Below are 72,089 nucleotides of genomic sequence, written 5' to 3' on the forward strand. Positions count from 1 at the left end.
CTGTCTGCCGGTTCTCCCTTACGACAACTTTGCCCATCATTTGACGGCCCCCAAGAGTAAATTTCACGTTACGCCTGTCGCGGCCTTTGATTGATTTTCTCATTTTCGTCGAAGAGGCTTTTCCGTTGGAACGGGAACGGGACGGCGGGGGGGTGTCGAAACGGGGTCAATATTTTTCTGTTGACTTCGGAATTTTCGAAATAAATAATAAAAGACGCATATATACCTAGGCGTGTTTGTAATTTTATATTTGTTTTAATTTACATGGGACTTCCAAACGGTGTTTAATATATGTTTATTGCTTATTATAGATCCTACATTTAAACATGTGGTATGTAAGTCTGCTCCGCCTGATTAAGATAGTTGTTTTAGTATAGTCGATAAATATTAAATAATTCCAGCCGTCTATACAAGAGAACTTTTTGTAAAAGATACTATTTAGTGTTTAATTTTAAATTTATTTATTTATTTTGAACTGTACGACTTTTTTTTGGTTGTAAGAAGAGATTTTGGAATGGATAATAAATGTGATTTATTATGTAAAATTTAATTTATTATATAATCTTAAATGGTTAGAATTATGAAAAATATAAAATAATATCAATAATATGTTTTTTAAGGTCATTGGTATCTAGTTTGAAGAAATTAAAATATTTATTCTACCACATAAGTTTGGAATATAATCTGATCTAGTTATTTTAAAATGACACTTTTTTGTATCAATAAATCTTGATCATAATTTTAATTCTTTTAAACATCACATAATTTTGAATGGCTAGAATTGTAAAAATATAAGATAATATCTATAACATTTTTAATTCATTCTTATCTTGTGTTAAGTATTGAAGAATGTTTATCCATATATGTTTGGAACATAATCTGATGTAGTTACTTTGGAATCTAATTTTTTTGTACTAATTAATATTGATTATTATTATTTTAAATTTTTTTTTATCTAAATTTGAATGATTTGAATGAGAAGAAAAATAAAAATATCTACAATATTGTTTTGTAGTTCATTGGCATCTAGTGTTATGTATTAATGAATATTTTTCACCACATAAATTTGAAATATGTTGTTTACTCTAATTAATGAGAGATGGGTTCATGTGAATCACTACTCATGATATATAGTTTAATGAGTAGTTGTGGAAAATATTTCCTACTTACCATTTAATAGACTTTGTATTTGTTGGAGGTTTTACAAATGGGACAACAAATTAAGTGGGTTTAATCTTGGAAGAAACTCCATGGATATAAGCACATGTGGGATAGAGTAGTACTCGGATGGGTGATCTCTTGACAAGACCCTATGCTTCACATTTGCGAGATGGGTTCTTGTGAACCACTGAGCACTCATTACACATGGGTTGGTGAGTTTGACTTAAAAACCACACATGCAAATCCTAATAACAACATTGCACCAATTCTAATATTGTATTACATAATGCTACAACAACATTCTTAGCGAGTTAAACATATATCTTAACTAGTGCTTCATTGTTAACATGCAAGATTTTGGTGTAAGGGAAGCCTATGGGCCGATTAGTTGAGATGTTTTAATATACAAAATAAAAAAAGGAAATTTTCTATAAATTTTATTTGTTTGGTGTCTTAAATTGAAGAATTTGGAAGTTCATGTAAAAAATGGTCAACTTTTATGTGGAAATACATATGAATACTTTGAAAATAGGATAGTCATGTCATTAAATTAAAATTTTCTAAAGGAGGAATAATAGTCAATAAAAATATCTCGTTACAAACTTTGAAAAACATGCTTCTCTTTAAGATAATACCTCCAAAACATGTATGTACCTAAATGAGTTATTGACAAACATGTTGTTGTAAGTATCTAGTTAGTGTCTGGTTCAAATGTTCTAAAATAAAATAAAAATGTATACAAACATCTCTAATGTCCCTCTCTCTAAGTTAGTTGGGCATGTTGTTTTCTCTCACTCTCCCCCTTTAAGTTAGATTTGTATTTTCTCTCTCCCCCTTTAAGTTAGGTGTCAATCATATATAATCTTATCACATACCACATAAAAAATCATATTTAAACTAGATTTTTGTATTTAAAAAAAGCATATCATATCCAATCTTAACACATACCATAAAAAAATTAAAACATGCTTACATAAAGACATAAAATTTGTATGGGAGACAAAGACAATATATATCCAAAAGATTATCACAAAAATAAAATATCATATATCTTTATGTAGGTTACAACTATTAAAATATTTTGGAAAACATCAACATAATTGATTGAGTGGCACACTGCATCCCTTCAAGGTGATATATTAAGGACCTTAAAAGTATTTGGAGGATGGACATTGGCATTCTCAAGTTTCTCATGGAGGACATGGCTTGTACGATGTTGTCAAGGTCATGTGTGTTCAAGAAGGCCTATCTCTTTGGTTGCTATTCTTTTTTGTTTTTGTTTTGCCGATAATAGCAATGGAAGCCTTGATTTAGTCTAGCTTTTATTGATGATAGATTTGCTATTCTTTTTGGTGTTTTTGCTGATAATAACACTGGAAGCCCTTACCTAGTCTAGCTTTTATTGATGGTAGATTCAATAGTTTTATTAATTTTTTAGAGATATGGCCTTGGGAGGCCACTAAGCAAGACTTTTTATGACTGCTTTATTATGGTTAAGACTAATGTGATGTTTGTGGGTAGCAAGTTTACTTTAACTATAATATGCTTAGTTAACTCAAAAGTCCAAGTTATGGCGTGCCTACTTAAAACTAGCATCAGGTTTGCATTTTTGATTAGTGCTATCAATGTGCTAATAGTGGTGATTCTCTCGACTGTCACCCTCTAGTTGTTGTAATTAAGTGACAACACCCTCATTTTTTGTTGCTTTTAATATTTTTTTTTTTTGTTTTAAGTTAAAAAGACAATGAAATTTCAATATTATTTATTTGAACATATGAGAAGAACGCTAGCTATCATCCACATTCCAATAGTTGCTCATAGTTAAAAAAATCCCTTTGTGAGCCGATAGTTACCAATTTTTCAGGAGAACGTTACTAATTAGATCTATTGTGCAACTTTATTAGATCAACTGTCAATTTTTGGTTATTGTCCAAGGCAAAGGAAAATGGGACAGTGAGGAATATGTTTTAGACTACATATTGAAATTTATTTGATCACATAAATTTGAAATATTTTGTTTACTCTAATTAATGAGAGATGGGTTCATGTGAATCACTACTCATGATCTATATAGTTTAATGAGTAGTTATGGAAAATATTTCCTACTCATTATTTAATAGACTTTGTATTTGTTGGAGGTTTTACAAATGGGGCAACAAATTAAGTGGGTTTAATCTTGGAAGAAACTCCATGGATACAAGCACATGTGGCATAGAGTCATACTCAAATGGGTGATCTCTCGACAAGACCCAATGCTTCACCTTTGTGAGATGGGTTCTTGTGAACCATTGAGCACCCATTACACATGGGTTGATGAGTTTGACTTAAAAACCACACATGAAAATCCTAACAACACCACACCATTTCTAATATTGTATTACGTGATGCTACAACAACACTCTTACCGAGTTAAACATATATCTTAACTAGCACTTCATTGTTAAAATGCAAGCTTTTGGTGCAAGGGATGCCTATGGGCTGATTAGTTGAGATGTTTTAATATACAAAATAAAAAAGAAAATTTTCTATAAATTTTATTTGTTTGGTGTCCTAAATTGAAGAATTTGGAAGTTCATGTAAAAATATGGTCAACTTTTTTGTGGAAGTACACATGAATACTTTGAGAATAGGATAGTCACCGCATTAAATTAAAATCTTCTAATGGAGGAACAATAGTTAATAAAAATATCTCATTACAAACTTTGGAAAAAATGCTTCTCTTTAAGATAATACCTCCAAAACATATATGTACCTAAATGAGTTCTTGACAAACATGTTGTTGTATCTAGTTAGTGTCAGGTTCAAATGTTCTAAAATAAAATAAAAATTTATACAAACATTTCTAATGTCCCTCTCTCTAAGTTAGTTGGGTGCGTTGTTTTCTCTCACTCTCTTTATTTAAGTTAGATTTGTATTTTCCCTCTCCCCCCTTAAGATAGATGTCAATCATATCCAATCTTATCACATACCACAAAAAAGATCAAATTTAAACTAGATTTTTGTATTTAAAAGAAATCATATCATATCCAATCTTAACACTTACCACAAAAAAATTAAACTATATGTACACAAAGACATAAAATTTGTATAGGAGACAAAGACATCATATATCCAAAAGATTATCACAAAATAAAATATCATATATCTTTATGTAGGTTACAAATATTAAAATATTTTGAAAAACATCAACATAATTAATTGAGTGGCACAATGCATCCCCTCAAGGTGATATATTAAGGACCTTAAAAGTATTTGGAGGATGGACACTAGCATTTTCAAGTTCCTCATGGAGGACTTGGCTTGTAGGATGTTGTCAAGTTCATGTGTGTTCAAGAAGGCCTATCTCTTTGGCTGCTATTCTTTTTTTTCTTTTGGCCGATAATAGCAGTGGAAGCCTTGCTTTAGTCTAGCTTTTACCAATGATAGATTTGCTATTCTTTTGGGTGTTTTTGTTGATAATAGCAATGGAAGCCCTTACCTAGTCTAGCTTTTACTGATGATAGATTTAATAGTTTTATTAAAATTTTAGAGGTATGGCCTTGGGAGGCCACTAAGTAAGACTTTTTATGACTGCTTTAGTATGGTTAAGACTAATGTGATGTTTGTGGATAGCAAGTTTGCGTTAACTATAATGTGCTTAATTAACTCAAAAGTCTAAGTTATAGCGTGTCTACCTAAAACTAGCATCAGGTTCGTGTTTTTGATTAGTGCTATCAGTGTCATGATAGTGGTGATTCTCTCAACTATCACCCTCTGGTTGTTGTAATTAAGTGACAACACCCTCATTTTTTGCTGATTTTAATAAAAAAAAATATTTGTTTTAAGTTAAAAAGACAATGAAATTTCAATATTATTTATTTGAACATATGAGAAGAATGCTAGCTATCATCCACATTCTAATAGTTGCTCATAGTTAAAAAATCCCTTTGTGAGCCAATAGTTATGAATTTTTTAGGAGAACGTTACTAATTAGATCTATTGTGAATTTTTGGTTATTGTCAAAGGCAAAGGAAAATGGGATAGTGAGGAATATGTTTTAGACTACATATTGAAATGACCACCTTTTGACTTTTACATATATAAATCCCACAATGTGTAATAGTTCTAAGCACTTCAATTACATATACAAACAACCAAAAAATAATAGTGAAATTAACTAGGGGAGAGGACCCGGTAGTTGAACATGTACCAATTGTTGTGAGGGTAGTTAAGATGTTCTAAGCTAGTTATGATAACAGTATACCCTATTGATTGAACAGTAAGATATTGATTTTGATCATTTTATTTACTAATAATTATTTAAAACTAAATCATTACAAATTTATCTTTTTATATCATTCATTCAATAAAATTGATACCATTTGTAAACAAAAAATATTCATTATATGTGTCATACTAACCAACATAAAATGTTACTTTTCATTATCCACCATACTCTTTACACAATATAAAGAATGATATATAAAACATTGTATTTCTAACTGCACACTTTTTAAAGAAAGTTGTCCAAACTCATGGACAAGACATGAACTCTTAACTTTCTTCTCAAATAATTATTACTATACAATTGTTCAACATCCAATGCATATCCAACCATAAATAAATACACATTATTTCAACAACTCATCCCATCTCTGTTCAACATCCAATGCATATCCAACCATAAATAAATACACATCATTTCAACAACCCATCCCATCTCTGACAAATTTTGAATCCAACCGGTGGAATTGGAGTCTTCAACAAGCAAGCTAGAGTACCTGCATTGTAAACATAGATATCTTTGAGCTCCCCACTTCATCCAAACCAGACAATTAATGCAACATCATTTCAAAATCTGCTGTTAAAAAATCAAACAATAAATTCAATAAAATTCAAATTCAAATTCCTACTGGAAACCACACAATCAATTGCCAACTACTCAAATTATAGAAGTTGAAAGCCACGGATCAACCAAGCCTTGATTTGAAAGGAAGGAGATTTCAATTTCAATTTCAAATTGTTGGAGGGAAATTTTTTTTATTAATACTCCTCTATCAGCTCAGAGTACTTTGAATTAAAATTCTCCCTCAGCACATAATCTATCAACATCTCTATGCTAACATTGTAGAATTTCAGACTTCTCTGTGAGCATTCAGAGGGAGTGTAGATAATATTTGTTGCTAACATTGCAGAATTTCAGACTTCTCTGTGAGCATTCAGAGGAAGTGCGTATAATAGAAGATTCAGGATATCAAAGGATTCAGAAGGATTGCATACAACATTTGTTGCTCAAGATATTAGAAGATTTAGAGGGACTGCATACAACATCTGTTGCTTAGGATATCAGAGGGCCTGCTGCTCACGATATCAGAGGGCCTAATAAACCAAGCATTTTACTAGTAATATATATTGTTCTAAGCATTTTACCAGTAATATATATTGTTTGTGCTAAGCATTTTAAGCATTTTACCAGTAACATACATATAAGCATTTTAACTTTCTCTATATTCTTTGTGCTAACATTGTAGAGTATCAGACTTCTCTGTGAGCACTCAGAAGGACTGCATATATCATCTGCTGCTCAAGAAATCAGAGGGCCCAATAATCTATCCATGTAATTTATCATTGATGAATTACAGTATGATGTTATTTATAAGAATGATTGAATTTTCTCCCCAAAAAATAACAACACACTATACCTTTCTATCATAATCCATCATATAATGCATGTTGTTATTCTTTTCACCAAAATATTCTTTGTGCTAACATTGTAGAATATCAGACTTCTCTGTGAGCACTCAGAGGGACTGCATATATCATCTGCTACTCAAGATATCAGAGGGCCCAGTAATCTATCTAGGTAATTTATCATTGATATACTACAGTATGATGTTATTTATAAGAATGATTGAATTTTCTCCCCAAAAAATAACCACACACTATACTTTTCTATCATAATCCATCATATAATGCATGCTATTATTCTTTTCACCAATGTATGTTGTTATGTTGTTGATTCTTCAACACACAGGATAATATAGTATGGCATTATTTATAGGAATTATTAAATTTTCTCCCAAAAAATAACAACATTTTATATAATTTCTATTATAATCCATTACATGAATATGTTATAGTCCATCATATAATATATGTTGTTATCTGTTATATAAATATGTTATAGTCCATATAATGTATGCTGTTATTTCTAGACGTTATTGTCCATAGTCCATATAATGTATGTTGTTATTTGTTTAGCAAATCTTTCGAACAACAAATATTATATGATGGAATATAGTAGATGATGGAATATAATAGAGATTATATGAAGAAATATAACATATATTATATGATGGAATATAGCAAATATTACATGATGGAATATAACAAATATTTCTGTCAAAATCCACCACATAGCATGAAGTTATTTGTGGAATTGTTGTGACAGAAAATTCTTTTCTAAGAGAGATATTGAACAAGAAACCAACATACTATATGAAGTCATTTATGGGAGAAAACATAATAATCCTTAAAAAGATAATAGCACATTATATGATGGAAAATGATAGATAGGTGAAAATTTTATTTCTATGAGAGACAATATGTTTATTGTGGTTAATATATGATGTTTTCTATTTAGGCATTATGACAGCAGGAAAGAGAAGGAGCAAACGAACTGCCCGAAAATTGACACCTCATTGTCATCGAGGTGTTAAATTACATGCTGTTGACTCTGATGATGGGGACAATTCAGCCAAGCCAATTCCTGATAATACAAATCACAATCTTGTTGCCAACAATATAGACAATCTATGTGGAGTTGTTAAATCTTCTAAACATCAGAAAAATAAGAGAAGGATCCAAGGCAATCAATGGACAGAAGAGGATATGGAAAATGTCGTTGAAGATGTTGAAAATAATTATTTTTCAATAAGAGGATCAGCAAAGAAGTGGGGAATCCCTGTTAGCAGCTTATCCTACTGGTTATCAGGACTTACAACAACGAAAACTAAGGGACCGCCAACAATTCTATCTTTGGAAGAAGAGCTAGAAGTGGTTGAGTGGTGTAAAGATTTAGCTCAACTTGGTCGTGGATTGGAGGTAACTCAACTTAAGTCACATGTGGCCCACATTTGCCAAACAAGGCCAAATCCATTAAAAAATGGCTTACTAGGTAGATCATGGTGGGTTGGATTCCGCAAACGCCATCCAAATTTGACAATGCGGACTGCAGAGGGTCTAGATAGGGATAGAGCATTCATGCTGTGACCAAGTATTGTGGCAAATTTTTATAATAATTTGACAACATTGTATGATTGTCATCATTATGAACCAACTCACATATGGAACTGTGATGAAACAGGAGTGCAAGCAGGTAGAAATTGTGGGATGCGAGTGATTGCAAAGTTGGGAAGTAAAAGTGTGCCTCAAATATTATCTAAAAGTAGAGAATGGATCACTGTTCTGTGTTGTGTCAATGCAGTAGGTCAAAGCATACCAGGCTTCTACCTTTTCAAAGCAAAACGAAGGCTTCAAAATTACATTGCTCACTGTGAAGCAGGAGCTTGCATGGCAGCACAACCACATGCTTGGATGACAAAAGAATTGTTCCTAAATTGGTTGCATCATTTTGCTAGATCAGTTCCAGGTGGTGCTTCATCCAAAAATAGGCATTTGCTCATTTTTGATGGGCATGGAAGCCATGTTGCCTTTGCCACAATTCAAGAGGCAAGATCTTTAGGCATAGATCTTCTTACATTGCCTGCCCATACTAGTCATCGACTACAACCTTTAGATGTAAGTGTATTTTCTCCATTTAAGGCATATTTCAAATCTCAAAGGTCAAAATGGATGGCCAAACATCCACACATAGAAATCAAGAGAACAGAATTGGCTGAACTTGCAAGCAAAGCTTTCAAACTTGCCCTTGTGCCTGATAATATTACAGCTGGCTTCCGAAGGACTGGAATTTGGCCATTGAATAGAGATGCTCTATGTAATGACATGAAGCCAAGTAATGCATTCACTGTTGAAGATGAAAATGATGCTATAGGAATTGAAAGTATTTTAAACTTGGCTGGTTATTATGATAATGATGTCATTAAAAATTGTGTGGCAGAAATGGCAAAACAAAAGAAAGATGTTGCAAATGAAAACACAAGTTCACCAACAAAAATTAGCCAAACACAATTTGGAAATGACCTACATGATGAAATGAGTTTGCCAACACAGTTTGATCCACCTAATTGGGTTAAAGAAGGAGCAAAAGAATTGGGAGTGCATATTGATTTTCTAGATGAAGACATTTCATTATCTATTCCTTCTCCACCTCCAATGCCAAGAGAAGAAGCAGTTCATTATTATGCTGAAACAGAAAATTGGGAGACTCCATATTTGGAAGGTAATGAAGTTGAAGATAGTCATACTGAAGATAATCTAGATGGTTCAAATCTGGAATATACTGAACATAATCTAGATGCACTGAAGAGATCTGTAGCTTTACAGACAAAAGATGAACAAACTTTATGCAGTCAAGGATCATTAAGAAGTTTTTTGAAGCTACCAGTTGAAAGGGTTACAAAGAGACTCAATCTATCTGATAATACTTCTCTTAGATTGGGAAGAAAATCTCAAATACTTACATCTAATGAGTACATAATGTTGCAGGAGAGACAAGAAGAAAGGAAGGTCGAGCTTATAGAGTTGAAAGAAAGGAAGAAAAAACAGCTAGAGGAAAATAAAATTCATCAAACTGAGATGAGAAAAAGGAAAGATCAACAGAAACTTGAAAGACAAATGATAAAACAAAGGAAGCAAGAGGAAAAGGTGCAACATCAAAAGGAGAGGGAGTTGAAAAAGAAAGAAAAGATGAATTGTAGAAGAAGTCAGCTAGCAAAAGGTAAGCTACCAAATATTGGAGAGGGGAGTTCTTTAGCTATTTCTCTTGAACCAGATGCAAATAAAGCAGGCCAACATAGTACTCCAAAAACCCCCTTACCTGAGCATCATCAAATTTTAAGGGATATGTACAACATTCTATCACCTAGCTATGCTGCCCTTCAGAACATTCATAATACTTGTAGCCAAAGCCCCCCTCATTCTCCAATCAAACAATTCCAAATAGGTAGAATGTTGGATGAAAATATATTTGGTAAAATGACTCCCATCACACCACAGGTTGTGTTAGCTAGTCCAGAAAGTCCTACAACAGATAATGTTGAGGAGCAGCCATAACCCTTCCTTGGGTTCATGGTGAACTAATGATACTGAAATGAAAACTGATGCTGCAATGAAGATTGACACTGCAATGAAGACTGATGCTACAATGAAGACTAAAAAGACTTGAATATTTTGAACAGATAAACAATGCAATGAGGAGGAATATTTGCACAATATATATTGCTTCCAGCTGGTCATTTTGTTATATCTTATAGACTGGCCCTTTGACAATACATCTTATATACAAGCTGGTCATTTTGTTATATATCTTATAGACTGACTTGAATATTTTGAACAGATAAACAATGCAATGAGGAGGAATATTTGCACAAAATATATTGCTTCCAGCTGGTAGTTTTGTTATATCTTATAGACTGGCCCTTCGATAATACGTCTTATATACAAGCTGGTCATTTTTTTATACACCTATAGACTGCTCCTTCTAAAATACCTCTTCTATACGAGCTAGTCATTTTGTTGGGTAAGTTGATTTCCCAATGACAAGTTTGTCATTTTGTAATCTTCTATGGACTATCATTATAGTTATAAAATACATATAATTTCTCCTGGACACAAATGTCAATCTTACTTTGAAGGTTTGCCTATGTCAACATATGAGATTTGATGAAATGTATAATCCAACCTAAGAAGAATAACATATTTTACAAAGGCAATTTATAGATTAGATTGTAAGTATATGATCATAATTTTTAATAAAATCCATATTCTAAAAACAAAGACTCTTTCCAGTAAAATAAATTGTTCTACAACAACAAAATTCATATTATAGACTGAAATACAAAACTCAGGAAAAAAACTCACATTAAATTCATTACACAAAAAATAATGACAATTGAAAAGAAGAAAAACGGATAGATGGGTCATTGCCCAGTAAGGTCTAATAAGACCTTACCTGCTCAAAAAATCTCAAAATCTTTAATGTAGTTGTGTCAATAGACACATTTTCGACATAGTTGAAACCCTCTTTCCCCAACCTGCGATTCATGCCCTGCCAATTTGACATCAAATTCAATAGCCCAAAGTTACATATTACCTGCAAATCAATTTATAATCAGCCACATAACTCCTTGCATCAGCCACAACAAAGATGATAATAATCTAGATACTAATGCTAAAAAGATACAAAAGATAAAATTCTATACTGTAACCATTTTTCTGAGATATTACCATCTTACCATTTTACTGAGATATTACCATCTTCCCCATATTACCCATGTAGCAGGTACATATAATCTGTCTTTAATGGAACCTAAAGTATTTATATTAAGAAACTGAATCTAAATACAAATCACAATTTTTTATTATTTTCATTGTCATGCTGCATATATAATCCAATAAACAGTAAAAAATAAATTTCATTTTCATTGTCAGCCAACATATGCATAGCCATTGTGAATAGCACGAAAATGACAGGAATAAGGTAGAAATTTCATTTCAATTTTCTAAATTGGGAATGACAGTGTTGCACATTATTTCTAGAATTCTGACATTGTTAAAGATTTTCTTTTCAAATAATTATTGGTGGCTGTTATAGGCTTCCAGACAAAGAACAGCAGGTTCCAATGGCATACACAGTAAAGAAACCAGGCAACATATTATTTGAAACCACTCTTGTTGAATTTGTGGCTAAAAAGGTAGCTTGCAATTTGAACTAATTATGTGTTAAGCATGAAAACATTTGGGGTTTCTGTTTGAATACTTCATTGCCCATTAAGGTCTAAAAAGACCTTACCTGCTCAAGAAATCTCAAATTCTTCATAATACTTGTGTCAATAGACACATTTTATAAGTAACTAAAACTCTCCTTTGCCAACCTGTATGTGCAGAAAAATATCAGTGAAAATATATGTTATAAATTACAACTAAAGCCATTGATGCCATCTACACAGAAATGAGACTGTTGGAAATTTATCCTATGCAGTGTTGAGGTCATTCCTCTTACAGTTTGATATAATCCTTGAGATTCTATGACTAATCATCTATAGGAACAGGTATTGCATATTATTAAGCATGGCCTAGTGTTTCCACCCAAAACCTGAACATTTCAAAATATAAAAATAACAAAAAAAGATAGAAAGATGCTTAATCTTCTTAATAACATTTCAAAACCACATTGGATCTGGAAAGGGTTTTCTAAAAATCAAAACCCACCTTTGCTACGAAACCCTTTCCAAAAATTAAAAACCCACCTTCGCTACGAAACCCACCATCCATTTTGTGCCTCCATTTGAATATCATCTACTCCATCGGGGTTTCTAGCTTTTGCCGAAAATGTGAGTCCAGAAGTTCCCAGGGCGTGCAAGAGTGGCCTCAGCGTACAAAGCAGCAACAACGTATACTCTTATATCTTTTCGCACCCATCACAAGTCGTAAGGCTGGGAATCCCGTAGCCCTAATCACAGATCTCGGCAGGAGAGGCGTCCATTGCAGCGTTGATTGAGAATCGTGGCATCCATAGCAGAGGCGCCCATTGTGGCTTCCAGTTATCTCCTTGCAAACTAGTGGGCATGTGGCGGCAAGAAGCGTTGCAACGAAGCATCGCACAAGGAATGACAAATGCTCGTATATTAGGTTTAGGGTTGGGGCAAAATGTGTTCGGGGGTTTGTTTTTTTATGACTTATTATTAGATTTTTTCACATTTAGGATAGAATACAATTTGTCTAAGAAATAGGTACTTCACAATTTAACATAGACACACGTCATTTATTCTAAATCATTGTCAATTAAATAAAAATCTTATTTTGAGTAATTAATAGATGTTGAGTGTTTATATAAATCACATATATTAAAATTTTAACATGATATATTGTTCAACTATTGGGACTTGATAAACTAAAGATGGGGGGTGGTAATCGACTATGATAGGTAGGACATTAGAAAAAGGTGAATTTGAATAGTTTTTACTACGACGCATATAATTGATATTAATTTTGATCATAATAAATCTAAACCTTAGTTATAAGTAGTTAACAAGGTGAAGAACACATTTAAAAAATAAAAATAAAAAAATTTCATCATTATGATGGGTTTTGAGTGGTCCAAAGTTAGGGTGCACGACTAGTGGGTCCTCTCCCCTATAACATATTTTACTTTCCTTACATTCTATCAAGTTTTAGCTATGAGTTTGTTGTACAATAGTATCATAACATGCTCAAGCCCATCTGTTTCACATGTTGTGATTAATTTTTAAAAAAATAATTAAAGAACTATGAGAATATTTTACATTAGTTATAAATTATATTTTTTCATAAAATTTGTTAGTTGGGCTTTTCCAATGCATTGATTAAAAAGCATTAGACGGAGCGGTCCACCATTTTAACCGCCAATCCCATAACTAAATGTACGTTAAATTTCATTGGACTCAATTGCTCCTCACGCCGCGACGAGATTTTTTTCCCTGTATATGACGGGACGTGAAAAAAATTCCGTCACACATCCATCAAAACTTTCACTTCCCTGTTCCCTCCCCGTGCATTGTGGATTATGGATTTTAGCTTTCACTGCTATGGTGGGAAATTATTATAAGGTGAAATTTGAGCGCGATTTATAAAGGTAGAAGGGGTCCGCTTTCATTGCTTGCTCTTCTTTGCTTGTTTATTCACTCATTTCCTTCGTGTGTCTGTCTGTCTGCCTTGTTTTTTCCCATATCAGATAGACTGACAGCATCAGCATCAGCATCAACAGAAGCAGCAGCAAAAATACTCCAACACGAAAAGGATTGCAGGAAATTTGGATGTAGCGAATGTACTCAACCCACTATTGTAGAAATTGTAAGGTGAGACGTTCGTTCTTATGTATTTTTAAGGCTATAATTTGGTTTTCTTTATCCCTGTCACTGTGGGATTGCCCTCATTTACATTCTTCTGTTTGCGGTTGTGGTTGTACAATTGTTGTTGTTATGTCTGTGCATTGAAAGATCTCAACAATAAGCTGTGAGAAGTTGAGGAGTGGAGTCGGTTTTGTGGCTCTGTCATCATAATTCTTTGCTTGCAGTCCAGATATTGTCTTTTATGGCGCTGTATTGCTGAATCGCGTAAAGTCGTAGTGGAAATTTAGCAAATTTAAGGTTAGGCGTGCGAGAATTTGCCTTTTGTAGTTGCATCAAACCGTTTCTGTAGACTTTCTCGTTGGTGATTTAGCGGAAATGTTGGCTTTAGGTTGGGATAAATCTGCAAAGCAACGGAAGAATAATTTTGAAAACGCTGCGAGCGGAATAGTTTCTGAAGACCGTGGGAATATTGTACGTTGAAGTTATTTTCGCCACGGAACGTTTCGATTGGACGTTTTTTGACGTAAGCGGAAAGATGCGCCTTTCGCCAGCGTTTCTCTGTAGATTGTTGAGTGTTGTGTTGCAAATTGTGAGGTTAGATTGGAAAAGATGTGTTTTACTTCGCATCATTTGCTGTTATATTGCAAATTTGAGTGTTAATGTGGACAAATTTGAGTATAACTTGCAAAAACGTTGAGGTGTCTCGCGATACTTGTAGGCAACGTGAATGTTTTGAATCGCTTTACGGAGTTCGTAGTTTTGGCAAATCTGAGTGTTACTTTGAAAATTTGAGCAATTCAAGTTTAAGGTCTATCTTAAGATGTTACTGTTATTTTTCGGAAATTACTGTGCTTTGATGGAAGTGTATGTGTTTTGTTGCAAATTTCGGTGTTATTTTGCATATTTATGCTTAATTACAGAGATTTGTTGCGTAATGGATTAATTTCTTCTATTTGAAGTTGTTAGTCACAAGCCTTATTTATACTTTCCCCCTCCCTGTTTGCAGCGGTGCAGACATTTCAAGGGCTGAGAACTAGTGCTCTTACTGAAGGGTTTCCTTCCAAACTGGCTCCTTTCAGCTACGATTCTTTTGTTTGCATGGAACAATTTTCCAACGGCCTCCGTTCTTCTTCATCTTCTTCTTCCCAGCATTTTCTTTACGCCCTGCAACAGCAACAACATTCAGAAGACACATTGTTGCAGAACCACAGCGGCAGCAATAACAGTAACAGCTTGAGCCCAATGGACACGAGCGTACTGGACAGGCAACGCGCCAGGCTTAATGCGTTGAACTGGACAAGCTCTGAGCAAATCAACGGTCCCTTTCATTCTTCGGACATGTTTTCTGACACCGTCCCCGACTGGCAGCAATCCGCACCACATAGCGGGCAATTACTGATGGGAAGTCGGGGAGACATGGCGATGTTTGGCATGAAACATCCGCTGAGCTTGCAGAATGGCTGGCCTAATCTATCGAACAGTGTGGTTAAAAGCGGGCAAGAAAACAACAGCGCCATGACTGCAGCTACATGTTTGAAGGCGCCATTCGAATCGGACCCCGGGTTTTTAGAGCGTGCTGCGAAATTCTCCTCATTTGAAAGGGATGGACAAATGTTAACCTATCAGAAGACGGTGCCTAACAGTTCAGAGAGCATTTCAAACGAACACCAGATGGCTTGTTCGAACGATTCAGAAGTCAGTAAGATGATTTGCCGGACGGTTAGCGCTGAAAAATCTACAGATAAATTGACGTTAGTTGCGCAAGAATCAAGCCCGTCGGAGAAATTGACAGCAGGAAACGGCAAATTTTCAAAGGATAATGTGGGAAGAAAGAGGAAAAACGATAGAACAAGGCCCCAGGAAATCAAGGTATGGTTCGTATTTGAGGTTTTGAGAAAAAGAAAATGCTTGAATTTTAGTGTATACCTCCCATTTGTTCTGTAATATAGTTTTTAGAAACAGTACACCGAGATATAGTCAAATTTGTTTGCCCAAATTGGCTCTTGAAAGTTTAAATGCAAGCATTTTCGAAGAAATTTGCGTTTAGGATAATACGAGCGAAGATTTCTCCAGTTCCTAGCAATAATGCATCCAAAACTTAGCCGTTTCTGAGATTTCAGTCCTTGGATTTGACCGTTAAGACTTTTAAGGTTATTGAGATCTACAGAATCCGTGAGAGACCTCTCTCTTTCATGGAAGGAATCTTTTGTCTGTAAGAATTTTTATAATCTTTGGAACTATAGCTCACATTTGACAGGATAGTTGGGCATTCGTCTAGATCTGCCCCCAATAACTTAAACAAGTGCCTGTTTTCAAGAAATTTGAGAAAAAAAATTGCATCTACCATTAGGCCTTGCTGGATGATTCTTCTGTTTTGAGGCATTTCCTTATCCAAATCCTTACATTTTCGCTCTTCTTGACTCACAATCTTGCAAGTTTCTTATGATTTCAGTAACTTCAGACAATCTTCTGTGAGCTTTTAACAATTCGTGAAGAAATTTCTTCTGTCATATCAAAAAACTCTTTGTTATTGCAAATTCCTAACATGATGAAGATATATTCTCTTTCCACGCGGAGAGTTTCCTGCTCTGATTTGTTCCTCGACCGAAAGTTATGACTTTCTTACGATTGTTACAAAGATCTTCCATAAAATAAAGTGCACATGTGAAGATTTGATATATAAAAAATAAAATCATTCTGGACCTCCAGTCCTTTGGATCCGTTCCTTCACTTCCAAAACCAAACGATTTTGTAATTAAATTTACTGATCTTGAATTTTCCTGGGATTTTGTAAATAATTTGCTTATCTTGAATTTTCCTGGGATTTTGTAAATAATTTGCTCATCTTGAATTTTTCTGGGATTTTTACAGATTGTAATGTTAAGAATTTACTAGCTATTCTAGGTTGTTATCCTTTAAACACTTCAATGTGCATTATTTAACTTTATTCTTTTGGCAAAATGCAATCCAGGCAGCAGATTCTGAAGAATCCAAAGAGAAAAGAACCAAATCTGGTGACAGCGGTGCCAAAGAAAAAGAGGACTTGAGAAAGAGCAGAACAGAGCAGAGTAACAGTGACAATTCAGTGGATTCCACTCAAAAGTCTGTAAAGGAAAGTTCAAAGGCTTCTGAGAATCAGAAACAGGACTACATTCACGTCCGAGCTAGGCGGGGTCAGGCTACCGACAGCCATAGCTTAGCTGAAAGAGTAAGGATTTTTCAATAACCTTGCTCCCTTCATGACAAACACGTTCAAGCCATGTGCATTCATAGGCTTCTAAATGTTACCCCTTATAATAATCACAAAGGGAAACAACCCATATTTTCAGATTTACAACGATTTCCCACAACGAATTGTTGGAGTTGCACTCCTGTTACCACTTAGTGGATACTATTTTACTTGAGATTTCTGCAAAACTGGAAAAGTATTATTACTTTTAGAATGGCTGCCACTTTTCACTTTTGTTTACTGCTTTTAAAACATGTTCTGTGAATGCATATGCCCAAATGTATAATGATTGGGATCTGTAAGCTTTTTCTAAGACTTCAAAGTTTTTGTGTACAGGTCAGAAGAGAAAAGATCAGCGAAAGGATGAAATATTTGCAGGATTTGGTGCCTGGTTGTAATAAAGTAAGTTGTATGACTTTTCTCTATTTTCCACACTCTGTCGTGTGCCCTCCTCTGCTCCTTTCTGTTATCCAATACAGTAAATTAACTTTTTGTCAGGAGGAATGCTCCTCTAAAGTAGCTTTTAACAATGCATTCCCTTTCAAAGGGTCTGTATATTACTATTAGTAATGCATATAAAAATATGTGGACCTCTTCAGTTATTTAGTAATTTTTTTCCATGGTTTATATTCATTTCAGGTTACAGGCAAAGCTGTTATGCTTGATGAAATCATTAACTATGTACAATCTCTGCAAAGACAAGTAGAGGTATTGTAAAATCCCTATAAAATATGCATACTAATAAAATAGAAAATTAAAAATGCTCTCACAGGGATTTTAGAAAAGCTCAGAAGATTCTTAGAAAGGTTGAAAACCGTCAAACCCGAATTGTGCAATTTGATACACTGAAATAAACTCCTAATCATCGTCAACAAAAAGTGATTAATTTTACACGGAGCTTCCATTTATAGTTTTCACAGAATTTGAAATATTTCTGATTCCTGACTTGTATTGCATGACATGACAGTTCCTATCAATGAAACTAGCAGCTGTTAATCCGAGGCTGGATCTAAACATTGACAACTTCTTTGCCAAAGAGGTAATACTAATGATCCCATCACTGCTAAGATTTGGGGGCAAATTCAACTTTTGTTTTCTTTTGAACATTTTCTGTGCGTAAAAGTTAAAGTTTGCATTGTAAATGTTGTGCAGATGATGGCTCCATGTGGAAGCTTTCCTTCTCTGGGAGGGATGTCTCCTGATTTGGTACCCTTTCTTCAGTTTCACCCAATGCAGCAGCAACAGGCTTCATTGCAAGCCGGAGTTTGCTCTGGATTCGATATACCCACAATTGTAAGCTCAGCAGATACAACTTCGCTCCATAGGACAAGCACTGGAGCTATTCCTGCAGAAATGTTTGGGGACACTAATTTCCAGGTGAGGACAATCTTTTTTCATAAAATATAGGGGAAGAGACCTAGCAGCTAGCCAGGCTAACTTAGTGCTCTTAGATTTCCTAAATTGCAAGTCAAATTATGCCAATTTTTTTGGTGTACCTCTTTAGGTGACTTGAGAGCTTAAAGCTAAGGTTTTGGTTTTTGGTCCTTCGAGTGCAAAGTGGCCTGAAAGTGTCATTTTAAAACACTCCCCTGATACCGGTTATGTTGCTCTCCCAATAGTTGCTCACCAAAAAACACCAAAAATACTAATACTTGTGGTAAAGTGTCCCAGTAGTCATTATGAAATGTTCCAATAGTGGTGCACAAATGGGTCAATCACCAACCAGAAAAGCTAAAAAATGATCAAACTATTAGTACATGTGTGATTGGCTATTGGGAGTTATCTATGACATCTACTAGGTCTCTTCTCCTATCATTTTCAACATCCTTTCGTAACCCAATTGATAATTGCAAATGACTGACAGATCTGTAATCTGATGACAGGTACATGCATCCTCTGCTTGGGATACCGAGCTGCAAAACGTTTTTAATACTAGTTTAGTTCAAGGAAGGCAGACTCCATTTGTATCTCAGGCGCTCTCTGGTAAGTCTGCCTAAATCATAATAAAGCTAATATTAATTATTATTATTTATTGTGATTAGTTATTATTAGTTAAGCTCCACTTCTAGGCTCTTCCCTTATATCGATTACATTCTTTGAAAATAATAATCACTAATTAGTTGTTCTCTATGTTTCAGGGCACTTGGACATTAATCACATGAAAATGGAGTTGTAATTCTCTGCATTGAAATTTTCATGTGGGGAGTGGGATTTGGGAGGCGAATTCCACGCGAAGCTTTATGATTCTTTGCTAATCTATATTCTAAAATCTTCTTTGTAATTCTATAATTGACGGATAATGCTATTTATCAATGTACGAGAGAACGGCAGCCAAGATTTTGACTGTGTAATTCCAGGGTTGATTCTTAGTATAATCAGAAATGTACATAGCTGTAAGCTTATCTATTTCGGAAATTTAGAGGTGGCAGATTCGCCACATTCTTTCTAGGATTCTCATTCCTAGCTTTAAAGCAGATTATCTATATGCTGTAAAGCTCAGTATTGTACAAGTATAAAAATATAACAAGCATAAGTGGCCATTTTTCGAAAAAAATAAAATCTATTGGAGTTTAGTTTTTGGCAGTACTAAGGGCACGGCCTATTTCATTTTCAAACAGTTTTGTCCAGATATTTATATTATAAATATTGTTTATAAATATGGTCAGTAGTTGTAACGTGTTTGTTCATGGAGCAGGTTTTGTCTGTTTGTTGATACATTGTTTTATTTCATTCAGTTGAATGAAAATTTTCTAGTTATACTTTTTATGGGCGGCAAAAGCTTGGAGTCCGTATTAAATTTATAAGTTTGATGGATTAATTTGTAAATTATGGCTGTGCTGTTTGGGTTTATATTTTAACCCTCACAAGTTATGGATGTGCTGTTAGGGTTTTAAATTTGTGTAGTTGTTTTTACAATAATTTCTTATTGGGGGCAGAAAAGAAGGGAAGGGGGTTGGCTGTATGGAAAGGAAGAGAAGAGAAATACAAAAATATTAGGAAATATTTCTTTTTCAATTGATTGAAATAGGAAATTAGAAGAAGATTTATTACTCTTTTTCTTAGTGGTTCATTTATTTTCCTTCTGTGAACTGAAAAAGCGAAAAAAAGTTTCCTACTCCTCAGTCTATTGGGTCACTAAAGACTTGCTACTCTTTATCTATTGGCTCACTAATTTTATTCTAACCTACTTATTTGATGCAGCAAAAAGATTTCTCACCCTTCAATTTATTAGCTCATTACTTTTATGTTTTCTAACTACATATTTGACACAGCAAAAAGAGTGCCCACTCTTTAATCTACTGACTCACTAAATTTCTCTTTTCTAACTATTTGAAGAAGATTTGAAGTGACATTGAAAGTGATAGGAGAAAGGTAATTTTTTTTAAGGATGAGAACATTACCAACTTGTTCAACTAGAATATTGTATTTAAGGCTGAATTTATTTATTGATAAATGTAAGTTTTTATGAAGGTATTTATTATGTGTAAGAAAAAAATAGTAAATTAAAAATATATATAAATATTTTTGATGAGTTACTTATTCGTAGGAATATAATAATCTAAAATATTTTTAAAAATAAATGTCAATGTTACATTAACAAAAAGTTCACTTATTTTATATGAATTTTTTACAATAGAGTGTGTTGAGTGAGAGCGAAAGGGTGAGTAGGGTGTTGCATGCGGCTAGGGTTTCAAATCCTGTGAAATCCATTGATGAAGACAATGGGGATTTAGAAGATGTTGAGCCAGATGGAAGGATGGCCTCCCTTGTGCCTACCCCTTGTTGGGTCATTTTTTGTTGCTATGAATTGTGGGTGGAGTCAGTTGTAAGGTGGGGGGCTTGGTTGTTGTTTCCATCCGAGCCCTTTGGGGATGTCATTTTCTCTAATATGTTGCTTTGTAGAGATGGATCCAGTTTTGTCATTAGTGGGTTTACCTCTCAACTGTGTGGTGTTTCCCTTAGTGATGGATGCTCTGTTTGCGAGCTTGGTATATTTGTTTTATGCCTCTCCATGTTGCATACATGAGTGTTGCATTGTTGGGTTATCCAAATATGGGGCTCGGTGCTATTTTATTTGTTGGCAAGTTTGGATATCCTCATTCCGCCTTTGGAGTGGTTTGCTTGGGAGTTTTTTGTGCTCCCCTGGAACAATGGGGATCTATCCTTGAAGGTATTTTCTCTCTTGAGAAGATTGGTTTTTGCCCCTTCTTTGTTCATTTAGGGGTGTTCTACTTCTGGGTTTACCAAATTTAGGGGCTCCTTGGTGGTTGGAAGTCAGGGATCTCTCCACTATGCCTCCTTATCGAGCTTTGGTGCTTCTTTCATGATGTGTATTACCCAGTCTCTTAAGTGGGCTCTATTTTTTGATTTTCATGTTAGTTACCAAGTGGGTGTTGTTTCTATTGAGATGAACTCTCATCTTCGATTTCAAAGGCACCTTCAGTTGGTGCTTTGGTTTGAGGATTGGTTCATGCTGTTGTACATTATGCGGACAACTCTTATTGAGGTGGGGATGCCATCTATTGAGGTGGTGATATATTGTGTGGATGTTGCTAGTAGTTGGTTGAGCAATACTCATTTGCTCAATGCCACGAAGGTGGAGTAGTTTCAAAAGAGGGTTTTATTGGGGTTTTTTTCCTCCTTGTTATTCCTATTGAGGTGGGTTTCCTTAATCTTAAGGGGGAAGAAAGCTATACTGGGAGTACTGCTTCTAATCTTTGTTTGTGGATTTCGAGTGTTCCTCCAAAGTGGATGTGGAGTTTGTTGGTTGAGTCTTCTACAATCTTGATAGTGAGATTGACTCCTATAGAGGTGGAGTTGATTCTGGTATTTTTGGTGGTGGTTAGTTTTATTAAAGAGGATGAGACCTGGGTCACCATTGGAGATAGTGTGGATGTTTGGGAGTTTCTCTCCCCTAGCATTAGATTTAGGATCTTCCCCTCCGCTACTATTAAGGAGGACCCCATCGCTATTAAGGTGGGAAGAGACTTTATGGGGGCACTGAAGATTTTTGAGACAGTTGACTTGAGCTGGTGGTTTTGTTGGCTATGAACCTATAGCTATAAGGGTGAAAAAAGAACATGCCACCCTTTGCCTATGATTGGTTTTTGGGCATTTTGAAGATGAGTTTGTCTCTCCCTCTTTGTTTCTTTTTCTCCTATGATTGAGTAGTTGTTGTTTGTTTTAAAGGGCTCACCCGGGTCCTTTGTTCTTGTTTTTGGGTTAAGAATGCAACTAGTATGAGGGCTTGTCCCATGCCGATCCTTAGTAGTGTGGACCATGGTTGGTGGATTTTTCGCATTCAGACCTTTGTTTTTGATAGAGGCAAACCTCAGTTGATGTCTCTTTGGATGTCTTGCACTAGTGTTGTTAATTACTTGTTCAACAGTTTCTAGTGTCCTCTATTTGTACCACAGGTCAACACCCTCTTGTTGCTTTTTATATTAAAAAACAAAAAAACTCACTAAGGACCTATATTCACTATGATTCATTTTTCACTAAATTGTTTAAAATAGATTCTACTTCATAGAAATACCTATATTCACCATGATTCATTTTTCACTAAATTGTTTAAAATGGAGTCTACTTCATAAAAATGCAAATGACAATAACATAAAAAAAGGCTAAGGTATTTGTGATTTATAATTTCTAGATTAGATTGTGTAGGGTTTTTTTGATGTTAAAAAAACTCTACACAATCTAATCCAGAAATTATAAATCACATTTACATGGATTGTGGAAATCTAATAGATCTTACTAATGTATTTCTTAGAGCACACTACACAAGAGGACATATTTATGGTTGTCCTCAAAGGAAGAATAACTTAAGGGAGAAATGTGGGACAAAGAAAGATGGTTGGAAGGTATCTAGAGGCACTTTTATCCTACATTTCATTAGTGGGTACACTTGGTAGGAATGAAAGGGTTATAAATAAGATGTTTTTATGATATAGTAAAAGAGAAGATAGATTTAAGGATTCATTAAATACATAGATTAATGAATTTAAATGAATCACATAAATATTTTGATGATTAAATCAATTGAATTAGATGAGAACTGATTTAATGATAAAAACTAATAATTAATTAATTAAATAAGAAATAATACTTTGATTAATATTGAGGATAAATTTGTGTTTCACATTTTCATATGATTTAAGCTAGTGGGGACATCTGGTGGTATTGTCACCATGTGGGATCCAGAAAAGGTTAATAGGGGTTTGACCTTCTCTAATAAGAATGTCTTGATTACCAATTTAAAAATTCAATGACCACACTCTAGTGCATGGCTAATGTTTATGCACCCAACTCCTGTACTCATGAAAATAAATTTTTGGGATGAGATCTCATCCCTTATCCAAAAATTCAATTCCTCACGCTAGCTCCTTAAGATGAGCTTTAATACTCCCTCCAAACATGCATTACTATAAAGAGGATCCCAATGATAGACATGTTAAGCACGAGACTTCAAATCACTACTTTTTCCCTCACAAAAGATGGGTGGCCTTAAGGACTATACTAACAACATGGTTGATTTTTCAATTTCATTAATGCTATAGGTCCAAGATGGTTGATATAATCTAAATTGACAAATGTTCATGTAGTCAAATCATGGGAAATGCATAAATCTTATACAACTAAGGTTTGATAGATTTCTTTGCTTCAATAATTATGACACAGGCTTCAAATCTTTCCTAATTTTCCTCCTTCTCGAACACATTTGACCACAATGCCCTCTTACTAGAATGGAAGAACAAACCACAAAACAAACATAGCTTATTTCATTATCAAATCATGTAGAAAACTCACCCTAACTTTTATTCATCCATTAAGGAGTGGTGGGGGTCACTAGAGTGTGGACTCTAATGTACTAGATAGCTTGAAACCTTACATTATTAGGAAGAATGTAAAGAAATGGATCAAAGTTCACATTTAGTGACATTTTTTAATACATAAAAAAATCATTTAAAGTTGATTTCTATCCAAGAATAAATGGATAGGGTTGACCTTTACGTGACTACACATGTTAAAGAAAGAATTTTACGCTCCAAATAGGGATGTTTCATATATAGGGAGTAAATATTTTAGAAGTAGAGGACCAAAGTCTAGTGGTTGAAAGTATGGAATATGAACTCAACCTTCTTTTATCACTCAACAAGTACACAAAAGGAGCACGATTCTAAGCCTTAGAGATGAACATAATAAGGTCATCATAGAGGATGTGAAGCTAAGATATCTGGTTCCACATTTCTTTTACATGACCTTTAGAGATGATAGTTGTGTTGTTGACAGTTCTTTGGAAGCCCAAATCTCAGATTAAATCCCAAGGGTTTTTATTGGTTGACAAACAAAGTTTCTGGTCACAATTACTACAAAAAATTGAGGAATGCCATCTTCTCTATGCATGTGTTCAAGGCCCCAAACCTTTATGGTTTTCCCTTGGCCTCTTTTAGGATTTATGAGATATACTTGGAATATATGTGATTGTTGCCATCAATTTTTTTTTTGAAAATGGGGAAACTCCTTAAAGAGTTAATTGACATTTTATTACTTTAACTCAATAGACTTAAAAACCTCTTTCTCTCTTCATAAATTTAGGCCAAAAATCCATTGTAATACAATCCATAAAATCTTTTCCAAAGACTTGGTTAACAAAATCAAACCCACACTTGACAATCTTATCAATTGCAACCAAAAAGAGTTTGTCCCTAGGAGGAAAATCTTCAATGCAACTATTAGTACTCATGAAGTTTTCCACTCCCTAGAGAAATGCAAGATGTCAAGGACGGTATTTAAAATGACTATATTTTTTGGCAATTTGGATAAGGGTAGTTGTTAGGGTTGTCATTTATGATAACATATTGCTAATTTTAAGATAGCAGAAGTTAGGGTGAAGTTTGGAGCAACTATAAATAGGAAATTTCCTAAGTGTAATGTTGGTAAATAGGAAACATATAGATAATTTTGTTTCATGAGCTTTACTGGAAGCATATTGTGTTATGCAGGCTTAGTGGAAGGTAGTACATGTGTGTTAAAATGTTGTCACACTTCTATGAATCATTACATGTAAGAAAACTCAAGAATGAGCCCTCACAAATCGATCTATAGCTCTCTACTCATAGAGTGCAAGGGTTTGCAATGGAGGCCCTCAGTTTGACCTATTTTTGTGCCCATGCAAGTACACCATGAGATGAGAGATTCAAAGAGGAAAAGCAAGAATGCTAGTCTCCATGATCTTCAAATATGCATGAAAATAAGATCTAATCTATGAAATCAAAATCTAATTTATAAATGCAAGATCTAAGCTAAAAGCCCATGATGGGTGCAAGAGAGAAAAAGACAAGAAAATAGAAATTCTCCACAAAAAGCTTTTGTATTCAAACTCCTTCAAAAATTGGTCTTCAAACCTGCAGCATAACGATAGCATAATCATGGGTCCTAACATGAGGAGAGGGCTCTCCCTTATAAAGGAAATTATGGAGGTGAGAGGCTTCTCACAACCAATATGGGATAATAGAGCTTGATCCATGTGAGACAAAATTCCACCAATGAGAAAAGAGGAGTGGTTGAGAAGAAAGTGGCGATCCATGTGAGACAAGATTCCACCAATTAGAAAAGAAGAGTGGTTGAGGAGAAAGTGGAAAGATAAATCCCACTTAGATCACATTTTTAAGTGTAGAGAAATTAAATAAAAAGAATTTATTTTATTTCCTTTTTTTTATCAAAAGAGATATTTAAGTGGGATTTTTATTTAATTAAAAGGGAGCAAGTTCTTTTTAATTAAATAGCAGATATTTAATTAAATTAAAAGAGAGGTTTTTCTCTTAATTAATTAAATGTGGATGAACTGTTTAATTAAAAGAGAGGTTTTCTTTCAATTAAATGGGGATTTTATTTTATTTAATTAAAAGAGAAGATTTTCTTTTAATTAAATAAGACTTGGAATAAAATGATCAATCTTAGAAATGAAATAAATCGAATTTGATCAAGGAAATTGATTTGAATTGATTTAATAAAATATTACAAACCATTGATTCAAAAAATTTGATAAATTGATAAATTGAATAATGGGGGCCCATAGTCTAGGCGACCATTTTTGGGTGCATACAGTACATACACCATAGAGTATGTATACAACACCACTGAAGGTTGTGCTAAGTTTTGGATGAGTTTTCAAAGATAGGTATGATAGTACAAAATATGGCAATGGATAGAGTACTAAGTTTTTGGCTAAGGAATTATTTTGGCTTGGAAGAATAATTACTTAACAAAGTAGGGATGACATCCTATATGTTAACCCTCACATGAAAAAAGTTAATTCGAGGATATAGTAATGTGCAAGGAAAAACAAGGCCAACATATCAAAGTTTTGGATTTAAAGAAGATTTTCTTTGTTTGGTGAAGATGTTAGTGATGTTGTAATGACATAACTGATATATGCAAGATTTGTATATGTTGTATAGATGTAAAATTATGTGATAGAGAAAAGAATAACATTGTATGAACATTCTTGTGAAGTGAATCTACAAGGACAAATTAGATATTGAAGATATCAACATTGTCAAGGTTTCAAATCTATTTTATAACTTGTAATGTTATGTATGCATGTTTGGGTTGTGGGATCAACTTGTAATTTCTACTATAATACCAACTCTTAACAAGGTTGAGGCTTCTAACAAGTCCTAGTCCTCTAACAAGGAAAAATACACTATACAGATGTAATATACTCCTAATAGGGTCAATATCTTTCATAAGATATTTTTGATTAGTGGGTCATTTTGTGGTTACCATTCCCACTAGGTTTTTCCCTAGCGAACAAAATATGGTTTAATGAGTTTCTTTATGTTGTGCATGGTTTTTCTTTTCAATTCACTAATTTATGCAAGCTTAAGATTTGTAGTGATATCCATAGTTAGGCATAAAGTTGTTTAAAGCATATGAAGATCACTATGGATTCAATACACTTGCAGAAGTATATTGAAGCATCTCTTGAGAAACTTGACATAGTTACTAATGAAAGGAATAAGTTGAAAATCAAGCTTAAAGATGTATAAGACTTTATTCATAAGTTGAAGGATTAGATTGAAAGCACAAGATCTAAGAAAGTACCTGAACAAATCAAGGATCATGAGTCAACTACAAAACTTAAAAAGGAGAATGAAATTACGAGGCATGAACTTGGAATTACAACACTGAAGATGAGTATGATGGAAGATGAACAAAATAATCAATCAAATTTGAGAAGCAAGAGTGCATATATGAAATACCAACTTACTAAGGTGACATCTGAACTTGAGAGTACAAAGTTACAGTTCATAGAACTTGAGAAGTATAATATTATTGTGAAAGGAGAGCTTATACAAACCAAGCAACATCTTGAGAATTTTTACACAAGAACAAATCAAATTGATGAACAAATTATGGCACAAAGACCTATTGAAGATAAGATAGGAATCAAATATATTGAAGGAGAGTCATCTAAACGATCTGAAGTTACTTAAGAACAAGAACTTGTGAATTGTTGACACACAAGTTTGCACCCTTTCTTAAGGTATGATCCTCAAGCAACCTTGTGTAACATGGAAACAATCTCCAAGGTGTTGGACTTGAACTTTAAGATTGAGTCTCTGGAGAAGGCCAACTTCCTTACAATCAAGATGCACCTAACTACTTTTTTGAAAGAAAAGGGAGAAGGAAATGCATGAAATCAAACTACCTAATATAATCTAGAGGGGGCGATGCACCGAATAGTATGTTGATCTACTTCTTTCTAATAACTACACTAAAACCCAATAGACCTCACAAGATATACCACTATCTATATTCCTTCAATCTTAACACCATAGAGAAGCCAAGAAAATAACATAGCTGTACAAGGAATACTATAAATTCACTTAACATATTGGCTAATTGAAATGAATATAATCATATGGTGTTACAATTGCCAAAATACATCTAGGAAAATGAGGTATAATTAGCTTACACAAATTTAACTAGCTAAGAATGGATATGACAACAACGATTTCTATTGAATAAGAGGCAAGAGCATTTCTAGAGAATATCTGCAGAAGACCATAAAAGAGAGATCAATTGAAAAACCAAAAAACTTTCCTTCTATAGGGTGCTAGCATAACCCAAATACAACCTCAAGTTTAAAATCCATCAACAATAGGATTGGATTGCAGATGAGAGAAATAAATAAGAATCAGAAGAAAATCTGATCATGAAATGCAACCAGTTGCAAGAAATGATAGAATGACAAGGAAAAGGTGCACTCAGTTGCAAGGGATCAAATCAAATAGAATTGATCATAACATGCATTTAAGAAGCATAGAATGCAATGGCATCGATGACACAAAAAAAAGGGTTGTAGGTGAACAAATCATTTCTCCTAACTACTACTTTGGATAGTGTTCACGATGCCCCAAGTCAGCCATGCCACCAAGTCAATTGAATTCAATCATTTAATCCACTACATGGCCTCATATCTTTTAAGCATTCTACCACCTCACACAACCTTTTAATTGTCATGTTGATATGTGCTTGCTCCTATTTGTGGCTTCACAACTCATTTTTTCCATTGACTGCATGGCTTGCAAAATCATAACTTTCTTGTTTTATGCCCTATCCCTGCTTCACAACCTAAAATCACTTTAGCTTTCTAAGTGTAGCAACTTAAGCTTTGAACTCACCTCTTGACCTTGCAAGAGTGTGACAAAGGAAATCGCCACTTCACTACCCAAACCTTGGTCTACTCTTAACCAAGTGTGATGATGCAAACAAAGTATTTCACAACCTCGTGACCCCCATCACAAGTTAGTGTTGACTCCTTGCCAAGATGTGAAACATTGAAAATTGACTGTTGTTGTTAACCTTTATTCTGTCATAACTTAAAACTCCAAAGCTTATTGATGAAGTGATATCTATTGAAGCCTATTTGTATTTATAGAAAATAAACTCCTTCAAAATTGATTATATTAACCTACCTCACAACCTTATGATGATGCAATGAAGGATTTTGCAACCTCACCACCCTAATCCTGGGTTAAAATTAACTGCATACGAAGATGCGAAAGCATTAAACTTGACTATTTTGGACTAGATCATGACTTCACAACTTAAGATTCCATAATGCATAGATGATTTGTGATCTTGCGATTGGTGACCTTTACTCCTTTGCAACCTAAACTTGAATGTTAGCCCAAATAGCTATGAAGTTGCACTAACGATAATTTTGACCATGTCACACTCTCATAGCCAATTTGACAGTTAAGTCACAAACTAGAGTGACATGGCAATGAAGGGAAATCACATCATCACAACTTGAAGTGCTTATAGGATAGTCATACGATGCAAAAAAAACATAAGACGTAGGGATTGAAAAAGGAAGGAACAAGGTTTTTACATATCCCCTATATCCTTGCATGGAAAATATGAGTAATTCAATGAATGCAAGACATGGCCATCACCCTGGATACTTCATGAGGCTGACAAAATTGGAATTTTAGAAGGAGGCTAAAATGGTTAACATTTCTAGCGACTCAGAGGGGATGCTTTCCTGCTAAGAATGGACTAGTGGCCTTAAGCAATCCATTGGGATGAAGTCACAAAAATGGGCCCTGTTATTCCACTTGTAACCTCACAAAATCTACCTCGGTAACTGTGAAACTTCAAAATTTTTCTACCTCACAAGAAATAGCCTTTTTTTGTGCACTTATTGAAAACTGGAAAACTACTCTATTATGTACATAAACCCTTAACCTTCTGTAGAAGCAAGGCTTAAGGTAAACTCCATTAACTAGAATTGACAAAATATCATCATCAGGATTGGATAACTAAAAAGCATTGGCCTCTTTACAGCTAGTGATACCGTATGGGCCACTCCACATAGCATCAAACTTGGAGTGTCTACCTAGTTTAGCTCTGTCTCCATCTCACTTAAGAACAAGGTCTTCTTCCTTGAAAACTCTCGCTGAAGCCTTCTTGCAAAGCTTCTTTTGACTTGTTGTTGACATGTCTCAAGTGGCTGCATAGCTTGCTGTCTTTTTTATTTTAGTTCAACCAACTCTGCCAACCTAACTGTCTTAGCATCATTCTCAACTAGCTCTAATTGATGAGTTAGCTCAAGAGAGGGGAATTCAAGTGAAATAGGAAGCCTTTCTTCTCGTTCATATACCAACATAAAGGGCGAGTTCCTAATTTCTCTCTTAGGTGTAATTCTATCAACCCAAAGGGTAGTCCTCAAATTGGCATGTCAACACCTCTGGTTATCTTCAATTGTCCTCTTTATTATTTTGATGAGGTTCTTGTTAGAGGATTTAGCCAAGCCATTTTCTTGGGGGTAATAATTTGAGGAAGTGCTCAAATATATTCCATGTTCAATAGCCTAAGAGCATATATGAGTTCCAATAAAAGACTTAGCATCATTTGATATAATAGTCGAAGGAACACCAAATCTGGTCACTATTCCATCAAGGAACTCAACCATTAAAACCTCTATTGCATCCTTTAAGGCTACTAACTTTTTCCACCTTGTGAAGTAATATGTGGCTTAAGATCCATTTGTGACCATAACTAGAGGGTGGGTTTATTAGACCAATGAAATCCAAACCCCATTGAGAAAAAGGTTGATCTACTTGAATAGGATGAAAATGAAGGGTAACCAACCTTTGTTTCCCTGAGAAGAATACACATTCCTCACATTTCCTCACCCATTAGTGAAAATTATTAAACAAGGTTGCCCAATAACAACCAACCCTCATTATCTTCATTGTTGTAATCCTAGCTTAGAAATGACCAATAGTAGGGCCATCATGGAACTCTTTTAATAACCTACTGATCTAATAATTTTTGATACACCTCAATAGGACTCCATGAGGATCCTTCCTAAACAATATTCCATCCACCAAGGCATAATGAATAGAATATAATCTAAGTTGTCTTCTCTTGGCTTTGTTTATACCTTGGGGATATCTTCCTTCCACCAAGAAGGTAGTCATGTCGTGCAACCAATCATTCTAATTTTCATTATCTACTAGTTTCTCACCTTGGATTAAGAGGGCAACCTCCTCAGGTGTCTCAAAAGATGAGGCCATTTTCTCACCCAATCCTTTTCCTCTCACAAGCTTGGTGATTTTAATATCAATGTCATACTCCATAACCTTGGTGATCCAACCAACTCTCTTTTCATTGATATCCTTGTTCAGAAGGAACTCCTTTACACTTGCATGTGGGACCAAGATTTGTACCTTGTTATGGGATAGAAGGTGTTTGAACTTTTTGAGAGCCCTTACAACAACAAGAAATTGCTTTTATACATAGTTATGTCCGCTCTCATAATCTTTAAGCCCTTCACTAAAGAAAGAAATGGGCTATTCTAGGTTCTCTTCATTTAACTATGTTAGAAAAACTAATATACTTGACTCTCCTCCAAGAGAGTAAAGGATGAAATCTCTGTTAAAGTTGGGATTGACAAGAGTGGGAGATGATGCAATTGATTTCTTGATCTCCTCAAAACTGGCCTTCCCTTCCTTGTTCCAAGTGAACATCATATTCTTCTTCAACATGGTTGTGAGAGGTTTCACCATGGAAGAAAGATCAAGGATGAACCTTCTCACAGAGTTGATCCTACCAAGAGAACTCTGCAATCCTTTCTTGTGGTTGGGGAGTGGGAGAGAGAGAATTGCTTCTACCCTTTTTGGATCTATTGCTAGCCCATCTCTTGATACAATGTGTTCCAGGAGCTTTCCTTGGTCAGTGGAAAACATACACTTATTTGGGTTTAGAGACACACCATACTCTCTGCATCTAATGAACACCTACCTCAAATGATCAAAGTGATTTGCTATATGTTTTGAAAAGATAGTTATATTATCAAGATCTATCAACGCAAAATTCTCTAGCACGCTCTTGAAGGCCATCTCCATTGCCTTTTGAAATGTAGAACCTGCATTGGTTAGTTTGAATGACATTTACAATAGGCATAAGTACCCCATTTAGTAGTGAAGGCTATCTTGTATCAGTCTGACTCTTGGACTAACACTTGATTATAACCTAAAAAACCATCTAAGAAAGAAAACCTCTCTGAACCACTAACCTTCGATAGAATTTTTTCCATAGAAGGAAGGGGATGGCAATCTTTAAGAGAATCTTTATTAAGGTCCCTAAAATCTACACATAATCTGATTTCTCCATTCTTCTTTCTAGCCAGAACAAGATTGTCTACCCATGAGGAGAACTTAATAGGGGAAATATTGTTAGACTCTATAAGTTTGGACAACTCTTTTCTCATTAATGGTTCAATCTTAGGGTTAACTGGCTTTTTTTTTTGTCTAACAAGATTTGCATCATGGTTTAAATCTATAGTATGGTGGAATAAGCTTGTGTCAAAACCCTTTAAGTTTTCATATGTCCAAGTAATAAAATCATTAAATTCTTGACATAAATTAATGATAACTTCTTGTTCAGTCTCTGTGCATACCTTTCCCAAGTTAAAAGTCTTTCCATGAGTAATGGTGACAGACATGTAGCCATCCCTCCTTGTAGTCAAGTTCAAACCCTTGTTTCTTGCTTGATCATCAAAGTTGAATATGACCTCTAAAGTGACTATACCTTTAGTTAATTTTTTGGAATTAAGATTCATAATTTGATCTCCATATCGACTTTGCATCTTAGAATGATTTTAGCAAAGAATTCAACTTCATTTTGTAGGAAATTGACAATTTGTAAGTCAGAATCAAACACTCGCCAATTTGTACAATTATCTAGGACAACGAGCCTTACAAGTCTAATTTGTTATTCCTTTTCATTAGCAACATGTTTTGGTATGTCATAATGAGCACCAATTTCTACAAGCCTATCAACATGTTTATTTTTATTCCTAGGAACACTATGAATGTTGAACGCTTGGAAACTTTCAAGTAGATCCCAAACTCTATGCTTTTATGATTTGAGAAGGTTGCTCTTTGTGACATTTTGATTCCTGATTTGATTGACAACCAATTCCCTATCCCAAATACTTTCAAGAGATTAATGCTTCTTCTTTGTGCAAGTTGGAGACCTTGGATCAAGGCTTCATATTCGGCCACATCATTAGTGTAGCTGAATTGGAGTCTATATAAAAAGTAATACTTCTCCAAACTAGGGGAAACGAGAATTACACAACACCTAAACCATTTTTTTTTCCTTGAGTCATCAAAGAACATATTCCACAATCTATTTGTATCTTCTTTTGCTTTCATGAGATTGGGAATAGTAGCACCCTCCTCAAATATACAATAAGTCCCAAGACCTGTCTCTTAAACTTCTTGTATTGGGTTAGGTTGCAAATAATTACACCATTCATCTAAAATATAATCAAGAACTCCTATTAAGATTGTAGCATGTTCATGAGTTATGTATTCCTCATCCTCTTCTTAGATTGTGCAATTCATATTTATGGGTTTGGGAGTATAAGTTTCTATGTGATTAAGGGCCAATGGTTCAGACTTTATGGAAGCCTTCATTCCATATCTTGTCCTGAAGAAAATGTAGGATCAATCAGATGCAATATAACCACAAATTTATGCAGTAAAATCCCTAGATAGGAAAATTAAAAAATGTTGGGGAAGCTCAACAACTGAGATGTCTTGGATGATAGTACAACTAGGACATGCATGCAATGCCGTCTTCATATTTTTAAACACTTCAACTATTGTAACAAGAACTACCATCCAACTAAAGAACCCCTTTAGCCATTGGCTTATACTGGTTACTAAGGCCATCAACCACACACTTTGGCATAATTGAGCTGCTAGCTTTGGAGTCTATCATGAAATTGTGAACTAATTTATCTCCTATAATCAAACAGAGATAAAAATGGGAAGGCTTACTCTTCTTAGTTGTTTCTTCTTCCTTTGTAGGTTGCACAAAGCTTGATGCTCCCTCCATGGTGGCTAGTCCATTTTGCATTGTGATAGTCTTTAGTTCTTGTTGCAACAATTCCAATTGAGATGGCATTGTAAGAACATCCCACATAGGAACATTGATATTAGTCCTCTTCAATTGATCTACAATGTTGAGAGGAACATATGTTGACTTGTTTGGAACCTTGATGACTATAGGGTCTGGTATATGAATGGGAGTAACATGTGGATCTTTAGTCTTCTTGCTATTTTGATTTTGTAATGGAGCAGCTACATTATGTTGTACATTTGCACTTGCAACATGTGGAATAGCCTTCAAATTTGTAGCCTGATTCGATGAAGGGGATGAAGCCTCTTCAACAAATCTCCTTTTGCTTCTAGCATTATGAGCTATTCCAACATTACCATCATGATTTAGATGCCAATAATCCTCAGGCTAATAATTCATGTAAGTGTAGCCCCTTGGCTATTGGGATTGGAAACCAATAGTGGGCTGATTCGCATCATATTGATACCTTATTGCTTGTTCTTGTGTAGCCAAGGCTTGAGAAGGTTCCACCCCATGGTAGATACATTGATCATATGAAAAGTTACAAAATGAACAATATTCTTGTTCTTGGACTAAATTATTTTGAGGAACTACCATGCTTATTAGATTTGCACTCGCATTTGCAAGGGTTACATTTCCCATGAGTCTATTTTGGTTGTATGGGGCTTGACCAGGATTTGGCTGCCTATTGAATTAATTATTATGATAATTTGGCTGAAGAAGTAGGCTACCTTAAGCTTGTTGTCTCTCCCAAGTCACTAGCTTGTTGCTCATTTTTTGCACTATTGCATTTTGATCCTAAAATCTTTTATCCATAGCTTGCATCATTACCTACATCATGACCTCAACTTTATCTATTCCACTAGAAGATGTGGAAGTTAAAGGGGAAACAACAAGAGGTTGGCTTGTGGATATGGTAGGAATGGGGGCTACTATAGGTTGACGAGTAGGCATGTCAGGAAAAAGTGGCATTGGAGGCCTTGGAGCTAGATTTCCTCCTTGAATTAGATTGTTCTCTACCTTTACAACAATTTCATAAGTAGCTAGCAAAGTGTCCCCTCCCATGATTTACAATGTGGTAGCAATATCACTATTAAATGCTTTAAGGTAATGCAAGAAAGCATTAACAGGGGTAGGCTTTGACATAGTGCAAGGTAGGAGAATCCCCAAAGGAGATGTCCTATCCCCCAACTATATAACAACATAGTAGAAACACAAAAAAAAGAAACAACAATGAAATATCTGATACCAAATTACAATTCTTGATTCATAGATATATAACTGATTACATGTAATATGCCCGACTGTAAGGCCTTCTAAGTTAGGGCCAAATACAAATAGAAATTACAAAATATAATTTAAGTTTTACAAGATCCAAAAAGAGAAAACTTACAACCAATCTTAGCTAGTCTAGATACATAATTGGATAAAACACCAAGAAGAATTCACACTTGTACTCGCAGGTCCACCAAGAGATCCTCTAGTTCTTAAGCCACAGCTCTAGCTCTTCAAATTTGATCCTCTACCACCTCCTCTTCTCCACGATGGATGAATAATGAATAAAGACTTCCCCACAACCCCAAATTATACCAATCTAAGCCAAAATTTGGCCCAAAACACAAATTAAAGACAAATATATAAATTAAATGCCACAAGTTGACCTGCAACAACAATTAAATGTTCAAAAATTGATATCTGAGTAAAATTATTATATCTCCTAGCTCTGATTGAATTAGAATTAATTCTTGGAATAATAGGTAGAAATATAGGTCCTCTACAACCCTATAAATGTGCAAAGGCTTATTCTCCAAGGAAAAGTGTGCATTCATCCTGAAAGTCACACACAACAGACTGTCGCATGAAACTGCCATAAATTGATACTTCGAGAGAATTTCCATATCTCCCAACCTATAATGAATTATAACTTGCACCCTTAATTAGAGATAGATCTCTAGAACTTCAATCCTTGAAGTTCATTAAGATAATTAGTTATACACTCTGCAATAAGCACCTAGAAACTAGAAAAACACAGTTTCAACAACAAGGATCAAACAACTCAAACTTCAACTTAATCCATCCAATCTATATGTAATCATGAGAAAAAGGTTCCCCAATGTGTATCCAACACATACCTAACCATGCAAACATAACTCCACCAAAATCCAAGCTTGATTCTCCTCAACACTTGACCAAGATCCCTCCAACCATGCAGGATTGCAGGAAAGCCTAGGATGCTCTGACATCAGACACCCCATTTTTGAAAAGATGTTCTAGTAACTGGAAGAACATCTTCTAGGATTCAACACATAAATCCCAAATTGGTTCTTCAAATATATGTCCTCGAAGTCTTCAACTTGCACACTCTTTCCCTCATTTTTCTTTCTTCTTCTTCACATCCACCATAGGTGTTCCATAAGTCTTCTTTCCATGTTGATCTCCAACCTTCTTAGAATCAACCAACTCAAATCAATTGCCAATATCCAAGTTCCTCCTACTGAGCTCTTCATTTTGCAAATAAATTAGGAAAAACTTCCTACCACCTTTCAAAATAGTAAACACATTCCTAACAAAATCATGCACAATCCTGCAATCATACTACCAAGGTCTGCCAAGTAACACATGACAACTATTCATATCCACAAGATCACACAACACTTGATCCTTATACTACCCAATGTGGAAATAAACAAGGCATTGCTCTCTCACTTCCAAAGCATGCTCGCCTTGCAACCAACCAATCCTATAAGGATAAGGATGTCTCATTCTCTTCAAACCAAGTTTCTAAATGATCTCCTCAGCAACAAGGTTATTAGTTCTATGACCATCCATAATCACCTTACAGATTTTACCCCCAGACTTACAACAAGTCTTGAACAAAGTAGTCTTCTAACAAGACTCCAATGTCCTCTCACTAACCAGTACTCACCAAGCCAACAAACTTTCTCTTTGCTTAGGCTGACTGCCCCAGACTTCAACCTCATTCACAACAATAGCTATTGTACCAATTAGACATTCAAAAGATCTATGCCCTTCTTGACCACACTTGAAACAATTACCTTTGAACCCACCTCCACCTGTCCTTCTTTTCTAGGCAACGAGTTTTGGTTCACCTTCTACTTTTTGTTTAGCTTGTGCTAAACTATCCCTCTTCTCCTTCCTTAGGAACTACCTTGATTCTTCCTCTTTAGCTTCTCCTCTACTCTTAAAGCATATTGATAAGAATCCTCAACTAAAGAAATATTCAACATACCAACCTCATCCTGAATATTAAATCTCAAACCATCAATATACTAAGCTACCTTCTCTTTTGAAAATTCTCTATGCCCAGACCAAATAGTCAATTTGTAGAACTCCTTTGTATAATCTTTCACAATCATATCCTTTTGCCTTAGATTTTGCAACCTTTTAAAAAAATCAAGTTCATAATCAATAGGAATGAACTTAGCCTTCAACTTAGTCACCATCAACTTCCATCTAGTGATCTTCATTTCACCTTCCCCTTCTCTATCTCTTTATAGTTCTTTCCACCAAAGAGCAACATGTCCCTTCAACTTAGTTTGTGCCAACCTTACTTTGAGTGGATCCTCAATATTCTAAAGCTTAAAGTAGTCTTCCAATTCACCAATCCAATCAATCAAGTCTTTAGGATTCAAAGTACCCAAAAAATTAGAAACTTCCATCTTATGCTTTAGCTTCAACTGAGATCCAAGTCAAGCAAACTGACCAACCCTATTTCCCAAAGGTCTCTCCATATGATCAACTTTTGCCTCACCACTTGATTCAACAAATTCAAAGTCTTCAATAGCTTACTCATAACCATCTTTAGTATCCACATGTCTAGGTACACCACCTAAAGCACTTACAATTTCAGCAATCATGTCACTCTTCATCAATGCAATCTCATATATGAATTCTGCTCTCATCTTCTTTGAGATTCTTTCTTCTACAGTATCAATAAGATCATTAATTTCCCTAGGGTCCAATCTTCTTGGAGACATCTTCCAAAATTTTAGCAAACCCTAAGAAAAAAATCCACCAATCAAGAAGATCAATCAGCCACAAAATCAACCTTCTTCAACCCAAGTCATGGTACAAACTGCCTCAGCTTCAGCGATCTATCTACACACTCAGGAACAACCTTTGCTCTAGTACCACCTAACACAATGCAAGGTAGGAGTATCCCCAAAGGAGATGACCTAGCCCCTAGCAATATAACCACACAGTGGAAACACAACATCAAGAAGCAACAATGCAAGATCTGATACCAAATTACAATACTTGATTTATAAAATATAACTAATTACATGCAATATGCTCAACTATAAGGCCTTCCGATTTAGGGCCAAATACAAATAGAAATTACAAAATCAGTTCTGCAAGATCCAACTCCAACTTACAACAAATCTTAGCTAGTCTAGATGCACAACTAGATAAGAACACCAAGTAGAATCCACACTTGTGCCCTCAAGTCCACCAAGAGATCCTATAGTTCCTAAGTCGCAACTCTAGCTCTGCAAATTCATATCTATCCTTCATTCCATACCTAACTCCATAATGACTAAAAGAATCCCCAAGACCCCTACTTATACTAATATAAGCCACAAGTCAGCCCAAAACACAAATTAAATACAAATACATAAATTAAATGTCACAAGTCAGCCTGCAATAACAATTTAATGCCCAGAAATCAATATCCAAGTAAAATTATGATATCTCCTAGCTCTGATTGAATTAGAACTCATGCTTCAAACTGTACGGATAAATCTATGTCCTCTACAACCTCTTAAATTTTCAAACACTGATTCTCCAAGGAAAAGTGTGCATCCATATTGAAAGTCACACATAGTAGACTATCATTCGAAACTGCTAGAAATTGATAGTCCAGGAGAATTGCCATATCTCCCAACCTCTAACAAATTAGGACTTGCGCTCTTGAAAAAAAGAATTAATCTAGGCCCTCTTCAATCCCTAAAGTCAAAATCTCTCATTCATTAAGGATAATTAGTTATACACTCTACAATAGGCACGCAAAAACCAGAAAGGTGTAGTTCTTGCAGCAAGGGAAAAATAGTTCAAACTTCAACTCAATCCATCCAATCTCCATGAAATCATGAGGAAAGGTTCTCCAATGTGTCTCCAAAACATCCCTAACCATGAAAATATAACTCCACCAAAATCCAAGCTCGATGCTCCTCAATACTTAAACCAAAATCCCTCCAAACATGTAGGATTGCAAGAAAGCCTAGGATGCTCCTGCATCAGGCTTCAAGGATTCTATCCCATAATTTTTGGAATCTACAATTGAAATATGTTATATGTTCATTGGGTACCCTCTTTATTGCTGTTAGCTATTCTAAAAGTGATAGATGATCATTCTTATTTTTGAAATGTTTGCATAATATTTCTCCTAACTCATCCCATTTATTGATACAATTATGTGGTAATCCCCTATACCATTGTAAAGCTTTCCCCATTAGTGATTAAGCTAAAAGTCTAACAAAAACATCATCTTCTATGATACCATGTATATTGAGAATATTTGAAACTTCCTAAGTGTGTTCTATTTGGGAAATTGAAGTTTCACTAGTAAAACATGGTAGACTTTTAAGAGAAAATATTGAAATATCATGGCTTTGGACTAAAATAAGAGGACTTCCACCATTAATAGTAGAAAACACCTAATTCCTAGGGAGGGCTATGTGGAATAAAGGGATATTCAAATGAAAAGATGGTACCCTAGTTTGTGATCTATCAACTAGAGGAGTAGAAAGAGATCTAACAAGTGTATGTGTTACTTCTGAACTCCTAACTAGTGATAAAGAGAGTTTATTTTTCTTTTTTCTAGGATTTGAAAATGAAAGTTTAGTATATTGGAAAATACCTCTAGAATATTCCCTTTTTTGAACTTGGAGCATGAATCAAAATAATTCTGGTCTAAAACTAAGATATAGAGATGGAGTTGCCAAGTGCTAGAATGAGATCCTCTCAAAGGCTTGAAATTCTAAGAGCAACACTATCTTCTTAGTAAAGAACTTGAAGTCCTTTTCTTGACACCAGAGAACTAGTAGACTTAAGAAGTTCTTCAATATGATCCCACCGAGCATGTCAAAAACTATTGACACAAAAGTCTGCACCCTTGCTTAAGGTATGACCCTCAAGCAACCTTGTGTAACATGGAAACAATCTCCAAGTTGTGGGACTTGAACTATGAGATTGAGTCTTCAGAGAAGGCCAACTTCCTTACAATTAGGATGCACCTAACTACTTCTTTGAAGGAAAAGGGAGAAGAAGATGCATGAAATCAAACTACCTAATCTAATCTAGAGGGGATGATGCACCAAATATTATGTTGATCTACTTCATTTTGATAATTGCACTAAAACCCAATAGACTTCACAAGATATACCACTATCTATATTTTTTCAATCTTAATACCATAAAGAAGCCAAGAAAATAAAATAACTATACAAGGGATAATTCACTTAAAAGATTAGCTAATTGAAATGAACATAATCATATGATGTTATAATTTCCAAAATACATCTAGGAAAATGAGGTATAATCAAGCTACACAAATTTAACTAGATGAGAATGGATATGACAACAATGATTTCTATTGAATAAGATCCAAGAGCATTTACAAAGAATATCTACAAAAGATTAGAAAAGAGAGATCGATTGAAAAACCACAAAAAATTCCTTTTGTAGGGTGTTGACATAACTTAGATACAACCTTCAGTTTAAACTCCATCGACCATGGGATTGGATTTCATATGAAAGAAAAAACTAATAATCAGAGGAAAATATGATCATGAAGTGTAACTGCCCACAAGAAATGACAAAATGAGCAAGGAAAGAGGTGCACTCAACCACAAGAGATCAAATCAAACATAATTGATCATGATATGCATTTAAGAAGCATGAAATGCAATGGCATCGAGGACACCAAAAAAATGGTTGCAGGAAAACAAAGCATTTCTCCTAACTACTGCTTTGGATAGTGTTCATGATGTGCTAGGTCAACCATGCCACCAAGTCAACTGAATTCAACCTGAAATCACTTTATCTCTCTAACTACAATGAATTTAGCCATGCCTTATCACTACTTTGCAACCTAAAATCACTTTATGTCTCTAACTATAATGAATTAAGATTTTAACTCACCTCTTGATCTTGTGAGAGTACAACAAAGGAAATTGCCACCTCACTACACAAACCTTGGTCTACTCTTAACCAAGTGCAACGGTGCAAAAAAATTATTTTGCAACCTCACAACCCTTATCATAGGTTAGCACTAACTCCTTGCGATGATGTGAAACATTAAAAATTGACTACTATTGTCGACCTTGACATTGTCACAACTTAAAACATTGAAGATTATTGATGGAGTGATATCTATTGAAGCTTGTCTACATTTATAAAAAAATACACTACTTTTAAATTGATTATATTAACCTACCTCGCAACCTTATGATTATGTAATAAAGGATTTCACAACCCCGTCACCTTGACCTTAGGTTAAACTTAACTACATGTGAAGATGTGAAAGCCATTAAACCTGGCTATTTTGTACTAGATCAAAACTTCACAACTTAATATTTCATAATGAATAGATGATCTGCGATGATGCAATTGGCAGCCTTCACTCCTTCAAAACCTAAACTTGAATGTTATTGCAAATAGCTACAAAGCTGTGCTACGGTGATTTTGACTATGTCACACTTTCACAAGCAATCTGACAATTAAGTTACAAACTGGAGTGACATGACAACTTTGGACAAATTACAAGAGACTACATACTATATATTAATTAGTTTAGACTAAGATATGGAAAAAAAAAAAAGTAATATCATGTCATATTTACAATAACTTGGGACACACAACAATATTTTATAGATTGAATAGTTTTAACAACATGAGAACACCTAATATAAGGTCACAAAACATGAGGGAACCTAATCCTAGAAGAGGCATAAGCCATAGTACAAGAAGGAATGAGAATATAAAGGAAAAGCAAGTAGAAAGGATTGATAAGACATTTGCTAGAGAAGGAACACCCAGAAACACTCAAGTATGGGTGAAAAAGGAAAATTATCCATTAGAAGACAAGATGGGAACAATACCAAGTATTGAACCCTTTGCATAAACTTGAACAATCAACTTTATAAGGTTAAGCAAGGGATATTGTACCTAAAAATAAATCAGAACACTAATGATGGAATTATGTTTTTCACAATTAGTGGTAGCTAATTAGAATGGATGCATTAAGTCTATAGTTAAGGCCACAAAAAATGTTATGCACATATGAGAGGTCAAGGAAGAATTGAAGCATACTAGTTTGAAGAACAACTTTTTGGTAAATATTCTTTAACGTGTAATCAGATCCATTTATGTGAGGATTTAAGGGTTGAAATTGAGTCATTTCATCACAATTTGATCATTGAAAGAGTGCAAGAACTTAGCATAGAAATTTGGAATAAAATTTTGAGTGATTGAAGTGATATTCAAGAAATTTATTGATGTAGGAGCATCTTGCATTAGACAATAAAGAGAAAAAAAATTAAAAAACAAAAAAACAAAAAAAAATTGGAGGAGAGAGAAAGTGACAAAAATTAGAGGAAAAATAATAAAAATAAAAAATAAAATTGGAGAAAAGAGGGAAAAGGCATTTAATAGGTGGCATTATTAAATGTATCTTGTGGCTTGAGGGTTTATTTAATGTAACTTGTTAGGCTGACTTGTGGCTTATTCATGTAAGGGTTTATTTAAATTTGTAATAGGCTGGGGAAACTTGTGGCTTGGTTTGGTATAATTAGAGGGCCTTGTCTTGGCATTATTCATTCTTTTAGAGGAGTGAGTGTGGATAGTAGCTAAAGAGCAAGTTTTTCCTGAGTTTGTAGATAGAGTGCCGAATGTGAGGCAGTTTACAATAGGATTGTGATTAATCATCTAGCTTGGAGAAGAGCATGGAATATGAAGTAGCTAGGTGAGAGAATATTTCTAGAGTGTGTGGATAGAGCACTAGATGTAAGGCAATTTACACTTGGATCTTGGATAAAGTTTGAGAAGAGCTAGTAGTTGTGGCTTGGAAAACAAGGAGATTACTTGGTTGGCTTGTGAGCACAAGTTGAGGTCTTCCTTGGAGGTTTCTATCAGAGTGTGGATCTAGAATAGCTATTGTTTGGGTTTGATCTTGATGGATCTTGCAAAATTGTTATTGTAATTGCTATTGTATTTGGTCATAACTGGGAAGGCCTTATAGCCTGGTACATTGCACATAATAGTTATTTTATGAATAAAGAGTTGTGATTTGATATCAGATCTTGCATTATTGTTTATCTTCTGCTATGTGGTTATTTGCTAGGGGTTAGGACATCTCCTTTGGGGATTCTCCTACCTTGTACTGCATCAATTATCATGAAGCCTTAAAATGTGAAGAAAGGTATTTATTTGATCCACAAGATTGCTTTTTGTACTTAATTTGGAATATAATTATAGCTACAATAATACCAATTATATGGATGTTAAAAAGAGACCTAGATGTCAATTCAAGAAACATCCTTTCATGTCTTTAGGAGATGATCTCGTGGGAGGATTTCCTCAAATTCTTGAAAGGGTTTTGTATATGAAAGATATCATTGCATATATTCACTAAAAAATTGAGTCTATTGGAGATGATAAAATTGACAAGGATATGAGTGAGGTTTAATCCAATGATTTAACATTCAAGTAAGGGTACGAGCATTTAGGTCAACTAAAATTAACAAAGTACATGGTTTATGATGAGTTTGAACATCTTGAATGGTCAAGAATCATACCTAGCATAATTCATGATGGATTTTTTTTCATAGGAGATATACCAATTTCCTAGAATAATGTTAAGAACTTAGTTGAAGTTAATAATAGATGAACTTAGGATGGTAGAGGCATGAGACTAGACCAGATTAAGAAAATATATGTAAGATTAATTAGCAAAATAATTAGATACAAGATGAATTATAGTTCAAGGCACAATTCAATATAGCTAGATTTATCCATGCTACCTATAAGATGATTTTTGATAAAGAAAAACTAAATATTTAGACAACAATTGACTAATAACATTCAAAGGATAAGGAAATATAAGCATACACCTTTCATATTTGAGTCACTATTAATTCACTTTTTCTTTCAAGTAATGAACATATTTATGGGAATGCCTAATAATGAATTGACCATAAACAAATGTACAATGGAATTGGTTACATATTACTTCAAGAAGCAACTAATTGATAGGACATAAATAGAATAATGAATTATTCTTAGACTGAATTGAAGAAAATACTTAGCATCCCCATGTCAATTGTGAAGAAATACAAAGATGATATTTGTTTTATTGTAGAAACTGATTACACATGCATGGAGGCTATAGAGCTACAACTACTTATTGAGCCTATGGGTTATGAAGTGATAAAGGAAATATTGGATGATTATGAACAAGAAATTCTAAAATTAGAGAAAGATGAAGAGTGCCCTAGATGGGGAACCTATGGAGAGAAGTACAATGAAGTGAGAGACTAGTTATAGAGTAAAGAAATCAAGAGGAAAATGGACAAAAAGATTGAGCAGATGATCAAAGACTTTGGTATGATAAGGAAAGAAGTTCAAGAAGCGAAGCAAATAGTTATATAGATGATAGCTAGTAGGAAATCTGACATACTCTTGGTTAAACCAATTGCAATTGATACTACAATGGAGGCATCAATAGAAACACTAAATACCATGACACCATTATAGGATAATTAAAGATTGCTCATATGAAATCTACACCACTATCAGAAAAAGGAAGAAGTTCACCATCTGTTATGGCAATAAAACCTACTTTGGTGATTGAAGTAAAGGAAGGAAATTTAGAGAAAATACAAAAGAAAATAAAGAGAGTAAAGGAAATGACTCAAGGACCATGACCTAAGGGGCCTAAACTTAGACTTCTTTACAAAGGTAGAAATAATCAAGCAAAAGAAAAAGGATGCAAGAGAAGAGAAACCTAAGATGAGAGGAAAAATTGCTATAGAATAGGATAAACCTAAATCTGGTAGTGGGAAGAAGAAGAAAATTTGGAAGACTGAAATAGGTAGAATGAATAACATGATCATAGATGACAGAAACTTGGAGCAGTTGAACAAGTATTATGATCTTTATGATCCAAATTAAATTCAAGCAATATTTTATTTAAATTCATGGAAACATTCTACATGAAATTTACAATAGATTAGAAGCAATGAAGTAAAGAGCAATGAAGGACAAGAAAAGGATAAGGGAAAATTCTATACATAAACTTTGTATAGTGTAAAGTGATGAACAATTGCAAAATATTTTGAAGAGGTTGGAACCTCTCCTAAGGAAGAAATCAAGACCTATTTAGATTATGGAAGGTCTTTATGAAGAAGTCATAAAAGAGATTGAAGAGTTAGTATGCCAAGTACTTAGTAAACTAGGTATTTTATAGCCCACATTAGAAGAAATACAAGTTGAGGACACTACAATTTTGTCTATTGAGGATACAAATAAAAAAAAATATTAAAGCATTTATACTGATGGAGTTAAGATTGCAATTGATATATCAGAGGATCCCTTTAAGAATCAATTAGATTTCAATGATGGAAATTTGGTTATGGATAATGTTGAGGATAACAATAGTAATGAGGTAGAAGAAAAAGATAAAGAAAGAGAAGGGCATTAGGACCAAGACATTCTACATGGTGAGAAAACACCTAAAGCACTTCTATTGACTTGGCCATACCTAAGTATTTCCACTATGAAACCAAGTTTTGAGAGAGTAGACTCCATTTTTATAGATCAAAGGAAAGAGGATGAGAAACATATCAAAAAAAATATAATTAGAGAATCAAGTCCAAAGGAAGATCAAAAGAAAGAAGATGTAAAGATGAAAGATAAATATTTACAGCCATAGGTAGAGCAAAAACATAATGAATATAAGAATAAAGAGATAACCATAGATTATAGGCAAGAAATATAGTAGAGGATAGAGGAGGCTAGTAAGGAAACTCTAATTATTCTCTTATAAACCCCTATAAAGGATACCAATAAAGACACAAGTACTTCAAAATCACCTTTTGAAGTACTATTTGAAAATATGACAAGTGACACTACAAGTTTAATTCCACAAGACATGGATTTGTAGAAGTACATTCAATACTAGTTTTCTCAATCTCCAAAATAACATAAAAATCAGAGAAATTTATTGAGAATACTTGAAAGGTTTTGGAGTTAGTAACTAAAAAACTAATAAGAACACTGCTATTTTCTATCTAGGTGACAGAGTAGGGTATTGAGAAGAGAGTAGAGAAAGTAATTGAAGAGTTTGAAACTCACTTTTCAACTCTTGAAGAAGTAACACATATTAAATCTCAATTTGAGCATGATGGCAAACTATTCAACACATTGTGCAACCATATCGAATATGATCTAATAATGCTTGATGTTTGCATCAAAGATATGAAGAAATGCATCTCTGAGGGTAAGGAGTCATATGAAAAATGTTCTAGGGCACAAAGGAACATCCAAGCTATTACCAAAGCTATCAAAGTTGATGAATTTGAGAAGATGGAAGCATAACTAGAGAAGAATTATACAAAGATCACTGAAATTGATTAGAAAGTTAGTAAGGAAAATGATGAGTTGAGGATGCTAGAGCATGAAAAGGAAATAACCTTAAAGAGATTTAGTTTTGTTAGAGATTGCTTAACACCAAAGATGGACTTAGTACAAAAACATTTGGATACACTTTTGGAGGCTAAGTCATCATATGCGAAAATTTGTTATATAGATCTTAATGCAAAATAAGTAGCATCTTATGGACTTTGTGGGTAGTTAGCATAATGGATGTAGTCAAATGTTCATGGGACACACAATTCACCAATTTAGAGAAGATATTTTTTGACTATATGTTACTTTTGGGCAACCATTCAGCTTGAGGATGCATAGTAGTATCTCAATTTTTTTTTGACTTGTATATAGTTTTTGATTCACCTTTTTCATTGATGTCAAAGGTGGAGGAGAAGAAGAAAAATTGTAAGTGTTTTGTATATTTTATTATGCACATTGAAAGTAGGAGTCATAAGATAAATATAGAGTATAATATAAGAGGGAGAACACTAAAATAATCACAATGGAATAGTAATGAGAATAATTCACAATTTTAGAATTTTGTATTCGCCATTGTGAACACTTCACAAATTTTTATTTTTGAGAATTTCACTATACTTAGCCAATTTTTTCCTATATGTTACCATCAATGCCAAAGGGGGAGATTGTTGGAAATTTGGCTAAGGGTAGTTGTTAGGTTTGTCATTTATGGAAACACATTACTAAGTTTAAGATGGAATAATTAGGTGAAGTTTGGAGCAAGTATACATAGGAAATTGTCTAAGTATAATGTTGGTAAATAGGGAACAAACATGTAGTTTTATTTTGTGAGATTTACTAAAAGCATATTGTGTTATGCAAGCTTACTGGAAGGTAGTATAGAAACCATAAAGTATGAGTTTTGGAAGGATTTCTAGAGACAAGTACAACAATGCAAAACATGGCAATGAATATAGTATTAAGTTTTTGCTTAAGGAATTATTTTGGCTCACAAAAATATTTAGTTGACAAAGTAGGGATGAAATCCTTGATGTTAACCCTCACATGGAAAAATTTAATTCGAAGATATAGTAACATGTGAGGCAACGCAAGACCAACAAAACAAAAGAAGAATCTTTTTGTGTAGAGAAGATGCCAGTGATGTTTTAATACCATAATTGATGTATGTGAGCTTTGTATATGTTGTATAGATGCAAATGTATGTGATAGAGAAGAGAATAACATTTTTTGAAGTGAAACTACAAGGACAAATCAGATGTTGAAGATATCATTACTATCAATGTTTTGTATCTATTCTATAACTTGTAAAATTATGTATGCATATTTGTAAAGAAGGTTCAACTTGCATTTTGTACTACAATACCAAATCCTAATAAGGTTGAGGCTTCTAACAAGGCCTATCCCTCTAAATAGGAAAAATACATAATACAAATGTAATAGACTCCTAACAGGGTCAATATCTTTCACAAGATACTTTTGATTAGTGGATCATTTTGTGGGTACCATCCCCACTAGGATTTTACCTCGGCTAGGGTTTCTCGAATTAAAAAAATGTGATGTTATGAGTTTCTTTATGTTTTGCATATTTTTACTTTTCAGTTTTCCAATTTATGAAAGCTTAAGATTTGTGAATAATATCCATAGTTGAGTTGAAAGTTGTTTACAACATATAACTAATTCAACCCCCCCATCCCCTCATCACTAATATTGGAAGAATTTAATTGCTAACAATATCCAAATTGTACAATGGGGCCAGATGGGGCTCTCTTTTCAAAGTTCTAGAAAGGTTTGGATTTGATAAGAGGGCGACTACCCTATTTAAGGAATGTGTAACCATGGTCTCTTTGTCTATCCCCATTAATGGTGTTCTCAGGGGCTTCTTTTGTGCTATTATAAGTATTAGGCAAGGTGATCCCCTCTCCCCATACATTTTTATTATGTTGGTGGAATGTTTGGGGAGAAATTTCTAATGGATAATTGATGAGAATAAACTCCTTAGGGTGTGTTTTCTTCCACCTTGCCCCAAGTTTTCTTGGAATAGTTTTTTGAAAGTACAATTCTTTTTGGAATTTCTTATGTGATTGAAGATAGAAATTCAAAATATGTCCTGAGTCAATATCCCAAAGAAAAATCTTTTCCTTGGCACACTAGATAGTCACTAAGATGAATTCCAAAATCTTCTTAGCTGCCAATGTGTCAATATCCTAGATAGATATCTTTGGGATGCTACTTATTGTTAATAAGGTGTTAAAATCCTCTTGGAACTCAATTCTTGAGAGAACACAATACAAGGTGGTTGGTTGGAAGGGAAAAATACTAAGAAATGCAAGTAAATTATGTCTCTTAAATATGATTTTGCAACAAATCCTAGGTTACTTTCTTTGTCCCTTTTGTATCTCTATCTCTTTGGCTAAAAATATTTAGAGAATCCAAATAGATTTAGTTCAATTAGATATGGAGGAAAAGAAAGAGGTTGTCACTAGTCAAATGGGAATATGTTTTCCTATCCAAGATAATGGGAGGAATGAGCATTAAAAAAGAAAAAAATCTTAACAGAGCCTTTCTAGAAAAGGTTGGATTTAACCTTAATAAGAACAACCACTTGGCATGACGTAATGTCTAAAAAATATCTAAATAAGAAGAAGTTACACTTCTCTCTTCATACACAGGGGCTTCCTAGAAAGTTCATGATATGGAATAACATACTTAACTAAAAATATTTGATTCAATCAGGCTTGAAGTAGAAGTTGATGATGGCTAGATGATCTAATTTTTGGATGATACTTGGAAAAATGATACTACTCTATCCTACTAACTTGACTATGAGGACCTTTGTGAGGTTTCTAAATGTTTCATTGGTGTTCAGGTCGATAACTATGTTGATTGGCCTAGAACCTAAAAAATATTTCTTTTTTAATTAATTGAAATAGGAACTAAAAAAGGAAAGAGGCTTCCTACTCTTTTTCCTATTGGATCATTTATTTCTCTTTATCAACTATCTATCAAATGTGGAATTGAAAATAAAAAATATTTCCTACTCTTTAGTCTATTGACTCACTAATTTTATGTTTTCTAACTACTTATTTGATGTAGCAAAAAGATTTCCCACTCTTTAATCTATTTTCTCACTAATTTAATGTTATCTAATTATCTATTTTGTTAGAGTAAAAGGTTTATTATCTTTTACTTACTCTTAATATTTCTATATTGGAGTATCAACTTTTGCCTCTTCATGAATGTGTCATTTAATGTTTGTTTTCTTTTATTAAATGTCATATTATCTCTCTAGGGTTTCTTTAGGGTTTTCTTTTTGAGAATGGTTGATCTCCTTTTATAAGGATTGAACCCCTTGTAATTTTGCAATACTTTTGATTCATTATTTTCTCTCTTGAATATATTTTCATCTTTGAGAGCCACTCTTCTCTCCTTTCTTCTCTCTTCTTTGTAATAGGTTATTTTCTTCCAAGTGATCATTATGGATTTTGTGAAGTTGGGTTTTGCATCATTTGCACACCAACTTCTACATGTTATCAAAGCTCTTCCTACAACTTCTTATTTGAAGGTTTTTGGTGAAGCTTTTGGATTGAAGGTTTCAGATACCCCTTTTTCTAGGTTCTAAAGGGGGTCATTTATTTGGTACATTTTGAGTCCAAACAGACCTCACTGTTGGATTTAGAAGGCCCAAAAATCCCTATCTTCATATAAAGTTTGTTGGACAAAGTTGATGTTGGAGGCATTTTTTTCACCATTTTACATGTCTTTATGGATCAAGGGGGGGGAGGGGGCATGGATTTTTAGAGCACTTGGAGCCCAAACGGACTTCACTATTGGACTTAGAGAAATTTGTACTATTACATTTTAGACACCTAGGCACACCTCATGAGGCAAAAGGAAAAAAAATTTGAGCCTCTCATGCACTACCATGTGGTAGCATGCAATTGGCTAGGAAGTGTCACCCATAACAATAGCCTAGTGGTTGCCTAGATAGCCACTAAAATCCCACTATTGCTTGGTCTTAGTGACTGAACAAATACTACCTGCCACTATTGCCGACCGATTGCCTGCTGTTACTGCCTCCACCAGCTACCCGTTGGCTCTACCGACATCTACATCACTGCCACCTCCTCCTGTAGGAGTGCCACCTCCACTCACCTATTGACACATGACACTTGTGTGTCAGGTCCCAGTCAAGTTAGCACTGCTATGTGGCAAGTGCTATGTGGCCCATATCTAGTCCAACTTGCTACTTTATCTCCCCATGTGGTAACCATGTTAGCTTTTGGGCCCACTTAATGCATAGTCAACATGCCATGTTAGCATCCCCTCTTTTTCCTATGATGGCTAAATGATTGTCAAATTTAATGTAGTGATGTGTTGATGCTAGCACTACATCAACACTTTGGATGCCCTTCTAGGCCATAAGGAGCGATGTTTGGGTGTTTGCTCATAACATGAGTGTACAAGCTTCGTTTCCAAAAAAATAAAATACCGTTGAAAAGATGGTTTTGAGCCTATCATGATGGTGCATGTTTTAACAGATTTTGATGCTATTTAGATACCTATTTTTACTATCAAAGGAAAAACTTTATTTTTGCACTTTGGGGGCCATATCTTTTGCATTTGAGCTCCATTTTTGGCCAACAAAGAGGAGTTGGAAAGATCTTGTAGTGCTTTATCTAGATCTATTATCCTCTTCATCAAAATATTTAAAAGGTACATAAATCACTCATCCAAAGAATTTTTTCTTCTCTCATTGTATACACATTACTTTTAGCTGTTGAAGTTCAATTTCTTGTATTGTGGGGGTGTTTTTCAATATGTTGTTTCTGTCATTTACTTTAGTAAAACATATATCTTTCAAAACCAAAAAACCTTTTCTAAAATAATGGCCAAGACCTCTTCTTGTCTAGATCCTCTAAACTCACATAACTATCACACCTAGACAATTTCCATGACACAATAACTTTGTTCCAAGGGTTTGTGGTCTTGTTTGGATGAGGATCAACTTGTATTTTAGAGTCCCTTTCAGACATATCAACATAGAAATAAGATGGATGAGGTCATGGGTCTTATGTCTCTTAGTATTGTAGACAACTTACAATTTCATCTTGATAAGTGTACTACTCCTCAAGAAATGTGGCTCAAGTTCAAGACCTTGTTTGGTACAGGTAGTGAGTTCAAAGTACTTCATCTTGAGGTAGAGTTTACATCACTTGTGCTTGATTCTTTCCCACCATTGAGGAATTTCTAATGAAATTCAAGCAAAGAAGATCATTGTTACAAGGTTGTGGCAAGACAAAGATAGAGAAAGAATACATTTTCTTCATATTGTCAAAGCTTTTAGGAAAATTTTAGATTTTCTCCCCTACTTTTCACTCCACTATGGATGCATTGGACACTCATTTCACCATGCTAACATTTTAGGAAATCTATGACCGTTTGACTAGAGAACAAGCCTAACTTTGCTAATTGGGTTATCTATAAGGATCAAAGACCACAACATTAGTTGCATAATCATCTACAGTGAAGAAGAAGTAGACACTAAAACTCAAGAGAGATTTAGTTGGCTATGAGCATCCCTCCAAGCCATCTACACTGTCTCCTTCCAAACTAAAATCCAAACCTAAGAAGGGCAATTCTTCTAATTTTGGTAAGTCTTCCTCCAAGACTGAGAAGGCCATAGGTGATCCTTACAAGTTTTGTGGCAAGGAAGGACATCCAATTTCTAGGTGTTGGAAATAGTTAGAGGCTTTAGAGGATGCCATGTAGTAGCATCACATTTCTTCTCCTCAACCACCTTCCTTGTCTATGGGGAATGGTCATACTCTTCATGCATGAGCCATGTCCTTGGGATCATCTTGGATCATTTATTCTAGTGCTTCGCACCATATGACTCACTCATAGGATTTGGTCACCACACTTGTTCATAATGCCACATCACATATTACAGTTGGAAACTCTAAACAACTCCCAATTCTCAGTCTAGGTTTAGTTTCACAGGATTGTGGTTCTTTTTAAGATGTTATTCTAGTTCCTGACATTTCTACAAACCTTCTTACAGTTTATCAAATTTTCCTTTTTGACTTTGGTAAGATAGTTGAGTTCTCACCATATGATGTAGTTATTCAAGATCTCTTGGATCTTGATTTAGTTATTTCTATTGGTAGTGTGGATCCCTAGTCTCACTTATACCAATTTGATGGCTTTGAGAGTTTAGAAATTGTGGGTTCTTCTATTGTTGCACATGTAGACTCTATGAGAAAGATTTGGCATGAGAATTTTGGACATGTCAACTACCACTATTTACAACATATGAGTACATAGGAACTTGTTTCTGGGCTCCCACACATCTATTGCATTGATGCTAGTTCTCATGGATGCATTCTTGGAAAGCATCATTGAGATCCCTTTCCTTCAAGAATAGCCACTTGTGCTAAGGCACACTTGGAGTTGGTTCACAATGATCTTATGTCCTTTTCCTACTCCTTTTTCAAGGGCTTGCTATGTGCCCACATTCATTGATGACTTCTCCAGACACACACAAGTGTACTTTGTTAAGTACAAATTTGATGTCTTTGATTCCTTCCAAAACTTTAAGACATTTGTAGAGAAGCAATCTAATTTTTATCTCAAATGGATATGCATAGATAACGAGGGGGGGGGGGGGTATGTGAATTAGGTATTCAAAGATATTTTCATTGAGCACGGTTTACTACATCATCTTTTAGTTCCACACACCCCTTAATAGAATGGTACTACTAAGAGAAAAAACACAACCTTACAAGAGATGGAAAATTGTATGATTTAGTCATGGGATATGTAGTCTTCCTTCTGGGCCAAAGTAGTTAGTTGTGCCAACTACATTAAGAAGCAAATTCCCTACAAGGCATTGTTCCATATGAGTCCTAAGGAGGCTTGGTCTCATGCCAAGCCTGATGTATCCATATTTTGAGTTTTTGGTAGTAAGGCATGGGCTTTTGTTCCTGATGCTCAGACAAAATCTATGGAGAAGAAGAGTCAACCACTCATATTTATTGACTACTATGTAGATGTGAAGGCTTATGGGTTGTTTGATCTTAAGTATTGAGAGGTCTTGTTTTGATGATATGTCCAGTTTGATGAGTGTTTTCCTCACCTTGATTCTCCTTCCTTGGATTCCTCCTCATTGCCTACTCCTTCCTCTTCACCTCTTGAGGATATTCCATATTTTAATGATGATGTAGATGATGATCCACCACATCCACCTCATCCACCACCACCAATTTCTCCATGTTTTCCTAGTGGGCCGATGTTACAATTGAGTCAGCTGGTCCTTTGGCAAGAGATCCTATAGATACCCATTGTACTCAAGCCCAAACATCTGGTTCTATTCTTCTGAGTTATGCTATTTATATAGTTCCACAAATATTTTCTGAGGTGAATGGAAATCTAGAGTGGGATTTGGCCATGGATGAAGAGTATTCTTCTTTGATGAAGAATCATACTTGGGATATTTGTACTCTTCCAAAAGGAAGAAAGTTGGTTTGGTGCAAGTGGTTGTACCATACCAAGTATGCTACAAATGGCTCCATTGATAAGTACAAGGCATGTCTTGTTAAAAATGGATTCTCATAGGTTGAGGGTATTGATTAGTTTGAGACTTTTCCGCTATCACAAAGATGAATTATATTCACTTTATCCTTTCACTAGTAGCTTCATAGGGGTGGCTAGTCTTTTAGATGGATGTGAAGAGTGCATTCCTGCATGGTGATATTCATGAGGAGATCTATATGGAGTAGCCTCAAAGCTTTGTGTAGGAGTCTTCAATAGTTTTTAGGCTTCAAAATTTATTATATGGTCTTAAATAAGCCCCTTAGACTTGGTATGAGAAGATGGACTTGTTCCTACTTTCTACAAAATTCACATGCTATCATTCTGATCATACAATGTACATTCAATTTTTGGGGTTGATATTGTGATACTTGTTCTTTATGTTGACAATATCATCATTATTGATAGCTTATCCTCCATGATTTAGAGTATTTAGAGAGCATTGATGGAGCAGTTTGAGATGACATATCATAGTCTTCTAGACTATTTTTTGGGCCTACAAGTTACTTAGAATTTTGATGATATTTCCATTTGTTAGTAGAATTATGCTCTTGATATGATATGATGCTTTAGCATGCTTTATTACAAGCCAAATCCTACACAATTTCAGTCAGGTGTCATCATGTCTACCACTTGTCCTATGACTTTAGTGGATCCCACTTTATACTGATAGTTGGTTGGCAATTTTTGTACCTAACACATACTCATTCTTATCTCTCCTTTGTGGTTGGTCTTATTTCTCAACTTTCCCATGACCCTCGTGAAATCCATTAGCAAGTTTCCAAATGTATCTTAAGGTACATTCGGGGCACTACACATTTTGGCATTCACTACACTACATAATCCCCACACATTGTTGGCTTTACTGACTCAGATTGGGCTGGTGAAGCTGATGATAGTAAGTGTACTTTTGGCTTTGTTTTATGTCTTGGCTCTACCCTATCATGTGGTCTTGTAAGAAGTAGTCTTCTATTGTATTATCATTTATCGAGGCCAAGTACCAAGCAATGGTGTTAGCTAGTTTGGAGATTTTGTGGCTTCAACAATTGATGATTGAGTTTGGGTTTCCTCCTAATAGTCCCACTATGCTTTGGTGTGCAATCAAAGAACCATTCATATTTCTCACAACCCAATGGAGCATCAAAATACTAAACATATCGAGATCCACAAGCACTTCATTTGACAATTGATTCATGATGGTGTTCTCCTCTTGGAGTACATTCCTACAGAAGTGTAGGTTGCCAACATCTTCACTAAATATTTTGCATCACTACAATATCTTTAGTTGTGCACCATGCCTAAGGTGAAGGAAGTTGTCCTTGGGGGGTCTTAGTGAGGCCTTCCTTCCTTTCATGTTTTCAAGCACGTTTTCTCATCTCTTTTGGAGTAGAGTTTTTGCCATGTAGTTTTCTCTATTTCTCCACTTTATAGAGTTTTGGTTGTGATTGGGTACCTAATCAGGCCTTTTTTTCAGGACTCAAGTTTCCTTTTGCATTTTAGTTTCCTTGTTTATGTTTGCACTATTTGTAGCTACGTTTTCACTCATCTTAATGGGGGGTGTTAGAGTAAAAGTTCTCTTATCGTTTACTTACTCTTAAGATCTCTCTATTGGAGTATTGACTTTTGTCTTTTCATGAATCTGACATTTAATATTTTTTTTCTTTTATTAAATGTCACATTATCTCTTTAGGGTTTCCTTTTTGAGAATGGTTGATCTCCTTTTATAAGGATTGATCCCCTTGTATTTTGCAATACTTTTGATTCATTATTTTATCTCTTGAATATATTTTCATCTTTAAGAGCCACTCTTCTATCCTTGCTTCTCTGTTCCTTGTAATAGGTTATTTGTTTGTAGGTGATCATTGTGGATTCTATGAAGTTGGGTTTTACATCATTTGCACACCAACTTCTACATATTTGATGTAGAAAAACAGAATTCCTAGTCTTTATTCTATTGGCTCACTCATTTTCTCTTTTATAACCATTTGATGATGGTTTGAATTGACATTAGAAGTATTAGGTTATTTTAAGGATGAAACATAACCAACTAGAGTAGATGTTAGGAATAAAAATCTGTGCAACACAACTTAGGGAGTCGGGGCATAAATTAGATGTGTACTATATTTATGGACTTTAAACTTCTTGGTGAAATCACCAAAAAATAAAATAGTAGCGAAAAATAATATGAACAAGATATAACCCAACACCATTAGACACAAGATTTTTGTTCTCGAGGAAAACCTTGTTAATGGAGAAACCCTTATGAGGATGATACTTAAAGGATCATGCACTGATATAAAAATGTTCTTGTTAGGAGACATGAACTTATTAAGAGTTGATACAAAGAATTTAGTACATCATTCCTTGTTAAAGAACAAGTGTCTATTAAAGGAGAGAACACCTGTTAAAAGGTTCACAACCCTATTAGGGGTTAATGAGAACAAAAGTACCACTACTTGAGAACTTCTTGAGGGGTGAAGGTTAAATCTACATTCAAGAGGACTCATTTGAAAAAGGGAATGGTTATATCCACCTTTGATAAACTGACTAATGAAAAACTAATTGCCTTTACAATTTTGTTGAAGTACATAATGAATAATCATAGATTCCACTCGTACCTCTATCAAAGTATCTAACTCATCCTTCAACTCTTCTCTTATATCAAATAACTAAGCTCACTTCTATATTATCCATATATTGCTACATTCCATCACATTATAATAAATGTGTTTCTTTCCATTATACAAGCTACAAAAAAAAAATTAGGTTGGCATGTTAGGACTTCCCCAATACACAAATAATTACATCAACCAATACTTATGTACATGTGATACCTATTACATATCTTGGGATTCCACTTACTATCAATAAGGTCTTAAAATCCTTATGTAATTCAGTTCTTGAGAGAACACAATGCAAGGTGGTTGGTTCGAAGGAAAACTACTAAGAAATGCAAGTAAATTATAATCTCTTAAAGTAGGTTTTGCAACAAATCCCAGGTTACTTTATTTTTCCCTTTTGTATCTCTCTCTCTCTCTCTCTCTCTCTCTCGCTCTCTCTCTCTCTCTCTCTCTCTCTCTCTCTCTCTCTCTCTCTCTCTCTCTCTCTCTCTCTCTCTCTCTCTCTCTCTCTCTCTCTCTCTCTCTCTCTCTCTCTCTCTCTCTCTGTTTCTCTGGCTAAAACTATTTAGAGAATCCAAAAAGATTTAGTCCAGTTAGATATGGAGGAAAAGAAATAGGTTTTCGCTAGTCAAATGAGAATATTTTTTCCTACCCAAGATAATGGGAGGAATGGGCATTAAAAAAAATTCATCTTAACAAAGCCTTTTTAGAAAAGGTTGGATGTAACCTTAAAAAGAGAAACCTCTTGGTGTGACATAATGTGTGCAAAATATCTAAATAAGAAGAAGTTATGCTTCTCTTTTCATAAACAAAGAATTCCTAGTAGGTTCATGATATGGAATAACATACTTAATTACAAATATTTGATTCAATCAGGCTTGAAGTAGAAGTTGATGATGGCTTAATGATCTAATTTTTGGATGACACTTAGCTAAATGATAATATTCTATCCTCTTAACCTAACTGTGAGGACCTTTGTGAGGTTTCTAAATTTTTCTTTGGAGTTCAAGTTGATAACTATGTTGATTGGCCTATAACCGAGAAAATATTTCTTTTTCAATTGGTTGAAATAGGAACTTAAAAAGGAAATAGGCTTCCTACTCATTTTATTATTGGCTCATTTATTTTTCTTTATCAACTATCTATCAAATGTGGAACTAAAAATTAAAAATATACCATACTCTTTAGTCGACTGATTCACTAATTTTATGTTTTCTAAGTACCCATTTGATGTAGAAAAAATATTTCCCACTTTTTAATCTATTTTATCAATAATTTTGTGTTATCTAACTATCTACTTGATGTAGAAAATTTGCTCCTACTCTTCAATCTATTGGCTCACTTATTTTATCTTTTATAACCATTTGATGATGGTTTGAATTGACATTGGAAGTATTATTATATTATAAGGATGAAAGATAACTATTGTGGTTCCACAACACACACCCCATTCCTCACTAGGAATGGGAACCCCCTACATTTTTTAACTCCCGAACTCATAGTTCGAGAGTCAGAAGAAGAAAATTCACTTAAATGTTTGATTCGTAGAGTTGAAAAGTTCAAAAACACAAAAAAAAATAAAAATAAAAAAATCACAAAAACATTAGAAAACTCAAAATTTTTAAAATGCAAGCTTCAAAAAAAAAAAAATTCCCTCCCCTCACTTGCACGTGTGCACATACCAAGGTGCAAAACATTTTTCTTTTCGTGCATGAAGGTAGGAGGCTATAAAACCCTCCCTCCCCCCTTTTTCATTTTCATTTTTGTTTCAAAGTTTTTGGAGGAGGGAGAGGTGAGCTCCCCCCCTCTCTTTCTTTTAGCATGTGCCCTCATGGGTGTGCACCTATGTTGTAGCACCTTCAGGCACAGGCGTATGCACTGCACTCGCATGACAACACTAGCGCATCTGTAGAGCTTGCATAGCACCTATGTGGCACCCTTCATGGTGCCTATGCATCACCCTTTGTGGCATGTGCGGTGTGCTTGCGTAGTGCCTCCATGGTGCTTGTGCGGCGTGCCTGTGCCTGCACAGCGCCGTCCACGACGCACTCACATGTCGGCCTCCATTTCATTATATTTTATATTTTATTTTATTTTTTGCATAAAGTTTTAAAAAAGTAAAAAAAAGTAAAAAAATAAATTAAAAGAAAAATAAAAAAATAAAAAATTATAAAATTTAAAAATAAAAATAAAAATAAAAATAAATAAAAAGAGGAATAATTTTTTTCTAAGTTAGAAATGAATAAGTCCCTAAGGGGGACCTTTTTTTTTGTTTTATCATGTGACTAATGACATTTTCATGTCTTGTAATGTGTAGGAAACGTAATCAGATGGTGTCTACATCTGAAGTAGCAACAAAACCAGTTGTTTTCAAGTTCCAAGGCATACCCCCAAAGTCAAGGTTACATGATGTATATGCTGAGATCAAAGACACTAACCTTGGACACATGGACTTGGGAAATTTCTTGAAAGTTTGCAACATTCTAACACAAAGGTCAACCTTGGTGTCTACATTGATCCGATCTAGATTAGTGAGTGCAACATCACATCTTGTGTTGATACAATCAGCTGAATTGGTCATGACCTTGTCTCGGCACTTCGTTCCCGATGAAAGGGCAGTCAAGAGCGTCACCAGAGAAGTGGTCTTAGATCTGCAACCTGATAACATCGAGAGGGTCTTCCATCTTCTTAGAGCTGATTAGTTCATCTATCTCTCCTATGAAGTAGCTAAAAGATGGTACAAGGAGCATCACCAAGAGGTCATCGATATCATACATTCCTTATACATCATTGAGAAACCACCTCAGGGAAAGACAATCAACAAAGTGGATATGACTTGGGGATACATGAAGGATGACATCGAATACTCTATCATTCTCTTGAGTAGAGTCATGGGCTTATCTACAATAGGTCATCTCGCTCCATTTATGGTCAACTTCATTGAGACCATCAAGCATGCAAAGATACTACTGGATTGGGCCACTACACTTAGTGAGAACTTGTGCGAGTAGCTAAGGACAATAAAGGACAAGAAGAAGTTTGATATGACTTCTTGCATGGTGCACCTACTTGTAGCAAGGGCAACGAACTATCCTAGGTTATACAAGAAAGGCAGTATGTAGGACCTAAATGCTTGGCCATACATAGTCTATCTTTTGTTGGTGAAGAAGAAGCTCTCACTGCAGAGCAAAGAGTACATAATTGTAAATGATGCTTTCATCTTTGTGATCATTTGATTCATTGAAGGGGACTATGGGAAGAGATTATCCAAGGAAGCCAAGGCATAGATCATAACTCTCAGAGAATATTTCATCCAGTTCAGGACATTCACAAATATTTGGATAGGTGGTGCATTTATCAATCCTAAGAAGCTCCCAAGATATCCAAGAGACAAGCTGGTCCTATTGGAGATCTCCTGATAGATTGAGTCATCTTGTGAGAGGATCAAAAGATAAAGGAGACCCTACTGGGATTGGCCATTGGTCATTGGGCCATATCAAGTGAAGCAGAAACAGACCATTCTAACCTTCGAGTGGGAATGGGAGAACTATCCTCTTGAAGAATACAACTCCCCTCGGCCATACTTTGATAATGTGGGTAAAGTAGAAAGCCTGGTAGGAAAGGACTTCCATCATGAAGATGCCATTAAAGATCATTAGATGAATGCCACAAATGACTACAATGTCCACATCAGGGACTATTGTAGGATGACTTTGTATCTAGCAGAAAAGGCTTTCCATTTGACTATCCTTGATGAGATAGGGCTACAAGATTCTAAAGAATTACTGGATCCCTTGTTCAATATAGATAAATTTGGTGAAAGAACCATTATGAATGTAGAGGTTGATAGAGAGGAAGGAGATGACATCAATCATCAAATGAGGCATGTCATTAGAATGACAAAGGACTGGATCAAGAAACCTTTTCCACTTGATCCAATTCTTGATACTGTAATCTTCCATGCACATGCTCGCTCGGAAAGGGGTAAAGGAAGGAAAGTCACAGTGCCTATCTTTGTGCTCCAGTCTCCTATTAGGCTTGAGATAGTGTACCATCTTGACTGCCCAGTGGGATATTATCACTCTCCTAAAAGGAAGGGAAAGAGGAAGAGGACCTCTCCTTAGAGGATTCAAATAGAACAGGTTACATAACATGTGTCTTCTTGATAGTATGAACATAGCTCACAAGAATCCCAAGGTATTGGAGCCTCTCAAATCTAGGATGAACCTAAGTTTCCTCCTATTGTACCAAGCCAACTAGAAGAGGGAGAGATTCTAGAAGCCTCCATTCCCCCTGTACAAGGAGATCCCCCTTCTCCTTCTATTTCCAAGAAATAGAAGAGGATCAATATTAAGATAAAGAAAAGACAAAGGATCAGTAAAATATTAGTACCTAATCCATCTATTCCTAAAACTATTATGGAGGAAGAAGGAGATGAGGAAGAAACAAAATTAGAGGAGGAGGAGGAACATGTAGCCCTACAAAGAAAAAATTGATTAGCAAAAGCCGTAGAGATGGAGAGAAGAAAGAGTGCCACGAGTACCTTGCCACCCACCCAAATAGAACCATTAGAGCTCTCTTCTTTAGAGGATGAACTACAACATAGGGTGAGGGAGCAAAGGGAGCAAGGTGAAGATGTTCTCTCCATCCCAAATTTTGATTTCATCCCTATGGGTATAGATTTAGTTGGAGCTAAGAGCATGGATACCCCTACAGGTGAAATTCAATAGAAAGACTGGATGCAGATGCCACCAGAGACACAGGGTCCTAATCTCAATCCTCTATCTCCACTGCCAATTACAGTGGTAGAAAAGGGTTTAGTAACTCCCCCTCCTCCAAGTTTAGAAGAAGAATAAGTTAGAAAGGAACCATCACCACAAGAGCAACTAGAGCCAAGGGCTACTAATGAAGCATCAAAAGAGGGACATGTGGTAGAATGTGCACAACAACCTTCCCAATATGCTAAGGAGCAAGCTATAGGATCTATGGAGACTAAGGCTATAGAAGGAGAGTCTTCACAATAGGAAACTGCTTCAAGAAAGAGCGATAAAGGGAAGGTGGTGGTTGAACACACCCCTTTGTCATCAAGAGCTAGATCCACAGGAAAACATATCCCGAGATGGTTTTGAAAGGAGATAATGAGGAGTGCTAAGCCTCATTTCTATGCTTCAAAGGATGATATTTGTGATATTTTAGAGATCTTGAACAAACTTGAGTCTCTATTACATGATGCAACACCATTTGCATTTATCACTACCATACCAAACCAGAATTTATTTGCACAAGTGGCCCTCCCTCCTCAAGGTACAGATGTAGGAGCCATTAGCCTTGAGGATTATGAAGTGAAAGATGTTATGATGGGAAAACCTACATGAGATTCAACTCAACAAATGATGACTATGGGAGTCTAAGAGGTTCTCAAGTACATGGAGCATGATGAGATTGAACTATGAACTCTTTAAAGGAAAGTTGAGATCCTAAAGGGATATCTAGCCAAAGTTGTTGGTCCTCTTGATCCTGAATGCCCTGAGGAGACTTAAATACCATTCTTAGAGAAGGTGAAGGTGTACGACTCAATCCATTTTTGAAAGCTTGTCAAGAATGGTGAGACAACCTTGAGGATACAGGTGTCACAATAATCACAAGAAGTTTGAAGTTTCTACATGCTATGCAAGAGAACATTGATAAGATCATGGCAATTTTGAGGCAGGACTTTAGCATCATGGATGAGGTATAGGCATGGAGCAAGGATTTGCAAAATCTACAAGCCATAAAGGGCCAAAGGTATCACATTTTGATCGATGTATATACAAAAGAAGAGTTAGACATGGTAGATGATTGGATAGAGAAGATAGTAGATGGAAATAAAGTGATGGAAACATTGCATGATGAGATACATAGGCTTAAGGACCAAGCTCGAGAGAAAATTTTGGAAGCAGAAAAGTTGTATAGTGATGCATGCTTGGACATTTTTGAAGATGAAGAATGAGAGAAGCTATTACTAGTTGAGGTAGTAGTGGAGAATTTCAAGAAGACATTAGAGGAAGCATCCAGTGATGAAGATATCAGGCAAGCCTTCAGGACGGAAGAAGCACTGTTAGAATTGGACACCAAACTTAGAGACTTTGCAGAGACTTGAATTGAGGTGGACAGCTATAGACAGATGGTCAAGAACAAGTATGAGGTTATAGATCTTCCAGATGTAACCAAAATTATTGAGATGATAGAGAAATTCAAGGGCAAACATCCAAACATAGCTTTGGGATGAAGAAGAACAAAACGTAGATGCCAGAATTTCAATTTTGACACTTAGTAAAATTTTGAGATTTTGACCTTGTTGAGGTCCACAGCTCCATAGGTCCACAACTCCACATTTTCATGCAGCTCAGCAAGTCCACAACTCCACAATTTAGAGGTGCACCGATAGTTGACTGCCAATTCCAAAAATAGCACTTTTCATGCATTAGGAGCATGCTTTGATGGCAAGTTAACTCCAACACATGCCTAGTGAAGGGTTGGCTTCTATTTTTGGTGTCTCCATGCACTTCCACTTTGACTGATGGCTTCCTCCTAGTTACTCTCTCATTTCTTCTTTTTTTTTTGACATGTAAAGGGCTCATGCATCCAAATAATGAGTAAAATATGGATGGAGTCCCGCTAATCACTAGATTAGTTGATAGTTTGTAAATATTTAGTTTATTTTTATTGTTAAAAGCATTTTATTGTATGAAATGTATCTCTCACTCTCAAAACAAATTGAGGAGACAATTTCTTATAAATAACTCATTGTTTCATGCATTGAGAGCATGTTTTGATGGCAAGTTAACTCCGACACATGCCTAGTGAAGGGCTAGCTTCTATTTTTGGTGTCTCCATGCACTTCCACTTCAACTGATGGCTTCCTCCTACTTACTCTCTTGTTTTTTTTTTTTTTTTTTGACATGTAAAGGGCTCATGCATCCAAATAATGAGTAAAATATGGATGGAGTCCCTCTAAGCACCAAATTAGTTGATAGTTTGTAAATATTTAGTTTATTTTTATTGTTAAAAGCATTTTATTGCATAAAATGTATCTCTCACTCTCAACACAAATTGAGGAGACAATTTCTTATAAATAACCCATTGTAAAATGTAACAATGGCCGCCATTATTATGTAATAAAATTATGCTTTTGGTGCTAGCATTTGGAGTGTAGTTAATTCTTTCCTAAATGTGTCATATCTTTGTGGATTTTATTCATGAGATTGTGATTGAGCCAAAGGTTTATTGCATTGTTTCTGGTTGTGTGATCCTTTAGTTCTAGTGTTCGCTATAGGTATACAAATTTTATTGATGTATCTAGCTTGAGGAGAGATCACAAATTGTGCGTACATAACTCTGTCTCGCATGAGTGCACTTTTTGTGGCCTTGCAATTTGATGAAGAGCTAAACATCATTTGGTTATTGAAATTCCCCATCGAAAATTGCATCAGTAGATTCTAGGAAGCGCTACTCCTAGTTTCATTGGTTTCCTACCAATTTCTTTGAAGGTTTAACTCATAGCATGTTGTGCTCTATAAATTACGTCCATTTAAGATTTCAATTTCATGTTATTTCAATTTTCACATTATTTTCTTTTAGTTTTGTTATTTGCTTCACTAATCCCTTGTTAGAATAGGACCTCATATTAGTTGCATTGTTAGAGTTGCATTCATTAAAAAATAGAAAATAGAAAATATTGTTCTTTTGGTGTGATATTTTGAGATAGGGAACAAATTTACTTCAATTTTGAGATAAAAGAGTCTTTTAGAACCAGAAAAGGCCTCCTTGTGAACATTCACATTTATCTTCTACTAAGTGGATTTTGGTATGTCTCAAGACAAACATTGAACCTTGGAGCAGATCCTTAAAAAGATTTTCTTTTCAAGAGAGGAATTACGTAATGGATTCCTACCATTGACCTCATGCAAAAAGAATGCCCAATAGGAGTGGCACTAGAAGGAGGGCCACAAACTGAACATACTCTGAAAATGAAGAAAATTTGACAAAGTTTTGGAATTTTTTACACCCTTGCAATAATCTGCACTTTGTACAAGTTCATAAAATACTTTTGAACTTTTCATAAATTTAGGTGTGTAGGTCTATAGGTATGAAGGTCTGCAGATCTACAAAACTCTATGGTGCACAAAATTCAAAATAGTGACAAGGTGTACTTCTATAGAGGTTCACTTTTCTCCAAAATTTGATGCAATCTAGAGGATATTGATCCTAAATCCTCATTTCAATGAGCATTAAGGTCTATGCCAAGTGCACACGAGTTTCTCAAGCTTACCCACTTCTGTAAACCACATAGTGACAAGGGAACATCCTGAGTTCAACCACTCCCATTTGAAATTTCATCTTCTTCAACTCCACCTCCACTCCAACCACCTAGTGAACCACCACATGTTTTGGTAGCTACTCCACAACAACCACCCTTAGGCCTATAAAATCCTCCAATGGCCTTTTTTGCAAACACAGTTGACTCATCCATCAACTTGAGAGGTGCACTCCATGACCTCCTTAAGAATCCCAAATTTTTTTCTCCCAAGGTTCATTTATGGAGAAACACGAACTACTAAACATCATGTCAAAGTATTCAAGGAAATTGGCAACCACAGACAAATTGCTAATGAAGATGTGGTTCTTCATTTATTTCCTTACTCTTTGGGAGAAGTTTCTTACAACTAGTATGTTAATTTGCCACTAGGATGCATTAGAGGTTAGGAAACTTTTGAGAAATTATTTTTGGAACAATTCAAGACTTTTTTCAACTTAGCTGTGATACATCAACAATTCATATCAATCAAAAGGGATCCAACTGAGACAGTTTCATGTTTCAATCATCACTAGAATCACCATATATGATACTAGTGGAAGCATCCATTCAGATTTATTTGAATGCCATGGACCCTCTCACTACCATCTTTCTCACAAGGCTTCCTATGATAGATATTGATACATTGGAAAAGGTTTTCACAAAGGCAATTACGTTCACAAAGCAAGCTAATCCTAACAGAGGAGGGATGATGCTTCCAACACAAGTAGTACCTACAATGCCAACATACCCTGTGGGAGCACCCACCATGCCTAGCTAGTTCATACTGATGAACCTAGTTCCATTATAGTAGGCACCCGCTCCATAGAACCCTACACTGACATATCTAGGGTATGACCCACCAAAGACTATTTTCTTTGAAAAGAAGGCAAAAGTTCTTGGAGAGCCAGATAATAGGTTCATCTTAGAACTTGACCAAATGAAGAGGATGATGTCACAAATGAACAATGAACTAACATGACTTAGGTTGTCACAAGGATAAAACAAAAATTTTCAAAGGAACAATGTTCCTCCCTAAAACAATAATTTTGGTCAGAATTACAATAAGAACTTAAGTGGAAAAAATAACAACAATAATGTAGGAAATAATAGCGAAGGAAACAATTTCAATCCTCCTGATCATAATAATGGCTTCCAAAGGTAGAACTAACAATGGAACACTCGTCTAAATAATGGAAGCATTCCTACCAATAAAAACAACAACAACATCTAGTATGCTAATATCAATTAGTATGATGATAGCCAAAATACGCCTAACAATGATGGTTCATACTACAATGGTAATCAGGAGGTGAATCAAAACTCACAAGTAAATGACAATCCTCCTCCTATTCAATTCAATGCTATGCTATTGGAATCTTATAATTCTACATAGAATAAACAAGTGGAACAACAAGCAAATGAGGAATTCTCATTCCTGTTTAGGCAAGAACCCGACCTTCAACATGATGAGATGTTTTCCTTTAGAAATGACAATCAAAATACATACAATCTCTGAAATAGAAAAGATCCTTTGACAGATGGGATTCCTGTAGGTTTGCAAGTGACTCCACTTGATCCAAGAGAAAATAACAATCTACCTCTAATGAGACCAGTCCAGGGAGGACAAGAGTATCAGAATCAAGTGAACATACCAACAATACTAAAGAATCCTGCCTGGTCTACTAAAAAGTACAATGTAGTAGAAGATCTAAAGAAAACTAAAGCCAATATGTCCATGTTCAACATGTTAAAAAATTATCCACAACAAAGAGAAGCGCTCATGAATACATTGGATAACACAAGGTTTCCTACAATACGAATGCTATCCCTCAAAAGATAGTGCCGCAACAATTAAATGCTACAGAAGCAATGCCCACTATGTTCAAAGACAAAGTTGAGGTACCCCCATTTTTGTTGAGCATAAGTATATATGGGAAGAATCTTTACAATTGCCTCATTGTGTTCGGGAGCTTCATTAACATAATACCATTATCAATAGCCCAAAGGCTAGGAGTTAGTCCTCAACCCTCTAATCGAGTGGTGATACAATTGGATAAAATAGAGGTAAAAGTCATTGGTGTATTGAAAGATGTGAGGATACAGTTAACAGTTGATCCTCAGATCCAGAATGTTATTGACATACATGTGTTAGATATCCCAGAGATGTATGGATTACTTCTAAGCAAAGAATGGATGAAATTTCTGAGAGGATGGTTCTCTATAGACTTCACTCAATTGTGGTTGCCATGGAAAGGATTGAACAATCAAATCAAGATAGATGTTGAGCCAAAATTGAAAACAATGATCACAAATTACAATGCCCCAAATGAGAAAGCATTCTTACAATTAGATTTGGGTTCATACAAAGTGATGGTATTGGATATGGTTCCAAACAATACACCTCAAGATCAAAATGAAGAACCTAAGGTGCTAGTGCCCAAAAGTGAAATCGTAACATAGTTCATAGATAGTATGGTGACTAATTTACACTGTTTAGGAGAAGAAGCTTATCCCAACATTATCCTCCTTCTGGGATTTTGTCGATTACACAAAGTTAGTCACTCTAAATTTGAATGTTCATCTTGTCAAGAAGCAGTTGTGAAGGTATTGACCCAGATGATGGAAAATAAGGATACAATGACCTCAATAGATGAACTCAAAGAAAGTCAAAATTCTATGAACTCATCCCACCTTGTTGAAAATATTGAAGAAGAAAGTGAAGATCTAAATGTATTGTACAGTGATACCTCATCATATGGTGGAGCTTTTTCTTCTCCTCCTCCAGGGATGATCAAGGTCCAAAGAAGAAGATGATATGTGAAAGGTAAATGATGGACTTCAACAGTCATTCATCCTAAACCTAAAGTTGAGGAAATCAAAGAGCTAATAGGGGAAATTCAAGATAAACAAGAAAAGCACACACTTCCTCTATCTATAGGTTATGAAGGGGACTCATCAAGTCTTGTGCAAGGAAAGTTATAATGGGTTCCTAAGAAACAATCATTCAAGGCTCAAGTGAAAGAGAAGTTAAGGACGAATAAGCATAAAGTTAGAAAACCCAAGGAAAATGCAATTTGGACCCTCCACTTCGATGGTTCTAGGTGCAAGATGGGAGCCAATGTAGGTATCAAATTAATCAAATCAAAACGTAGATCTTTCTATGCCACACATTGATTGCAATTTAGATGTACTAACAATGGTGTAGAATATGAGGCATTAATCTAAGGACTCCTCTTTGCACTCAACAAGGAGTCACAACTCTTAAAATCAAAGGGGATTCCCAATTGGTCATACGACAAGTAAAATCCATATATTCTTGCAATGAAAAAATATTACTTGCTTATAGGAAAAGGGCATGGGACATATTGGATGACTTTGAGGCCTTAAACATCAAGTCCATTCTAAGAAGAAAGAACATGGTAGCAAATGCTCTTGCCATCTCAGCTAGTGCATTGTAACCAGTTGAAAGAACCAAGTTGAAAAGATTTTCAGTAGAATTGGTCACTGTTCCATCCATCCCTAATAATATCACAAACTTTCAGGTCTTTCAAGATGATCAACATATACTTGAATTTATCATTGTAGTCATCATTTTGAGGGACAAGAAAGTGATGATACACCAGATGACAGACCTGAAGATGATGGACTTGAAGATGAAGATGGGATTCTAAATTTAAAAACTAACACTATTTCAAAAGGGATGGTTGAACTTGAACACATCTTTGATCGTGATGAATCAACACTCAATAGAAGGGAAACTCAAGAAAAGGGAATCGAAGAATGTGACTCATACAATTTGGGTACTGACAAAGAACCAAAAATGGTACAGATAGGAAAAGTGTGTAACTCACAAGAAAGGGATGACATGCTCAAATTACTCACTCAGTATAAGGATGTCATTTCCTAGAGCTATGAAGAGTTGAAGACTTATGATCCTAACATTATCACACATGACATCTTGCTGAAACCTGATGCCAAGCCATTCTGATAAAGACAAAGACCGGTAAATCCTCTCATTGAACCATTGATCATGAAAGAAGTAAAAAAGTTATTGGATGCTAAGATCATATTTCCTATCTGCCATTCCACATGGGTGGCCAATTTGGTTCCTGTATGGAAGAAGAGAGGAGAGATCCATCTTTGTGTTGACTTTCGTAACTTGAATCTAGCATCTTAGAAGGATGACTATCCTCTACCCTCACTAGATGAGGTATTTCAAATTGTTAATGGTTAAAGAATGATGTCATTCTTGGATGGTTACTTGGGATATAATTAGGTGATGCTTGATGAAGAAGATAGGCTAAAGATGACTTTCACAACGAAGTGGGGAACTTTTGCTTACAGAAGGATTCCCTTTGGACTAATTAATGCAAGAGCCACATTTAAATGTGCAATGGATGAAGATTTCAAAGGATTGATTAAGAGATGTATAGTTATCTGTATGGATGACTTGAATATCTTTTCAAAAGATTGAAGTACCCATATTGCCGATCTAAGGTAGGTATTCAATAGATGTCATAAATATGGCATATCCCTTAATCCCAAGAAATATTCATTTGGCATTACTAAAAGAAAGCTCCTGGGACATGTTATTTCTAAGGCTAGAATCTCCATTGATCTAGATAGAGTTGAGTCTATTTTGAAGTTAGCACCTCTACATAGTTGGAAGGAATTGAAGTCTTTCTTTGGAAAGATAAACTTTGAACAAAAATTCATAAGTGGATTTGCAGAGATAGTCTGTCCCCTCAATGATTTACTCAAAAAGGGGGCTAAGATAGAATAGGTACTAGAAATAAAGAAATCTTTCGAAGATATTAAGGTTGCCATTTCCACGGCCCCAGTTTTGGTGAGTCTAGATTATGAGTTTCCATTTAAGATCTATTTTTTTTTTTTCAAACACTCTTGTGTAGGGATCCTGACACAAAAGAGAGAGAAGGAAAATGAGAGACCAATTGCTTTTATGAGTTGTCCTTTGAAGAATGCAAAGTTAAAATATTCAAACCTTGATAAATAGTCCTTTGCACTGATCAAGGAAGTAAAGAAGTTTTTTCACTACATACTTAGAAGTAAGGTGTATGCAATTGTACCTAATCCAATAGTAAAGACGCTTTTGATGCAAAATGAACTTTGTGAAAGGAGAGGAAAGTGGATGGCCATACTTCAAGAATTTGATCTCGAAATTCAATCTATGAGATTAGTCAAAGGTCAAGGGTTGTAAAAAATGATAGCTAATAACCAAGATGGAAATGAAAAGGAATTCAAATTTGACAATGAGACAGATGAAGATGATCAAAAGAAGATGGTTGTGTCACAAGTTGATATTAACCAAGGAGTGCTAATAGATGTGTGGTACCAAGACATTGTTTATTATCTCTTACAAGACCAATACCCCAAATGGATGAATAATTCACAATGTAGGGGACTTAAGATGAAATGCGAGTCTTACATGTTAGTTGATAACAAGTTGTATAAAAGGAACTACGAAGGGATCTATCTAAAATGCTTAGGATGTGAAGAAGCTAAGGATGTCTTAGAACATTTCCATGAAAAGTATGGTATAGGACATGGTTCAACAAAAGCAACAACTCACATGATTTTAATATCAGGTTATTTTTAGCCCTCGATATTCAAGGATACTTTTGAGCATGTGCATTCTTTCCATATATGTCAAACTAGTGCTAACAAAGAAAGGCACCCAACAATGTCCCTACAATTGGTGTACGAGGTGTGCCCCTTCACAAAGTGGGGACTGGATTTCATAGGTCCAGTCAATCCACCCTCATCAACTAGACATGCATTCATCCTTACAGCTATGGATTATTGTACATAATGGACAGAGGTAGAGACATTCAAAAATTGCATTGCTAAGGTGGAGATTGACTTTCTAGAAGAGCACATTGTTACCAGATTCGGAATGCCTTTTGCCCTTGTGTGCAATAATGGGTCCACATTTGCATCCACATTCCTAACTCAATGGGCCTTTGAAAAAAAAGTCATTATCAAGTTCTCTTCAAATTACTACCCACAAGGAAATGGGGTAGCGGAATCTACAAACAAGAACTTGATCACAATAATAAAACAATTGTTGAAGGAGAATCCTAGGGAGTGGCATACACAACTGAAATATGTCTTATGGACAGATTGAGTAAGAGTCAAAAATGCCTTGGGGACTTCTCCATATTTGCTTGTATACGAGCAAGAACTAGTGTTCCCGCTTAATCTCATAATTCCTATCTTGAAATTCATGAGTGGGTATGCTGAAGATACTAACAAAGTACAAATTAGATTGATGAATCTTTTAGAGATAGATGAAAAATGAACAGTTGCATTGGAGCACATGGCTAAACATCAAGCCATTATGAAAAGATGGTTTGACAAGAAGGCCATGATCAAATCATTCAGGATTTTTGACCTTGTTCTACTCTAGGACAAGGCAAAAGAAAAGTCAGGTGGTCATACCAAGTTTCAACGCTTGTGGATGGGTCCTTATCAAATTGTGGAAATTCTTGGAGAAAACACTTTTAGGCTTAGTTCCTTACAGGGGAAATTTCTTCCCT

General features: G+C 35.0%; 1 protein-coding gene across 6 annotated transcripts; it reads left to right on the forward strand.

Annotated features, from left to right (window-relative positions):
• Positions 1 to 13,862: 13,862 nt before the first annotated feature.
• Positions 13,863 to 19,965, forward strand: LOC149560338 (uncharacterized). Of its 6 annotated transcripts, none has more exons than XM_089824615.1 (10): positions 13,863 to 13,936; positions 14,036 to 14,159; positions 15,160 to 16,022; positions 17,125 to 17,361; positions 17,719 to 17,784; positions 18,022 to 18,090; positions 18,350 to 18,421; positions 18,535 to 18,759; positions 19,266 to 19,365; positions 19,521 to 19,965. In XM_089824615.1, exons 3-10 carry the CDS (start codon positions 15,252 to 15,254, stop codon positions 19,556 to 19,558), a joined length of 1,578 nt encoding a protein of 525 aa, XP_089680741.1. In that variant the 5' UTR covers positions 13,863 to 13,936; positions 14,036 to 14,159; positions 15,160 to 15,251; the 3' UTR covers positions 19,559 to 19,965. The 6 variants fall into 6 exon arrangements, with proteins under 6 accessions (XP_089680741.1, XP_089680742.1, XP_089680743.1 ...); XM_089824616.1 differs by having other exon boundaries at positions 13,863 to 13,910; XM_089824617.1 differs by lacking the exon at positions 13,863 to 13,936 and adding an exon at positions 14,542 to 14,747 and having other exon boundaries at positions 13,937 to 14,159.
• Positions 19,966 to 72,089: the final 52,124 nt, after the last annotated feature.

This window comes from Cupressus sempervirens, chromosome 4 (genome assembly GCF_028749045.1).
Source record: "Cupressus sempervirens isolate cs-2001-9-10 chromosome 4, ASM2874904v1, whole genome shotgun sequence".
In the NCBI taxonomy this organism is placed as follows: domain Eukaryota; kingdom Viridiplantae; phylum Streptophyta; class Pinopsida; order Cupressales; family Cupressaceae; genus Cupressus; species Cupressus sempervirens.

Excerpts from the sequence above, each read along its gene's own strand:
- LOC149560338 (XM_089824615.1), top strand. The coding sequence starts at position 15,252 with ATGGAACAATTTTCCAACGGCCTCCGTTCTTCTTCATCTTCTTCTTCC. Across the intron at positions 17,785-18,021 it reads TGGTGCCTGGTTGTAATAAA|GTTACAGGCAAAGCTGTTAT; the intron begins GTAAGTTGTATG and ends TATTCATTTCAG. Across the intron at positions 19,366-19,520 it reads TGTATCTCAGGCGCTCTCTG|GGCACTTGGACATTAATCAC; the intron begins GTAAGTCTGCCT and ends TCTATGTTTCAG.